Genomic DNA, 72089 nt, shown 5'->3' with positions numbered 1-72089 from the left:
TGAATGAAAGTATAGATGAATTTATTGGGCAGTATATCCATATTGAAGAAATATTTCATGGTGTTAAAGGAACCACTGTGTATGATCCTTGGAACAATATATTTTTAGATCTGCAACAACTTCAAAAAAGAATGGTCGAGTTTTATGGAATAACATTTGAGGAGTGCAAAGGCATTTTGAAATTTGTTATCAAACTGGATGAGTGTGAGGTTGTAAAGGAAAAGAAAATGGAAAGAGTTACTATTACATTGATGAATGGAGCGATTGATACATCATTGACTGAAGCGAGTTCGAAGTATTTTAGTGTGCAGTCAGAGAAACACATATGGTGGTTAGGCTCGTTCCAGGTATGATCATGGGCTGTTTTATACTTGATTTTGATCATTGTTATCAAATCTGATATAGTAATACTTTTGTTTTCTATAATCTCGCAGGTGAAGACCGAAGACCATGAAACACTAGATTGGGTGTTTCATCACACGGAAATACCAACAATAATCAAAAGACAAGTGCAAGGCGAGAATCTCCATGTTGCAGGAAAAGGTGATTTTCAAGTCGAGTGGCACATGGCCGGGGATCTTAAAACACTTAAGTGCATGTATAACATTAGTAAAGGAGGCAACTCAAAGTCTCCTTGTCTTTACTGCAAAGAATCAGCTCAAGTAATGGATTCAAAATGGTGGAAGAGAGCACCTAATAGAGATAAAGTTGACCCTGACTTCAAGGCCATTCTGGACATTCCACTATGTAATGTTCACATCTGCACATTGCATGGTCTATGTCGAATTATTGAGAAATTGGTATTTTTATATATTGGATTTGCTTGGAAACTCCGTCCCGAAAAAAATAGAAAGGATGCTCTTCAAGCATTGGAAAAAGTGTTATCCGATATAGGTCTGCATGGAGGAGATGTTCAAATCACAAAGGATTTTAAAAAGTCTACCAATGGCAAGGAGGTACCAATCAAGCCCTCTATTGGTGGTGTTAAGGCAAGAAGATTCTTGTCTCGACCCAAACACATTAAGCAAGTAAGGCAAGGTAGAGCAGTTTCAAAGCTTAATTATGGATTGTGGAAGCAAGTCCATAATGCTGTGAAAGATCATGAGGCTGATGGGGAAGCACGAAATAGGAAGGCAGAGGTGTGGAGGTCTCTTGATCAACTCTTCATGTTCTGTGACAAAGTAACATGGACAAAGAGTGATTACAAGAACTTTGAGGAGGCAATTAAACATTTTGGGAAGTCAATGAAAGACGCGTGGACAGCCTGCAATATAACTCACTACATGGTAAGGTTCTGTCTTTTTCTTTTACTTAAGTGTGATCCTCTTTTTTTTATTACTTACTATGCATTCTTATGTCTTACAGCATATCATATACAACCACCTTCCCTATTTTGTCAAAAAGTATGGATGCCCAGCTATTTGGTCTACCCAAGGCATGGAGAAGTCTCACTACATGGCACGTAATGCATTTTTTAGACACACACAACACTATGGAGGGAGTCAGAAGGCGAATAGTCTGAAGGAAGTCTTCCAATGGTTTTACCGAGGCATACTACAAAGGCTGCATGCTAAAAGAAAAGTTGCTAGCTCCAAAATCAAGCTTGCTTTTCTTCTAGCCCAAAAGCAAAGACGAAGACAAGCTTTAGACAATTCAATTGCAGCAGAGAGACATAGACAGTGGAGGGAATCGAAGATATTTAGAAACCATAAATGGACAAGTAAACATGAATAGGACTCATTTGTAACATATTGGGGTTATGTCCACATGTTTTCAAACTCATTCAATATAAATTTTTTTAGTGGAACAAGTGACTCTTGGTGTTATGCATGAAAAAAATTTCAATGTGAAACATATGATCTGAACTTAATACAATTTGTTTACAATTTCAATATATTGTTCATTTAATATTTAACGACACCACTCTATGTAAATATACAAATCATTTCATCATCAACTTATTAATCATTTATACAAGATCATACCAGATATCAAAGACTTTATACAAATCAGTTCAAATTTAATATAATGTTTGTGCTATATTCGATGACTAAATCCTATTTCTCCCAGGGCCTGTTCATCGGAACTCTCTTTTTGATCTTGATTGGAGTCTTTTTCTTCTTTATTGGCTTGATGTTGACTGTCTCTTTATCCTTTTCTTCAGCTCTCTCCACCTGTTCCTCTTCTTGGATTGTGTGGCCTGATGCAATCATGGGTGGCTCTCGAAACCTTACAAGCTGGTGTTTTCCATAGCCCTCCAGATATTTGGGGTCCTTAACACCACATGCTAATGCATAAGAAGTGTAAGACAAAAAGTAAGCGGCCCTAGAGGCCTGCTTATTCACATAATCTCCAAATATATCTATGGCAGACAACCTCTCTATCAAAATGATCTTTTCCTTTTGCCATGAAAGAGCATGTCCACCTAAAGCCCTGGACAAACATTTTAGGAAGTAAACAATGGCTTCTCCATTGGTGCTCAACTGCCTATGGTAAATCAAGATCTTGGCACTGCCTAGATCATGAATATAATGAGCTAGGCCTGACATTTTGCCAAACCCAACCTGCCTGCTTCCACTTGATCTCTGGAGGAATGTGTCATCCTCAATTTGTAGCTGCAACATATCAAAGGATTGGAGTGAGACAATACACAACCTACAAAACTAAAGTTAAGCAGAAGTCAAAGTATATGATTTGAAGTACCTTCTCATTTTCATCAGCAACAAGCAGTTCATCTTTCCAAAGATTTATCCCTCTCCCTTCTTGTACAGCCTCTTCTCTAGTCTTTTCTGTGTATAGAGCTGGGAGATTCATAGCTTCCTGTGTGAGCTAGAAGGCAGCTTCATCTGGCTCTTGGAACTTTTCAGCCTCTTTGAAACAAAATGAAAGGGCCTCTACAGGATCAAACATTGTTTCCAAAGCCAGAAGTGATTGGTCATCCTCTATGCCAACCTCCTTGTCAAGCCTTGAAGCCTGGGCAATAAGGGAAATGGCATAGTCCTCCCTCAAATCAAACATATACTCTATATCATGGAGGAAAACATAATCCTTTCCACCAATCAACACACCTGGAAGCATGGGCACTGCATAGTTGCTGCTTTGAACATCAAAATCTTCAACTGGCTCTGCTCCCCTCAGAGTTTTATTCCTCAGTTGAACAAGGTCAAGAGCAGCCACTTGCAGCCCCTCATCCTGAAGGTTGATATCTTCTTCTTGCTCTGCCATTTCAGAGCCCAAAGAAACATCCTCCTTTTCAGAAGCTTCAGATGTGTCTTCTTCTTCTGTTTCCTGCCCTTGTTCATCCAAAGACTCCTGACTGAAGACAATGTACATGAGAAATGCCATGCTCTCCTCCAGCACTCTGCACTTTCTGGTGTGCAAAGTACAGTTGAATTTATAGTGATCAGGCAGGCTGTCAAATCTTCTGCTCACATGGTACCTCAGCCTGTCATTGGAGACAATATGATTAATGTGCACAAAAACCTTTTCACCTCCCACAATTCTTCCTGCCTCTGTCAGTTCTTTGAAGGCATCCCAATAGTCTGAAAGAAAATCTTTGTGTTGCTCCAGTACAGAGCTCATTGAGAACTCCATGTTGAAAATACTGTGGTATAAATGGAAGTTACTCTGAGCCTTGCATTTGTGAAGAAACTCAAATAGGAGCAAATCTGGAGAACTGTCCTCTTCTGGTTCCATTTGTTTTTTGCTGGAAGAATCAGCACTCTGCTCCAGCCTCTTCTTTTTGCCTGTTCAAAAACTTATATACTATGAATTCTATATGCTGACATAAGCAATCAGTGAGTGCATTGTATATCACCAGATAATTCCTTCATGACATCTCATTACTCACCTGGTGATTGCTGAGGTTTTATTATAGCAGCAGAAAAGTCCAGCTTCCTCTTGAAAGGTGGGGCCTGGGAGCCAGCTGTTCCAAAACAAAAACATTTCTCATCATCAAGGAAGATCTCCACAGGGCTAAAGGTAGCAAATTAATGAGGTAGAAGTGAGAAACAAATAATACACAGGAATTTGCAGCAAAATGCGATATGGGCTGTTTAGAGAATTGTAAACCACCCTCCTCGCATTTTGTTGCAAATTCTCAAATTCTGGTCATGTGCATGTCAAATCAAGAACTTGGTTCATCTCAGTGATTCCTGGACACTATGATCTCATATACAAGAGAAATAATGGAATGAGTGATACTATTCATGAGGAATGTGTCAACAACAGGAATTTGCAGCAAAATGCGATATGGGCTGTTTAGAGAACTATAAACCACTCTCCTCGCATTTTGTTGCAAATTCTCAAGTTCTGTTCATGTGCATGTTAAATCAAGCACTTGGATCATTTCAGTGATTCCTGGACACTATGCTCTCATATGCAAGAGAAAAAATGGAATGAATGAAAATTTTCATGAGCAAGGAGTCCACAAGAGGAATTTGCAGCAAAATGCGAGATGGGCTGTTTAGAGAATTCCAAACCACTCTCCTCGCATTTTGTTGCAAATTTCTTGGTTCTGTTCATATCAACCTACAATCTAATTTCTGGGTGATTTACCACATTGTGGAAGAAGGATGGAGCTGAGTGAAGACATTGGGACATAAAAAATCCAATGGCTGGAAGAAATAAATGTTGAAAAACATTGAAACCAAACTAGAACTCTGACCTTTTTTTTCCTTTTCCATGCTGAATGAGTTGCTTTGGTGAATCTCCTGCTCTTTCTCTATCTTGAACCTTGCACTCTAGGTAACCTGGAGATCTGAGGCAGGTTGCAGTCTGGATGGAGTGTGCTGGGTAGGAGAGAATCAGAGAGAAAGGATCAGGAGAGAGTCGTGGCAGGGATGAGAGATTGGAATCCAGGGGAGGGAAAAGTGGTTGTGGTATTCATGATGAAATAATGAATGGCACAAGTTCCAAGGAATAAAGTGTACTTTCACACGTGCCAGATTTCAAACTCCAAGAGATCTGGGTCCCATCCACACGTGTGAAAAACGACTAGATTCCACACGTGTGGGATTTAGTGATTCTTTAATTCTATTTGCACTTCTTTGTGGTATCCTGTTTTAGAACTCTTGCCCTCCAATCTCTGCTCTCTTGCCTCTGCAGCATCAGCATCTTGTCCAGCAGCACAGAATCATCCTCAGCACAGATTACTCCTCAGCAGCACAGCACATCCACAGATAGACTCCAGGTCAGGAACAATGGGTTCTCCCCTTAGTCTCTGCAATCTTTTTGCTTAAAATAATCAAAATACATACTGTATGGAAATGCATAGACTCAAACCAAGACAAAGAAATCACTGTGGGAAAGCAGATCTTCAAGTGTGGTATTTGCATGTGATCTTCTTGCATAACCTCCATTCATACTGTATTTGGTTGGAGAAACATAGAAATCACTGCAGGAGTGCACCAGCATGTCATTTAGAAAATTTGCAGCAAAATGCGATGTGGACCTGTTTGAAATTCCAAACTGCTCATATCGCATTTTATTGCAAATTTCTCTATTTGGCTTCTTCCACCATGTGATTGCCTTCTTTGTGAGAACATGTTCTGGTTTTTTGACTTCCATAGCTGTAGTCTGCTTGCATAAACTCCATTCATATTGTATTTGGCTGGAGAGACAAAGAAATCACTGTAGAAGTTCACCAGCATGTCATTTCAGAAATTTGCTGCAAAATGCGATGTGGACCTGTTTGAAATTCCAAACTGCTCATATCGCATTTTATTGCAAATTTGTCTATTTGGCTTCTTCCACCTCTGTGATTGCCTTTTCTTCATGAGAACATGTCTGGTTTTGTGACTCTCCTTAGTCTCTGCAATCTTCTTGCCTAAAATAGAAAAATTACATCCTGTATGGAAATGCATAGGCTCAAACCAAGACAGAGAAATCACTGGAGGAATGCAGATTTTCAAGTGTGATATTTGCATGTGATCTTCTTGGATGACCTCCATTCATACTGTATTTGGTTGGAGAAACATAGAAATCACTGTAGGAGTGCACCAACATTTCATTTAAAAAATTTGCAGCAAAATGCGATGTGGACCTGTTTGAAATTCCAAACTGCTCATATCGCATTTTATTGCAAATTTCTCTATTTGGCTTCTACCACCCCTGTGATTGCCTTTTCTTTGTTAGAACATGTTCTTCATGTCTTTGATCTCTTTCCAATCCTTTGTATGCAGTTTTTCAGAGTGATGGCAAGGACCAAATCAACTGCAAGGCAAGTTGGCAAAGGACCAGGTCTTGCAGCAACAGCAGCTGGGACAGGTTCCAAGAAGTTTAGTGTGCCTCCAAAGGGAAGAGCTTCACATGGCAGGAAGGGTAAGCCAATGCGCTTGCTCAAGCAAAAGGCCAAAAGATTGAATAAGGGTGCAGGTGTGCTTAGGGAAATAAGGAGGCAACAGAAAGCCATAGGTTTTGCAATACCCAAAGCACCCTTTCAAAGACTGGTGAGAGAAATTTGTGACAGTTGGAACCTTGGGTTCAGGTGGAATAGAACTGCCATTCTTTCCTTGCAGGAAATGGCAGAGGATTACCTGGAGAAATATTTTGAGGATGCAATGCTTGTAGCAGCCCATGCTCACAGGGTGACTTTGATGGCCAAAGATTTCAACACTTTGTCCAGAGTGAGATGGAGATATGACAAGCTGGTTCATCCTGTGGAATGGCAGGACATCAAAATGAGAGATATATTGCTAATTCCACCCACAAGGAAGGTCAAGGTTGATGAGGTAAAGGTTGTTGAGGTAACACACTCAAAGAACACCAGAGGGAAGGCTGCTTATGAGGACTCACTGAAGCAGCAAGTAAAAGAAACAAAATCTGTGATAGATGTGGAAACTGGAAAGAAGGAGCTACACATACATAGAAGGTTGAAGGAGCTGGGCCCTGATGTAGTTGTACATATTGAGGATGAAGTTTCAGTGAATGATTTTGATTTGACAAAACAATGCTTAGCAGCATTGGCTAACAAGAATGAGTATTGCTCAGATACTCTCATTCTTGCAATGCTCTAGTAAGTGTCTTTAAATTTTACATTTTTTGCAAATCAATCCTCCTTGTAACTCTTTTATAACCTACCCTAATTATGTTCTGATCCTATGCAGCATGATGAGAAGCTGGCTTCATCCCTCTGTACAACATACAGTCCATATTGTTGATCCAGCCATTTCTTCTAGATTAAGAGATGCAAAAGAGACTCCCATGAGTATTTCCAGCTGGTTCAAACACTGCAATTTTGAAGTAATTGACATTTTGCTACTTCCATATCATAGCAGGTATGTGGGTGACTACTTCTTTTAAGATTCTTCTTTAATATTGGGAACTCTTGTAGCCTTTCATTTGCTTATGCTTTTTTCCTTATACAGTGTGACCACTGGAGTTTTGTGTCTATTGACATCCAGCAGAAGCAGTGCTTTCTATTCAACTCTCTAAAAAACACACACAGAGAGCTGAAATTGTAAGTACTGTGTGTGCTTTTTGAACTCAAAACTTTATTATTTTGATACCATACTAACTAAATTATACATATTGCAGTTGTATTAGAAGGCTATTAGATGCATTGGATCATTGTCCTCCAAATGTCTCTCTGTTGGATTCAATAGAGCCATTAAGTCTAGAGGTAAAAAGTCTATTAAATGCTATGTCTTTGAACTTATTGAATAATTTTGTTTTGTGCTGATGCTCACAGTTTCTAACATTTTTTTCTAACTGTCCAGACACCACAACAAAATGATTCAAGTAGTTGTGGATGGAGGTTGCTGATCAATGCAAAATATATACTTTCAAGCTACTTTGAAAAGGAACAGCCAGATATGGTAAGGAAAAATACTTTTCATTTAGCTTGAATATAATTCATAATGATACAAAGTGTTCTAAATTATCCTTTGCCATTGCAGATGAAAGAGGATAGCTTCAGCCCCAACTATGTACATAATTTTAGAGCTCATACAATTTTGAGGTTTTTGAGCTATGCCTCCCCCAGACCTATTGTAGCAGCTACTGTGGAGCTGGGTGAAAGCTCTAAAGTACATGAAGGTGTCATACACCTTGATCCCACATATGAAGCACCTGATGTTGAGGACCAGAAGCCACAGGAGCAATCACAGAGTGCTGAGGAGGAGCAGACACAGGAGCAAAGACCTGCTGCTGATGTTGAGGAGAAGGTGGAGAAGCAGCAAAGAGAGGCTTCTGGGGCAGTGGAGGAGACAGGATGGAGCACGGACAGGATGGAGCAGCAGAGAGAAGATCCTCCAGAAAATGTAGAGCAGCCTCTGGATGAAACTGTACATAAATAGAAAATGGATGTTAGAAATATGTTCTACAGATTCAGCTAAACAATTCTGTACAAAATCTTACTTGATTGAATACAAAACCTTTCTTTATGGAGTATGTGTGATCTCAATTTTAAAATTTTCTATGTCTTTGCATTTAACTGAGCTCTCTCTTCTTCTGAGTAACTGCAAAAAAGCAATATGAATTAGAGTGGTAAATAAAACTAATAGCAATGCTTATAGAGACTAGGATAAATCAGATGGTGTACCTTTCTGTTCTTGTAGATAAATAAAAAGTCGTTTGAGATAGAACCTTCAGTCTCAAACAGAATGTCACTGCGTAATTGAGCTAGGGAGCAACATTCTCTTAACGAGATACTGGCTACCACATCACCATTCTCAATAACATCAATATCAATAAGTTTATTTTGTGCACCAAACGACTCTTCATCTTGGTCCATTGGTGATTTTAAAATCTCGTACTCTTCCCTTCCACGATGCCAAGAAAATGTTTTTTGTCTGGGGTCTTTTTCTTTTGCTAGGTTGCATGAGCACCCATGCTCCTTTCGAAACACTAAACCTTTCCCAAGTTCCTTCTGTTTTGACTGTACTTGAATTCTCTACCGACGAAATAGAAGAAGCAGGTCGACGGGGTAAGGATGTTTGGTATAATTCTGCCTTCGTAGCATTATCATCCACAGAGCGTCTTGCACAAGAACGGCCGTGGTTTTGGTTCACCATGGAGATTTTCTGAATCTGTAACAATAGCAAAGTAATGTAACTAAGATAACAATTTGAAGTTTCAAGAAAGAGAAAGTGGGCAAACAGACAGTAGACGAGAAACATCTTACTCTACGCCAAACAGGATCAAGGGAGCAGTTTTGGAAAAGGAAGGCAGTTGCACAATGAGGCAATGGTGTAGAATGGTAGACCTTTCGCACGAAAGGCGGCACAATATTTGAAAATTCAAAGGAAGGTGGAAGCGGGAAGGATCTTGTCAGATAAAATGTCAGTTTAGATTCTATCTTCTTGTCCAAAGATCTTCTACGAATAAAAAACCAATCTCCTCATTAATGTAGCACGCTTGTACTTACATAAAGTATTGTTTCTTTTTTCTATTTTCTCTTATTTTCGTGAATTTTCAACGTTACGTTGGCCTTCTATTGATTGGTTGAGAGCTTATTTTTCCAAACCGTAAAAGGCCCCAAAATGAGCTCCCTTTTTTCCTAATGGATGTCACGAAGAACAACTCTTCGATTACCACATTAGCTTTGGCTTTTGTGTCACCCTCTGAATCTGAGTTGGACTCCTTCCTTTTGTTTTTATGATTTGCCTTCTTTCTGCAATCCTTCGCAAAATGTCTTGGTGTGTCACAATAGAAGTACTACTTCTGCTTCCTCTTGGAAGTGTCCTCGTCATCAGAGTCATCCTTCTTGGACTTGCCACCATTAGGCTTGCCCTTCCCTATGTTGGAGCCCAAGAGAACAACACAAACAAGAATATGCACATCAACATGTTCATGGTAGAATAGCCTGTCTTCCCAAGCTTCGAGCTCCTCTCCATCTACAGGCGTGAGTATCTTACCCTCCTTGTTCACCATACCTCCTCCAGCTTCGCCTCCACTCCCGTTGTCAGTTTCCATAGCTTCCAAGCCACTTAATGACTCCAGATCTTCACCTTCCAGATCGGGTAATTTGAAGGAGCGTGCTATGGGGAGTGGAATCACAAACTTCTTAACTTAATGTGCATCAGATAGATGTGCAGACTCATCAATAGACAATGAACCAGACAGATATAGAAGACACCAACGTAATATCTTTCCGTCCAAAGCTATGGACATAGTACATATGAGATAGATCCAGAGATCTCCTCTGCCTCCTGAATGTGGGCCTGAGGAAGTGCATGTTGCTGCTCCTGCTGCTCCCAAGTGTGCTGGCTGCTGGATGATGAAATGAGGCCTGAGGCCTCTCCTTTTATAGGCCCTCAAAGGCGCCTTGTAGTAGCCGACTGGCAGCCCCTTAGTGGCCGACCAGTCTGCTCAAAAACCGACCCCACAAGCCCCTTTATCTTGGGCTGTGGGTAGTACCTATGGGGTTGTGTGCCCTCTGCATTTATGTGGGGGCCCAGCCCCCTTTATTTAGGGCAAGTCTGCCCACAATACCACCGACCCAGTAGGGGGAATAGATGACCCTTACTAGCCGACTTTATCCCCATCCTGGCCGACCTGTGTGCAGGCCCTCCTGCCCCAAAACTGCCCCTCCAGGGGCTATAAACCCAGGGCCATATGCCCTTTAACTTTGTGGGGTCTAGCCCCCATAGTCTGCCCCTGTTCCAGGCCTGGTAGGCTCGCTGTGACCAGCCTCCAAACTGTGAAGATTGTGGGAGAGAGGGAAGGAGTCTCACTTGAGGCTTTCTCACAATCACAATGGGGGAATACACACAAAGGTGGAGGCTGAAAACAGTTTTCCTCTTCTTAGTTGTGTAAGCCAAAAGAACTCTAGTACAAAGAAATAGAAGAACCCTATATGTGGGTCTCAAACCAAACTCAACTAACTAAGGTGGCATACTAACTGAGCCACAAACTATAGTAGATAAGGATAGCTGTCATCCAGCTATTATTCGTGGGCGGTGTACCAACCGTATCTCCAGCTAACAAGTCGGTGACATAAGTACACAACGGTCACCCTGACATATCTCGAGTGGAGCTCGATATCTCAACACTCCCCCTCGAGCTCAATCCCAAATCCTGCACACCAAGCAGGTCTCTGAACTTGCGCAGCTTCTCTCCGCCCAATGCTTTCGTGAATATGTCAGCTACCTAATCCTCTGTGCTGACATAAACTAGATCAATAAGACCTAGTAAAACCTTCTACCGCACATAGTGATAATGCACCTCAATGTGCTTTGTTCTGGCATGAAAGACTGGGTTCTTTGCCAAGTGTATACTGCTCATGTTGTCACAATAAATGACAACCGGCCCATCTGTAGACTGATGCATATCATAGAGTAGCTTATGCAACCAAGCTACCTCACATGCAGCCATTGCTGCACCCCTGTACTCAGTCTCTGTGCTCGCGACAAGGCAACTGTAGGCTGTTTCTTACTGCTCCAAGTGACTGCAGCACTCCCAAAAGAGAACACATATCCACTGGTAGATCGTCTATCAGAAATGCTACCAGCCCAATCAGCATCAGTGTATCCATGCAACTGTATCTGAACCCCAACCTCATAAAATAGTCCATACTGCAATGTGGACTTCACATACCTGAGTATGCGTCTAGCCGCATCCAAATGCGGTTTCCTTGGAGCCTGCATAAACTGACTTACCAACCCAATAGCATAGCTCAAATCTGACCTGGTAATAGTCATGTAAATCAAACTTCCTACTATGCGTCTGTACATAGTAGGGTCTTCCAGAAGCTCACCTGCATCTGTGCTCAGCTTCACATTCTGCTCCAAAGGAACTGAAATAGGCTTACAGCCTGTCATCCCATATTTGGACAGCATGTCCAATCCATACTGCCTCTGCAAGAGCTGTATCCCACTTGGTGATCTAATCACCTCAATGCCCAAGAAATAACACAGCTCTCCCAAATCCTTCATCTCAAACTTCTGCCTCAATAGCATTTTCACATGAAGGATATCTTCATCACTATCACCTGTGATGATCAAATCATCAACATAGATGACCAGCAGCATAATCCCTTTCTCTGTTTTTCTCACATAGAGTGAGAAATCTGCCTTGGAAATCTGAAAGCCAATAGTGACAAGATACTGTCCTATCTTGTCAGACCATGCTCTAGGTGCTTGCTTCAAGCCATACAAGGCTTTCTTCAACCTGCAAACAAACTCAGGATGAATAGCATGAACATAACCTGCTGGCTGCTCCATAAAGACCTCTTCTTGCAAATCACCATGCAAGAAGGCATTCTTTACATCCATCTGATGTAAAGACCATCCCTTTGATGCAGCCATAGCAATGGCTGCTCTTACGGTTGCCATCCTTGCAACCGGGCAGAAAGTTTCTTCATAATCAATGCCATATGTCTGTGCATACCCCTTGACAACTAATCTTGCCTTATATCTATTCACAGAACCATCTGCATTGTGCTTGATCTTATAAACCCACTTACAGCCAATTGCATTCTTGCCTTTAGGCAAAGGCACCAATTCCCATGTAGCATTAGCATCCAAGGCATCCATTTCTTCATCCATGGCTTTCTCCCATTTTTCATTTCCCATGGCTTGCTCAAAAGAAGTGGGTTCTGGTTCCTGTATCACTTTGACCATATAGGCATAGTGAATGGCTATAAATCCATCATATTTCAGCCTATCCACAGGATACCTAACCCTGGTAGACTTGCGCAAAATAGGCTCACTTCCAGGTGCTCTCAAAACATCCCTGGTCTTCCTTACTCCAGGTGTAACAACAGAAGGAATACCCAACTCATCATCAATGCTCTGTTCTGAGCCACTGGATTCACCATCCACATAAGAGTGGCCTGCATTCACATCAAATATGGGCTGATCTACCTTCTCTTTTCCTTTTCGTGATACCTGCGTACCACTATCTGCATTGCTTTGAGGGGATTCTCCTGATCTCAATCTGCCTGTCCATGGCGAAGTATGTGAACCACTGGTAGAGGACACTCCAGGTCCACTGATATTTTGTGATTGCTGCTGTGCATTCTGTGTAGCATTACCATTTTGTGCATCTACATCAATCATCACATTTACTGGTTTATACCAGCTGCTCATCTCATCAAAAACATCTCTGCTCACTGTGAACTTACGTGTAGAAGGGTTATAGCATCTATACCCTTTCTGCTGCAGAGAATAACCAATAAAGATGCACTTCTCAGCTTTTGGATCCAACTTGGACCTCAACTCATCTGGCACATGGACATAAGCAATGCAACCAAAAATCTTCAAATGAGAAATATCTGGTTTCCTACCAGTATACATCTCCTCTGGCGTCATGCCATGTATTGCTGCAGTGGGAGTCATGTTCATTATATAGACTGCTGTAGCAATTGCTTCAGCCCAATAATAATCTGGTAGATCTTTTTCATTTAGCATAGCTCGAGACACCTCTCCAATATGCCTGTTTTTTCTTTCTACAATTCCATTTTGCTGTGGGGTATGACTGCATGAATATTGCTGCTTTATACCATGCTCCTGCAAGAACCTTGCAAACTCATTTGAGAGGTACTCTCCCCCTCCATCTGACCTTAGGCATTTTATTTGCAGGCCTGTTTCTTTTTCAACCATAGCTTTGAAAGCTTTGAAGTGCCCAAACACTTCACTTTTCTTTTTCATAAAATACACCCACAGTTTTCTGCTGAAGTCATCAATAAATGTGACAAAATAGTGACAGCCTCCAATAGATGCAGCTTTTGTAGTCCACACATCAGAGTGGATTAATTCCAATGGTTTTTTACTCTCTTGAACATGCCTAGGAAAAGGTTTCCTTGCCTGTTTCCCAAATTGACAGGCTTCGCAAATCTTGTGCATTTCTGCAACCTTGAATTTAGGCAATCCTGCAACAATATTTTGGGCTTGCATTGATTTTAGTCGCTGTATATTAACATGACCAATGCGTTTGTGCCAGATATCAATATCTGCAACTACACCGATCCCATGTGCAAACATTGCTGCACTCAATTCAGGCATGTCTGCATCCAACGTAAACATCCTGCCCTTCTTCTTTCCTTTTGCTATCAAGCAACCGTTATTTTTCATATCCTCAACAAAGCATCCATGAGGATTAAATCTAACCTGCAAGCCCTGCTCAACCATTTGACCAGCAGAAACCAGGTTCTTGGTGATGTTCGGGACATGAAATACATCAGACAAGTATTTCTTTTTCCCATCCTGCATAGACAAAGGAATTTTGCCAATCTGCACAATAGGATGTGCAGTATCATCACTAGTCTCCACAAATCCTAGTTTTTCTATTTTTCTTGCATCCTGCATCCATTCAGCGTGACCTGTCATGTGGTTTGACGCACCCGAGTCAACATACCACACATCATTGCTTTCTTCTGCACTTGTTACAGAATTTGTCATATGCTGCACCATAAACAAATGCTCATTTCTGTCATCGCCCTGTCTACTAGAGGATGCATAATTGCCTTGCTGCAATTTTCCACTCATAATGTCATTCTGCTTTTTGTAGCAGTCTTTAGCCATATGACCCATTTTGCCACAATAGTAGCATTCAACATTGCTGTTTGCATTTTGGCTTCTCTGCCATCCACCACGGCCTCTTTGGCTCCCCCTGCCTCTAGAGTTACCACGTCCTCCTGCATAGGACTGGTTTTCTTGCGTTTGCTGCATATTCTGATTTCTACCACGGCCTGCAGATCGGCCTCCTCTACCTCTGCCTCTACCTCTGCCAGCATTTGAGTAGAAGACAGTTTCTTTTGAAGTTCCTGCTGAAGAAGATGCATCCCCATTTCTCTGCTCTTCAGAAATTAGAAGAGCAATCGACTCCTCAAAATCAGGAAAGTTTTCACGGACGGCAATGGATGTCCGGAACTATGCATAATCCTTTCCTAGATCATTCAAAGTCACAGAAACCAAATCGTCATCATCCACTGGCGACCCAATGGAAGCAAGTGCATCTGCAATTTTCTTCACTTTCATGTGGTAGTCATTTATGCTCAAATTTTCTCTCTGCACACATTGTGCAACTCCTGTTTGAGTTGCATTTTCCTGGCTTGCGTATTTGTGCTATACATTTTTGCCAAAGTATCCCATGCCTCCTTTGGCGTATTTGCATCCTAAATATGCACAATCATGGAGTCCGAAATACTGATAGACAGCCAGTACATAACTTTCATGGCTCTCTCATGCCATCCTTTGAATGCCTGCATTTCCTGTTGACTAGGAACATTAGGAAGAACAGGTTCTTCTTCATTTCCTGTAATGAATTCCCAATAGCCTTTTCCCATCAAGAAATTCGTCATTCTAAACTTCCATGCCTGGAAGTTGTTCTTGTCAAGCTTTTCAGTGACAATCTGTGAAAGAGAATCAAATGCCATTACAGAACACTGCAAAATATTCTGTCACTGCAAAAAAACACAGCTTTTGCCTCACACGGGCAGATCTGCAAAACCGACGAGAGTGGTATTTCACCACACAGTCACTTCCTAGTGACGATTTTGCATCAACAAGTAATAGGCATGAATCTGCAACTCCCAATATCTCTGCACACAGGCATACGATGCAATTTCTGCGGCACCTTTCCACCGACTAGCCGCGCAGTGGTCGCACAGCAAAAAATATGACCTTTTTCTGAGTGCCTGCGAAGAACTTCTGCCTTCAAAACGGGTCCCGAAACGGCCTCAAACCAGAAAAATAAAGTGCACTTCTGCACTTCTGGCTGTGCTACCTACAGAGATTTGCTCCCAAACTCGAAATAGGAAAGCAACACTGGTCCTCTTACCAGGACACCACGAACTTGGCTTGCTTTCTTGAGCTCCTTACCACGAACAAGGCTCTGATACCATGTGAAGATTGTGGGAGAGAGGGAAGGAGTCTCACTTGAGGCTTTCTCACAATCACAATGGGAGAATACACACAAAGGTGGAGGCTGAAAACAGTTTTCCTCTTCTTAGTTGTGTAAGCCAAAAGAACTCTAGTACAAAGAAATAGAAGAACCCTATATGTGGGTCTCAAACCAAACTCAACTAACTAAGGTGGCATACTAACTGAGCCACAAACTATAGTAGATAAGGATAGCTGTCATCCAGCTATTATTCGTGGGCGGTGTACCAACCGCATCTCCAGCTAACAAGTCGGTGACATAAGTACACAACGGTCACCCTGGCATATCTCGAGTGGAGCTCGATATCTCAACACAAACAGGCCGACCTGGCTGCTGGCTCCTCTTGCAGGCTCTCCCACTATCTTGCGCCACGTGCCATCCATGATGCAGGCCGTGCACCTGCCTCCAGCCTCCCGCCATGCTGTGCCATCTGTCTGGGATACCTCTCTCTCTTGGATTCTTGCCCACAAGGCAGCCATGCTGCTGCTCACGTGTCAGTCTCTCAAACCCTAGGTTCACCCCCCCCCATGCTCTCCTCATATGGGGGCTTACAGATGGGGAGGTGACCTTTCCAACATCCCATACCTTGAGGTTCATAAGTTCACATACATCCGCCGATGTTCAATTATTGCAGACCCCCACCGGGAGGCACTTTCCCTGAGGAAAATCAGAGTCTCTGCGTGTAGTTCATCAATTCAGGATCATGGTTCTACGATCAGATTTTGCTACAATGCTACTTTACAATCTAATCTCACAAGAAGCCACCATGATCACAATTTTACAAGGCTACAGAGAACTAGGACCGTAACTGGCCTTCCAGCCATAAATCAATTCCATGCCCACATCCTTAGCAGCTGACTCTCGGCATAGCTGTGTACTGTAATCTCCCTTAAATGGTAGCCTATGTTTCCCATCAGCTATGCACCACGCTCAAGGATATGTAGGCTGATTCCAGGACTATTCATCCCTATCATCTGCAGAGCACAACATCAAAGCTGGTTAACATACAGAAAAGGGTCCAATAGCACATACAACGATTAACTATAGATAATATGAAGCCACTGTACAAAAAAGATACTCTTTTATTCCCAGAGAAAACTTCTATTAATGCTTGAAAAAGCAACTTTACAAATCAGCAATCCTACGGGTACTGATCATGGGAGAATAAAGCAAAACAAACTTGTTGTCAGAGACAAAGAAGAGACTTAAATGTTTCTGATTAGAGTTCCAAGACTCTGAATTCCAGTCCAAATTTTGTTCTGCAATCATTGCTTAAGCCATAATTCATGGGCGGATGACACCAAAGTAACTTCAGAAACAAAAAATAGCAACCTTGCATGAAAAGATTGTCATGAGCATCTGCAGCCCATGGAATGGCTGTCCATGTGGCAGTTCTACAGCCCAGCAGCCCACATCAGCAAGTCCAGCAAGGACAGGACGAGATCAGCCTGTACAGAAGCTGACATCAGCAGCACCGACCAGGTGTGCACAGTGCAGGTTGGCACTACAGTATGGCTGCCTCTACAGGGCTGCCATGTGGACAGGGCAGCAGGTGCAGCAAGTACAGAAGGTACCCAACTGCCACATGATACATCGGGAGTGGCCAGAGTGCCACATGTGCAGGTTGTCAGTCTGCAGAAGTTCAGCATCCCCCAGAGCAGTAGACACCTCAGCAGTAACAGCAGACAGCAGTAACACCCCAGGAGCCACAGTCGGAGCCACGCAGCTCCAGAAGCAGCAGTCGCAGCAGTCCTTCCAAATGCAGACTCCATAGCCTCTAAAGGATCCCTCCTCCCCATGGGCACAGATCTCCCACAGCATCTACAGCATAGCCTCAGCCATGGACAGTCAGCCTTTACAGCATAGCCTCAATGGGGACTTTTTGCAAAGAAGCGCTCAGGGGGGACTTAGATATGTCCTCTTCAATAAGGAAGACAAAGAGTTGTACAGAGGGGTATTACTGGTCTCCGCTCAGCCTCTCTCTCTCTCTCTCTCTCTCTCTCCCCGTTCATACCTCGTCCGTACCTCCGTACCTCTGCAGTACCTCCACACCTCCGTACTTCATCCGTACCTCCAAACCTCCGCACCTCTGTCATCCGTACCTCTCCCCCATCCGTACAGCCTTGTCACATGCACCCTTGCACTTGGGTGCAAGGTGACACACTCGCTACATCGACAAGTGCATTATAGTTCCCAGATAGGAGATTTTGTCATATGTTGTGACCCCTTTGTGAGCCCTTGTCCAGGGACAGAGTCAGGCACAAGCTACGTAGGTCAGTCTCTCAGCCTTAGGTCAAGTCAGTAAGTCAGTTCTTGTTCACTAGTACCCACTAGAGAACAGTAGGTTAAGTGTTTTCATCTTATAGTTTAGGTCTTAGCCTAGGTTAGGAGTCCCTTTAGGGTCCCCAAAGGCTGGATAGGAAAGCAGGGAAGGCAGCCTGCAAAGGCTGCCCAAAAACTCCCCTGGCAAATGAGCCAAGGAGGGCTTTTTATAGGCTGGTTGTAGGCCAACGAGTCTGTAAAACAGACTGACTCAGTCGGCTGTTTACAGACTGGGTTGGCTCAGTCCAACCCTATAAAAGGGCCCCTTGGCTGCCCTCTTTTCTCATTCAGTGCTCCTGCCTTCAGCTCTCCTACAAGCTCCACTCCAGGCTCCTTGTGCAGCCCCTGAGATCCTCAGTTCTGGCCCTACTCTAGCCTCAGTCCCTTGGCCATCAGTTCAGCCTGATCTGAAGGTGTCCACGCAGCACAACAGTCAGAGGTTTGGACCAGCAAACGGAGAAAGGTTTGAACACTGTTTCCTCAGCTTTTCTCAGTTTTCTTTACAGGCTACACAGCCTACTTCTTAGCTCTAGTTTCTCAGTCATATCTCAGCTCTCTCTCAGTATCTATTATTCTCAGCTATCACTCTCTCACTCGTGCAGTAACCCTGCATTCCAGTAGACAGCACAAGCCTCTCCCTTGCCTTGCAGAAGCGTCCTACATCATCAGTGTGGACAGCATCAAGGTCTCGGTACTAGTGCATTGCCTCTCAGGTCTTTGGATCTGCTATACGTATGCACAGTGAGCTCTTCAGAAGCGTGTTCCGTGCTCTCTCGAAAAGTGTTCTTTGTATTGCTCAGTTCTCCAAGTATAAAGCAAATTCTCCCCTGATTGGGGGAGGGGGCCCTCAATGGATACAGGGACCCAATCGGTTGTCCACTCTACTCTCTGTCTACCCTTATCTCCTTTGTCTCTCTATGGTAAATAACGCTCATTCCTTGCTAAAGGTTTGAAGAAGGTTTTGCTGTGAATTACACAATCAGATAACCGTTGCATGTTACATTGGTATCAGAGCTTTGGTCTGTATCCAGCTTGACTACCACGAGTGTATGGTTGTGTTGAGATCCGGAAAGGACACACAATCAAGTGCCATGGAAGGGTCAGGAAAAGATTTCAACCTCAAAGACTTTGAAGAGGAGAAAGACTACCAACAAGATACGCTTCCGCCAAATGCTCAAGAAGTGATGGCGAACCTTCTAGAGCAGAATCGGGTCCTGCTGTAGCAACTCGAAGAACATTCATCCCAGCTGGAAGAAAGCAGAAGACAGTTGGACCAGACAAAACGACGTCTGGAGGAAAAAGAAGCAGAAAAGCTACTAGAACACTCACGCAGTAACCCTACATTCTGATAGACAACACAAGCCTCTCCCTTGCCTTGCAGAAGCGTCCTACATCGTCAGTGTGGACAGCATCAAGGTCTCGTACTAGTCGCATTGCCTCTCAGGTCTTTAGGTCTGCTATACGTGTGCACAATGAGCTCTTCAGAAGCACATTCCGTGCTCTCTTGAAGAGTGTTCTTTGTATTCCTCAATTCTCCAAGTATAAAGCAAATTCTCCCCTAATTAAAGGAGGGGGCCCTCAGTGGGTATAGGGACCCAATCGGTTGTCGACTCTACTCTCTCTCTACCCTTATCTCCTTTCTCTCTCTATGGTAAACGCTCATTCCTCATAAAGTTTTAAAGAACGTCTTGCTATGAATTACACGATCAGATAACTATTGCATGTTACAAGCCCGTACCTCCAAAGCCAGTCCGTACCTCTCCATCCGTACCTCTCCCTCCGTACCCGTTAGAAGCAACCAAACTAACCCTAACCCCGAGTTGGGCTAAACCCCCAACCCAACCCGAGGGTTAGGTTAAGCTAGGGGGTTCAACAGACAGCCAACTATGAACTAGCCTACCCTCTCCTCCAAGTCTCCCTCAACTCCCTCAACTCCTTCAACATCCATCAGGACTCGGTACTCTACAGTTGCAGCCATGACACCCTCTCCATATGCACGGAATTACCAACAAGAAGGCTCAAAACGACCCATCCTTGGGCAACAAGATAAGATTTTTTATATGCAGCAGGCACTGAGAGAGCTATGTTTGGAACTAGCAGAAGTAAAGACTCGACTTCACATTCTCGAAGGGCTTGGTAAGCAGGCAGTAATTGATGAGGCTGTAAAAGGATCCCCCCCTACCCCGCAACTAGTCTCTACAGTCAAAGATATTGTTCACACTAAAGTACAAACTGCTAAGAAGGAAGTGATTGTGGAAGTGGACACCAAAGCAAGTAAGTCTGACATTCAAGCAGAGATTAAAGAACACCAAGCTAGATGTGATAATGCGCTGAAGATTAGAATAGGGGGACTCCCAGAAGATTGGTACAAGGAGGACACATATAATGAAATGTTGACAAAGATCAAAGCAAGCTTGCCCAACATTGAATGGGTGGATGATGATGAGCAGGATGATGACGACTCCAGGCCAGCTTCTATTTTGCACTATAAAGGTCATGCAATCCTTACACTGAAGTCAAAAGATATGCGGATCAGGCTTCTTCGACAATCTTACAAGTTGAAGGGCACCAAAGTATGGATAGCAGAGGAGCTTACACAAGCTCAACTTAAGATTAAGGCAACTCAATTAGCTAAAGTCAGGGCTGCCAGAAAGGATGGAAAATGGGCAGTTTACCATGAAGGTGTAGCACTAATTAGAGAGTTCAAATCAAAACCAAAAGACTCTCAGTCTTAAACTGATGTATGGCTGTTTACTCTTTCAGACTATCAGGTAGGTACTCTAAATAATGTGGGTTGCTTTTTGCACTCCTTGGGAGCTGCCATGTGCCCTCCCTAAAGCAGATGTACTAGAGGGTTTCTTGCTGTCCCATAGATCTTTTGGTCTCCAGTGGACGTTAATAGACTTTCTTTCTTTCTTTCTTTCTCTTTCTCTCTCTCAGCTCGTGTCCCTTAGTCCATCAGTTGTGACAGCTCCTGTCCCTCGGTCCCTCACCTCCCTCCTCCCTCAGCCACCATCAGCTCCCACAGCTCGCTCAGAACACTGTTCCACCGTCGTGTTCTCTTCTCCAGGATGCCGCCGTCAGGTCATTTTCTCAGCCCTAATTCAAGCTCCAGTCCTTAAACGATGCCAGCAAGCTCCAGGTTCAGTTCATTCTCAGGTCAGTCGTTTCAGTCCAATCCAGTTTCGTCTTTGAATTCAGCTTACTTTGTCCACTTTCAGAAGTTCAGTTCAGTTCAGTTGGGCCAGACCCGCAGCCCAACTGAGGGGTTAGTTCCAGCAGTGGGGTACAGGTGTACCCAGGTCACCGTGGAGTTTCCTGAGGTAAAAAAAAAATGTCACCTCGACCCTATATCTTGGGCTGTGGGCAGCTACTTTTGGGCTGTGTGCTCTCTCCATATAAGCAGGGGCTCAGCCCCCTTGATTTGTGTGCCAGCTCACTGGCTGGCCCCCTCCACTCCCCCCCATGTATGGGGCTGTGGGCTGGGCCATATGGCCGACCAGTCTGGCCGACCAGCCAGCTCTTTGGCCTTATATAAGGGCAGCATGCTGCCCTTTTGCAGCCCCTCCCTTTGCTGAAGTACCTGCCCTTTGGACGCTGCTGCCAGGCCCTCCTGCAGGCCCTTGACCTGCCCATCATTGCACCACTTGGATGTCCTTCTCCAGCTCCTTTCAGCCACGTGTCTCTCTACCATACAATGGCGTCTTCTGTCCCAGATCTGATCCACGCCCACATGGCAGTCATTACCCTGCCCATGTGTCTCTTTTCTGGGCACATGCTGCCCTAGGTCTCTCACCCTCACGATCTCTCCATTTGGGGGCTTACAGACTTTTCTAACAAGAACTGGGTCCTGCCTGCTTTAGAGCCCAAAATCAATCTACTTTTCCCTGGCTGCCTTGAGCCCTAAATAAAACAAATTGTGCTTTTTTAAGCCTGACATTGCCAGAGTTGGCGCTTTCTTGCTTTTCCTGGAGTCTCTTCTCCAGTTTAGCCCAATCCAGGCCAACTTAGCAAAACTATGAAATCTAGGGATTATGATGACCTCCAAACTGCGAACCTAGCCTAGTAGATAGGCCCCTAGCCTTCCCCGCCTCTTTTTCTCCAAAATCCAAAAATCATCTCCCTCTCTTTCTTGCAGCCCGAAATCAAATTCCCTGAGAATCTCAAGCTGCTACACCCCCTCCTCACAAATCTTGCCAGCCTTCACTCCATTGTGCGCCCTCTCCTCACAATCAGGGTAATCTTGCACTAGACAGACCTTCCTTCCTCAAAAACAGTTTCCCCCCCATATCTAATGGACGAGTTTGTGCCTGTAGGAGATCTGCAATTTGTGAATGTGGGCATACTTGGAGAAAGCCTTAGCAAACAACTCCACCTATGGAAATTCACCCTTCAAGAGTTGGCTCTGATACTAACTAACACGCCCCCAGGAGTCCTGAAAATCTGGACCTGCAAACAAGCACAAAGAAACAATCATAGAAACAACTAGAATAGGGAAGGCTTGCTCACCACCCAACTATGACGTACGCGAGTGAAGGACTTGTGAATCTGGGACATTCCTTCAGAGCCAGGAGCTCAGCTGCTGGCACATCATCCAACCAACCATACCACCAGGTGGTGCCCAACTGCTGCTGGATCTTTGGCTACGTTAGATAGCAGGTACACATCCATACATGATCTAGGATCAGATTTACAAGGAGGAGACTATCTTGCTCCCAAATTGCTCCACTGACAATGTAATCCTTGGGCTCCTCATATAGGCTTGATCCCAATACAGCTGAATTAGTGGGAAACCCTAATCCATCAACGCCCTTGCAACTCAACCTGAGAATCGCCTGCCTAGCCCCAAGGCCCCCCCAGGCTTCTGAGCTAGCCTTGTGCGACCATAGCACACATCACATGCACATGACACTCTCCAGTCAGCATTCTACAATTCCACACCCAGTAGTTGTCTGAGTGTTCCAGGCCCCTTAGACCTTACATTGGTATCAGAGCTCATTTTTTTTAAAGCTCTAAGATTGTGAGGAGTAGGGGGTAGGGAGTGGAAGCAGGACCCCCCAACATCCAGTAGCCTCTCCACAACCCCTTCACACTTGGTGGGAGAGCCACAAGATCCAGCGAGCACAGCCATTCTGTGGTGATGACTTGCTGCAGCAAGATGGTCATGAGTCCCAGGACCAGTCCAACATCAGCATCGAAGAAGAGTTCAACTGAGACGGATGCCCCACAAACTGTACCTCCACTAATAGTCCTGCACCACCGGAGACACAGGTATCCCCTTTAGAAACGGTTCCCATGATGCATATGCAGTGCAGCATACAGACGGAAGGGCCGGGTTCATTTTTATGGTATCTACCCTGACCCTCCAGAAGTTAGTAGCCGGTCTAACAATGACCCAGCACCGGCCATAGGTTCAGGCATTTCTTGGATAGGTCTTCAGCATTGCCTTCTGTTTCTGTTTCGACAGAAGGGGATGTCACGGCATCTGGAGCCAGCATAGCAAAGACTGCCTACATGGCAGTTCTGCAGCCCAGCAGCGCACAGCAGCAGCTCTCAGCAAGGACAGGACGACATCCACCTGGACAGCAGCTGACGTCAGCAGCAAAGGCTAGGTCTGCACATTGCAGTTCGGCAGTACAGTACGGCCGTCTGTACAGGGCTGCCACATGGATGTGAAGGTGGTGCAGCAGTACAGCAGGTACCTGACTGCCATGTGGCAGGCCAGGAGTGGCCAGAGCGCTGCAGCTGCAGTCAGGTGCCACGCGGACAGGTTGGCAGTCTGCAGCACAGGTCAGGTCAATCTGCAGCATCCTGCACGCCACAGACTGGATGGGTCCTCTTCCAGCTCTATCCCTATGTTAAGTGGCAATTCCCCTCCAGTCTAGCATCCCCTAGAGCAGCAGAAGCCCAGAAGCAAAAGCACACGTACCAGACAGCCCAGCGTCAGTTTGCACAGCCTCTCCAGCAGCCACAGTCAATGCAATAGTTCCAAGATCTAATAGCTTGAGCAAAGCCCTCCCATGGGAGAGACTCAAGCATGCCCTCTTAAATGAGGAAGGCAAACAGTTGTACAAAGGGGTATTACTGGTGATTACTAGGCCCCCAACATAAAGAATGAAGATGGTAGTTAGCATAACATGTCCACAATTCTCTCTCTCTCTCTCCCTCTCTCTCTCTCTCTCTCTCTCTCCAGTGAGCATTCCACCCTGCTGCACTCAGTAGTCCAGGCCACCTCCCATTACAAGGATGTATTGTAAGAACTTTTGTATGCACCTTCATCCAAGTGACTTGCATTCTAAGAGTGCTCAATTAAACCTCAATCCAGATTAAGCTAGACATACTTGCCCCAAAGAGTGCTTACTAGAAAGCATGTAAAGCTTGTTGTGGGAAGCAATGTAAGCCCTATTGTAATTTTAGTGTACATCCTATTCCGAGACGGTTATATCACCTTTCAGTCAAGGTAATTGTCCTGTTAAAGAGTATCAAAAATTGGCTGTTTACATGATTCTCTGAGCATCCTTTCTAAGTTTCCTGTCTTTTGCAGCTTCAAACTTTGACTTGTAGAACAGGGCATTGTGAAAAAATCCATGAGTTCCTTCCGCTATCAAATACAGCAGTGTATACAAACTAACCGTAGGAATTCAGGTTAAAAACCTCCCGTTGATTACATTGAATATGGCTGAATTGTTTCTTATATCCTCAATACAAGAGAGACACTGGGATATTCAATATGACTGTTGACAGGGCAATACAGGATAACCACTGCAAATCCAAATTCTGTATCATATCATTCAACTACCATGTGAATCTGTGGTTCAGAGGACATCTGCACGGGATCAAAAGGACCGAGTCGGTACTTTTGAACAAGGTTCAAACCCGGTGGGCCACCTATGATTGTGGCCCAGAATCAGCTCGAAAGTCCTAAACTTGGCAGCACCTGAAAGGCAGAAATTTTTTATCAACAAAGCAAGCACATTGTGCATGCAGTCATCATCATCTCAGTTCACATCCCTGAAAAGGCATACAAAAATCTGACACGAAGCAGGAATAGTTGGTTCCGCGAGCTTCCAATTATGATTAGTGCAGTTAATCAATCTCAAATTTTGTATGGCCGCTTTAAATGGCTAATTCAAGTTCTCTGAGAATAGCTGAAGAATATAGAGAGTTATGACTTCCAGTCAAAAAGGTACAGTAAGCCCCTGAATTTCATGCAAGCATTGATCGGAGATCAGAAAATACGCCATCCTCCACAGCAACCTTTGCCAAAGGATTTGAACCAAGAAGCATTGTTGCCAGAGGTACACTATTTGTAATACTGAACAGGCTAATGTCGACGGTTGTAATATCAGATTACTGATACACCAGCTAAGATCTCATCCCCTAAACTCATCTCATTGCCTGTAGTTGGACCTCCATTCCATTGGCATGCACATCGTCATAACTGGCTATTGGAGAGGCTATGTGATTGGACCTCAACAAGCCCACAGAGTCATCTTCCTCATTGTTAGCCATGACCCAGGTCCCTTTCGCAGCTACAGGTCCCCTAGCAGGCCTGGAACCTCTTGATCTCCATTCTAGATAGCTTGCCAGCAAGGCAATGCAAAGAAACCAACCAATAAGAGCCCAACCCAGTCCTTTCATCTGTTCTCCACCATACCTGTTGCCCAGTTCAGTTATGCCTGTCAGGAGACTTACAAATCCCACCGTAAGTGCAGCTCTTCCACTATACATGTGTAAAAGCTGCCAAAAAACTCGTCTAAAGGATGGTTGTTCAGCAGCATCAGGCTTTTTTGGACGAAAAAAAGCATTGATTGGCTGCGAACAAGCGAGTAAAATGCTTGTCAGACCAAATTTCACATGCAATGATGATGTGCGAAACTCTCCAAGTTCTGCCACAGCAAACAGGACACCTAGCAGCATAACTGCAATACCTGAATACTGTGAATACACATGAATTTGGAACCATCCATCATCTTTCAGATGTTTCAAATATCTCACAGCCAAAACTCCACCTGGTAAAAGCAAAGCCCAGGCTAAAAACATCATGAATCCATGAACCGCCAAGACAGGTCTCAGCTCCTGCTCTGCCTCAGCCAATCCACTGGTGAGCTGAACAGACATGTATTTGCTGCTCGTTGCGGAGTGCATGTTCCTCTCAGTCAACTGGTCAGCTTTCCACTGCGTACCCATGGCCCATACAAGCTTTAATGGTATGGATGGGTCGATTATATTCTTGCATTCTGGGCCTCCAGTACAAGCTGGATCCAATGGCCTGCTAAATTGGAAAGTCAAGCTACCATTCTCCTGTGTGCACTCCACATCTGTCAGATTTTCTTTGGTTGAATGGATACTAGATGCCTCTCTACCATCTATCCAATAAGTACTGACTCGGCATGCATCATTTTCAAGCCAACCAACATAAGCAAAGGTTTTCACCATTTTCTCACCAAAGCCGATTGCAACATATCCACTTTTCTGATTTCCTCGTACTGCAAATGAAATCCCAGACTCTGTCAACATCCAGAACACTGTTACCGTTTGCTCAGCAAGAAGAACACTGCTGTTATACATATCAGTTAAACCCCCATCGACAACTTGCACCTTCCAACCCATCTTCTTTTGAAAATAGGATTGGTAATAGACCTCATCGGGGGTGTCACGATTTGCCACCCAAGACAATTCATAAGGGCTTGCGGGTACCCCATGAGCACTCGGCCCACCAGCATAAAGAGTTGCATTTGGAACAGAGGGCCCTCCGATAGGGTCACTGGTGATACAAAATGCTACATCATGCCCTGCTTGAATTGAGAATGTCACTTTCACTCCTCTCTCAACCTTCACCATGGGAGCCTCAATTTTATTGAGGAAGATGATTTTATCTGGATTGGGAGGGTTCGGATAATGTGTTGCTATCCCCACACTGACCACAATAGCAGAGCCTGTATCTGCAACGATCATGTCACGCTCATCCAGACCTTGAGCTTCTAGAGGACCTGCACAAGTGTCTACTCCATTGGATATGTTGAGTTGCAGATGGCCAAAAGAAGATTCATGGTTTCCAGGAAGGTAAAGGGGCCTTATGCTATCAGGTGGTTTCATCTTACCATATGCCCATATGACAGTCATGTTTTCTGTAGCATGTATTGGCACATCAAACTGTACATCAGAACTCTGGAGGAACCTGCGGTAGCGGATCAGAGCCACTCCATCCTTCCACTGGCCGTGCAAAAACTCTGAATTATTGACTGAGTCACCCTCCTCGTTTTCAAGATAAACATAATCCGGGCATACACCTAGTGCTTTCTTATCCTTCCCCCAAGAGCACTCACTATACCTGGTAATGTAATAGTCCTCCACAAAGGCTGTGGTTCGGTTCTTGAAACCCCCAACGACAACGTCTGCTTCTAACATCAAATGGCGGTCTTCTCCAGGCTTGGCCCACCCAAATGCCATATACTGCGTTTCTTGGACAGCAGCTTCAAGTCCCAGATCGATGGATTGCGACTCCTGATCCAGAGTCCACCTCAGGCGGTAGACACTATTAAGGGCAATACAATTGTCGAACATAGTGGGCTGCGTTAAACCCCACTTAATTTTATTGTAGGGTGCACCGTTAGGTGCATTTGCAGAAGGCTGCGGTGCTGGCATGGGAACCCATGCAGGAGATGGAGCTGTCGCTTCATGATTCCCAGAGCCTCTCTCAACAACTGTCAAAATGATATGACCAAAGTCAGCTTCAAATGCTTTGTCCCAAACACTCAACACTCGGAAATCCTCCCACGTGCAACTAGTCAGGGTCACTATTAGAGACTCGTTGCTAAAGGTTCTGTTTAGCTTGCCCTCCGAAACAACAAAACCATTGGTCAAATTTTCAAAATCATCACCCTTTGCTCCCCACCAGTACACTTCTTTTCCGGCAATCATGTCAAATTTGCTGACTTCAAAAGAACAATCATCCAAGATCTGTATCTGACCTCGGAGCTGATGTTGAAGCATACTCAACTGGGCCGTAAAGCCCACCAACGGGCTACTGCTCGTGCAATTATTGCTTATACCCATCACGACTTCTGTACCATAAGTAAGAAGCGGCACTAAAAGCGAGAGCATAACTAAGGAGCCATACCTTGACTCCATCCTTCAAAAGCCAAGTTTGCGAACAGTTAGCAAATGCAGGCGTTCTGTAACAGCAAGGGTGTTTCTTCTTGCCTAAATCCTGAATGACGCCAACAAGCAAAACGAGAGCAGATCCAAAGAATGCACATGTGACGATCGCACGACTCGCGATCCTTTGCAGGCCAATCGGGCACCAGAAGGCAGAATGTAAGAGATTGGCGAAATGAATTAGATCCGTCCGAAGATTGGCAAGCAGGAATAGTTTCTGGTTAAACAATGGACCCCGAGTACGGTGCTGGGACAACCGAGTAGAAGAGCCATTACATTCACGATAGTGTAAGAAATCTGCGATGGGGAGGGAAAGATCAATTGCACAGTATAAATGATGGAGAGGTACTGGATTCGGCCACACGGACAATCGAAAGCCTCGATTCGGTCGGAGAGATCACCACGAATTCCGTTCGATGTGGATTAGAAACATCCATTGGTGTCAAATTCAAGAAGCTATGTGGATTCAAGGCAACGTTCGCCCACGAGAGATCCTCAAATCTGCGGCGGAATGCGGCAATTAGAAGAAAGCAAGGCGGAAGGAACCAACCAGCGGTACATGCAAAGAGCTGATGTGATGTTCATCGGAGATCGGCCATTGCTCTTTTCAACAATTTTCGTGGTCGCGACCAAGTTTAAATGCAGAGAGACTGGTATGCAGAGGCAATTCTGGCCCAAAAGAAGCCGTCTGCGATGCTCTCAACACGATGCAATGCCGTCTTGGAATGGCAAAGCGAAGCTTCCGAGCAACTTCCAACTCAAAAGTAGACGGTGATTTTGCCACGATCTTGACCGCCGGATCGTCCCTGTCTCTCTCTCTCGCCAGCTTTCCTTTCTTCGCAAGCCTTTCTGTTGCTCTTCTCTATGTTTTCTACACACCATTACACCATTCCGGAAACTCACTCAGCTCCATAGGGTTTATTATTAGTTTACTAATACTCTGGTTTTTACGCCAATTCCGCAGCTCCTCCACCCTTTGTGGAGTTGTGAATTTAACATTGCCTGAATTTGACATTTCACCATTGTCAAAACTTTTTGACTAACGTGGAGATCATTTTTGTATACATCACAATCACAATTTCATAAAAAATTTGGTTGAGTTTCTACCCTCAAGCTATTTCAAAAAGATCTTGGTATTTGGAAGGAGAGAGAGAGAGAGAGAGAGAGGTGAGTGCATAACAAAAGCCACACACTATTGGTACATAACTTAGATTAGAGCTATATATATCTATTAATGAGAGGAGAATCGTGGATCGTTGGATGAGATGCTGGCACTATGGGCCATTGGATGCCTTTTTTCTTTGGGGCAAAAACATTGTATGCCTTTTTCGTGTGCGAGACAATTTTAACTTTCAATCTCCACTCAAAAATGGAAACGCACGGTATCCATTGCCATTGAGTGCATGACACAATGGATGACATGACCTCACAAGGATTCCAACTTCTCGTTGGTGAATCGCAAATGTGCAACTTTGTTGAATCAAGCTTCATGGATTCACCTTTGTCCTGATTGTGCCACTTCTCTATCCCTCATGTCTTGGCTACTCTCATCACCCTCACGAGACCTCTTCCCCGAACCCACTCTACTTGGGTAATGGCTACATCCAGATAGCAAAAGCGGATGTAGTTGTTGGAATACTGAAAGGAAAGAGTAGAGTGGACACAAAATCAGAATACTTGCTTATGGAATGAAGAAAAGTGAGGTCCTTAAGTAGGCACCTCATACAAGGTCACTAACATCACTGATGACCTCAGAGCTCCACAATCATCTCCTCAATCTGCTCCTAGATTCTCTCAATCATCCTATGTGGCTCTCCACCACCTAACTGTGCCTCTAGCACTCACACATAGCACTCACACATAGAAACATAAGGTGTGCCTGAGGCATACACCTTGAGATATCCCAACAAACCCCCCCTCAAGGAAATGCCTCAGGCTATGTCAAGGATACATCTAGTCTCATAGTTTCTCATGCCATCTCATGGTGGTCAAGGATTAATCTATGGCTAGGTTCTCATGCTAGCAAGGGTTCCCTTGGGTGTAAGGTAAACAAAAAGGGATACAAAAAGACCTTCCAATGGTTATCTCCCCTGCATGTACATGCACACAATGTCTGCAGGAGGTACCATGGAACAAAACATACACATGGCCTACATCATAAGGTGACCAGAGGTGTTTACAAAACACACAAAAACACAATAGTTTATTTGCATTCATTTTGGAGGACTATCCAGGCTGAGTACCTTGACATAAAAAGAGAGATCTGGAGCATACATAGAGATGTGTTTAAAATGCATAATCTTCAAAGGATGCCTCATCTTGTGGAGGCTCATTAACTGTAAGTAGATTTGCATTTTCTGTCTTTGCTTTGGCTTTGCAAAACTTCTCATTATGGTTATTCTTGCCACAGTGCTTGCATGGATTAACTTTGAAGCAGTCCTTTGAAAGGTGATTTGTCTTTCCACAGTGATTGCAAGGAGTATACTTGCCCTTCTGGAATTTCATAACATAAGCAGTGTCATTGCCTTTCCTTAGCTCCATATGCCTTTCTTCTTCTTGGAGAGCAGAGATGATGCCTTCAAGGTTAGGATTGGGAAGATTCTTCAAAGTGCTAACAATGTGATCAAAACTTTCAGGCATACTCTTAAGTAACACTGCCATAGCATCATCAGGGGTGATAGGAGAGTTGATAGAAGCTAATTGAGTCATAAGACTCCGCATATAGTTGACATGAGCTGCTAAAGTAGTATCACTTGCCATCTTTAATTCAAAGAAAGAGATTTTAAGTGATAGTTTAGAGATGTGAGAGCTTGCACCAAAAATCATGTCTAGCTTTTGCCAAGCTTCCGAAGGAGACTCCAAGTCAGAGATATGGTGTATATAATCATCACCCAAAGCAAGAGCAATGATACCATATGCCTTTTCTTCTCTTGCTGGATCCCTTGCCGGTCATGTCGGAGTTGAAGATTGTCCAGCATTGGAGGCCGTAGAAGAAGCAGTAGGAGTAGGTTTGACAAGTCCCCATAAGTTCTCCCGCATCAATGCAAATTTCACCTTCATTTGCCATGTATGAAAGCCCTTTCCATTGAACTTCTCAAGATTAAATATGGTAGCCATGAGAGGGTCTAACCCAGATATTGGGCAGTGTCTATCTCTCTTACAAGGCAAAAATAACTGAAAGACTTCCAAAATATGAGCACTTGATGTAGCAAATAGTAGTGACTAGATTTCAAACAATGATGATGCTTCTTACATGCTTCATAGAAGTGGATGAAATAGGAGCAGAATGTGAAGCTGAGCACAGATGCAGGTGAGCTTCTGGAAGACCCTACTATACACAGACGCATAGTAGGAATTTTGATTTATATGACTATTACCAGGCCAGATTTAAGCTATGCTATTGGATTGGTAAGTCAGTTTATGCAGGCTCCAAGGAAACCGCATTTGGATGCGGCTAGACGCATACTCAGGTATGTGAAGTCCACATTGTAGTATGGACTATTTTATGAGGTTGGGGTTCAGATACAGTTGCATGGATACACTGATGCTGATTGGGCTGGTAGTACTTCTAATACACGATCTACCAGTGGATATGTGTTCTCTTTTGGGAGTGCTGCAGTCACCTGGAGCAGCAAGAAACAGCCTACAGTTGCCTTGTCGAGCACAGAGGCTGAGTACCGGGCTGCAGCAATGGCTGCATGTGAACACTTTCCAATCAAAACCAGGTCTAGCAAGTCAAAACAAAACTGAAGCAACACTTGTAGTGAAGTTATTGAAAACTTCAAAAGACCAGAAATGCTAGAGTAGCATTTTATGTAGCATCATTTTCAAAAGCTTGTCAAAACTGTCAAAACTAGAGAGCTGAACTTAGAGGGCTTATAGCACACTCTTTAAAGCAAAAGAAAGGGGGCTTTCTGAGGCAAAAGAAAGCTGGTATACCACAGTAGAACCTCTGGGAAGAAGAGGCGAAAAAACGCGTCAGGTCGCCTTCTCCTTCTTCAACAAAATCAACTGGTTTTTCTCTGTTTTCTCCTTCAATATGCAGCCATTGCTGCTCAGATTTCAGCACAAGGTAGCTCTAGGTATGGACCAGCCCCCCCTGAAAGGAATTAGAGAAAGATCAAGTGTGCTGGGAGAAAACGTAGAAGAGACAGTCGACGACCTTCCTGTAATGGCGATGAGCAGAAGCGAGGATTCGTCAATTCCTTGCAGCCAGAAGTTCACCCCAACTAGGTGGATCTTTAGTTGGAAGGGCGTGGGAAATGGCTGAGAATCGGAGGAGAAAAGGCTTAAGCAAATTTTTAGAAGAAGAGGGAGAGATGGTGAAGAAGAAGAAGAGGAAGAAGATGATGATGTGGCAAAAATGGGCTCAAGGGGGATCAAATGGCTCTGATACCATGTTGGAATACTGAAAGGAAAGAGTAGAGTGGACACAAAATCAGAATACTTGCTTATGGAATGAAGAAAAGTGAGGTCCTTAAGTAGGCACCTCATACAAGGTCACTGACATCACTGATGACCTCAGAGCTCCACAATCATCTCCTCAATCTGCTCCTAGATTCTCTCAATCATCCTATGTGGCTCTCCACCACCTAACTGTGCTTGTGGGCACCTAACTGTGCCTCTAGCACTCACACATAGAAACATAAGGTATGCCTGATGCATACACCTTGAGATATCCTAACAGTAGTGGCGGTGAATGGGTTCCAATCTAATTCAAGGATCGTCGCCTCATCTTCCAATTTGTCTTGAGAACTGGAGTGTGTAAGTTTATTGTTGAAATAAACCGCAAGGAAGCACCAAATCCTCTTGCCACTTCCTTGCCCCTCTTGTCGAGCTCCTGCCATACTCATCACCCTCACGAGGCCTATTCATCAAAGCTACTCTGCTAGCGCAATGGTTAACTGTAGAAATTGTGCTGACCAATGATGACGAATGCAGTATCAATAAAAATGGGTTCCAATTTAATTCAAGGATCGCCTTATCATTTTTGAGAGCCGACTGCTGCATACATGCCCATAGGAATTAAATTTATGAGGACGATAGTGAAAAAGAGTGCAACCTAGTATCTATACCAAAGAGGAGCAAGAGAAGTGACAATAGCATGAGAGGATGCATAAGAAGGTGGAGGGGAGTTTCAAGAGAGTAGATTTTCATAGTACACAAAGGTGGAGGTTGTAAGTTTGGAGGATTGCAAATCTTGACGAGCTTAGTTTGGATGTGGAGGGGTGTCCAAGACCTCAGAGCATCCAAGGCTAGAGGTTGCTATTCAATCTCAAGATGTTGTAGGTGGTGCGATAGGGGTGACATGGAGAGGATGAGTGGACTGCTTAGCAATTTCCACAATGTGCTTGTAATGGGAGGTGCAAGGTAGTTAGTTTATGATCATGATGAATCAAAATTGGTGAACTATGGAGTTGGTGAACACAATAATGGAGCGGTTATTGGAACTGAGCAATCGCATGGAGTTGAGAGGGCTAATGCTTGTATTACATATGTTTTGTTTAATGTCTATTTTGGTGAAAGCTTTATACTATTGCATTTAAGAATCATTGATCAACAAGGATTTCCCTCTTCCCATTTGCAAATTGAATTACCAATATTAGTAGAGGAGGCTATGATGATTTGACTTTTGAAGTAGAGGTTATGGTTGTGTGCCTTGTGCATGGGTTATTTCCTCTGATACGCACCAAAACATCTACCTCTCTCCTTGAGCATAAGGGATCTCTATCTTTTAAGCGTTGGAACACTAACTTTGTGCTCAAATCTAGTTGGCAATGTAGCCTCAGTAATGGAAGACAACGTCAAATCGTATTATTGTCCTCCACACGTTCAATATGATGCAGTGAAAGAATTGTGCATGCAACCATTTCCCTCCTTGATTTCCTTAAACTCTTACCAATAGGTATCTCATCGATGCATGCTAGAAAGGTCCATAGAATCACTTGTAAAGGAATTGCGTAGGCAGTCATTTCTCTCCTTGAATTTCTCAAACTCCCACTAATGGGGTATCTCATCCATGTGCACTAGAAAAGATCCAAAGTATGGGTGGCACCTCTTCATGGATTCATGCTTAAGGCCCACTAGATTTGGTGATAGAGATCTTTGCCGCATAACAAAGACTCAATATAATTGTTTTTCTCTATTTGTGAATGATCTAGCTACTACTTTTCTTAGGTAAATGCCCTATGAGCTATGGCATGGGTGGCCTCCAAAACTTTCTCTTGTAGGAAGATGGATTGCCTTGCATCTTCATGTGGTCTATGGTGTTATAGTTGGCATCAAAGCATATCACTAGCACCACCTTGCTACATGGAAAATTTCTATAGCTATAGTGTTGTTCCAATCTATCCTCCACATTGCTCCGCATTAACATGGTGTGTTTGTTATCTTCCTTGAAGCCTTTTCTTTCGTTACCATTGGCTGGGCAGATTAGAGGATTACATATAAAAAATCAAGCTCGAGGCCAAGAATAGGATCAATTGTACCTAGGGGAGAGCTTCTATTGTGTAGGGTCTTTGGCAAATTTAAGCATAGACACTAAGCATGTTCACTTCTTCTGTGCTTTGCAATTACCTTCCATACGCCTTCCATATTTGGCTTTGACAGCGATGGGCAAGGTCTTAGAAACTGTTGCTTTTTCTTTAATGTTATTGGGCATGCGATTAGGGTTAAGGTTGTCGCTACCTCCTTAAGCAAGTGGCTAAAATGTAAATCTAGTTTTCCTTCTCATTCATATATATATATATGAGAAAGAGAGAGAGAGAGAGAGAGAGAGAACTAGTTTGTGGTTCATTTTTTGCTCATTTTGTTTAGGGATTCCCATTTGGACATCATCAATGCACCGGCACTCTGCAACACTAGCACCTTTCTTATGACCTTTATTACATGAGGTTAGTCATTCTCATTATTTTGTTTCTTTGTTTGCGAGAGAGAGAGAGAGAGAGAGAGAGTCCTTCTTCTATATTTGGTAGTAGTATTCTTCTATATTTCAAAAGATTGATGAGTAAGTAGTGATAACATGTTGTATGGTCATTACATAATCAAATATAAAGGAAAAGGCCCAACAAGTAGAGAAGAACCTCAAGTTATCTCAAAGTTCACTTAGACACAAATAACGGCCACTTTCAGTACATTGTTACACTTGGCTAATGCCACTATAGCTCATGAAGAAAGTGAAGATAGTGACAGTCTCGATCGTGAGGAAAGCAAACCAAAATCAAATAAATAAAAAACCTACACATCAATTAATGTGCTTTCATATGTTGCAATACATGGACAAGGTACTAAGCATAGAAAACTAAACAAAAGAAATCACACCTCAAGGTGTACACTACAAAGAAACCATGTGTATCATGTGCACTCAACAACTAAAATTTTTTCCCTAATAAAACCACCCCTCTTTACTTATGAGCTAAGGGTCTTTTTTGTGAAGTTGAAATAAAAAACCCCTCCAGTTAATGTAATCCCATAGAATTTTTCCCAAAAATTGAATTAAATAACCCTTTCTTTGAATGCACATGGTACACTAAGATTTTGTAAGGTGAATCCCTCAAGAATCACACATAGTGGAATTAGGCAATTGAATGAGCAAGGGTTTGTTCTCACACAAAATCACACTAATACCACCTGATAGTAAAGGAACCCACAAAAGTTTTCAACACACTATTCAAAATTTTTGGACTATTTCTCTTTGTTTGGACTTTTGTTTTGAGTATATCCCCTCCACTCAACATCACTTGGTAAACTCAAAAAAATTGGGCATTTTGGAGCACTAAATGGGTCAGTTCTACACAAATATGGCCTAATAAAGCTAAAATTTCCTCAAAGTAAGTAGTGACCTCCACTCCATCATGATGGGCAAATTTGCAACATAATAGGTCACCTTCACACAAATATGGCCCAATATGATATTTTATGATAGTGAAAATATGACAACATATGAAAAGAGTTTATTGAATTCAACATATATGTGGTGTATAGATACACCATTTGTTTGGAAGAACAAGGCATACAATACATTATCTTATAAATATGAATTTTGTTTAGAGTCATTAGATTCTTGTACTACATTTGAGTCTAATGGGTCAAGTTTAGCCAAGTGATATTTAATACGGGTATAGCTAGGATTAGGGATTGTGATAAATTTTTCAACATCATAGCTATGCTTCTTTTTAAAACTTTGAGTCCTCAATTTCTAGAATAATAGTACTCACTTCCACCTCTATTTGGCCCTCTTTATTGGGAACCCATTCACGTTTCTTCTGCAAGCAACCCTCATAGAGATGCTTTATTGTATATCTTTTTGGGAGACTTTTCAATGGCTTTGGTTCATGCCATAAAGCTGTGAATTGTATGGGAATTCCATTATCATCCCTTACAAGACCGTATTAGATAATTTGGAAAAAACGCAATTTCCAGAATGGCAGTTTTGGAAGAAATTGTAGCCTTTCTCCATGAAAAAATAGGAGAAATGTGTGAAAATAGACTAGATTTCCATTCATGAAGTATGAAATATCAACTACATTCTCAAATAATAAATAGTATATCACTGTCTAAACTACATTATCATCAACAAAATAATAATAATCGAAACCCATTTGAGTGAGAGTCATCTCGTGAGCCATAGTGGTGTTCAAAAACACCTTCATAATAGCTCTCTAGAATTTCCATTGATATTGAGACTCGCTTTGTTGCTCGGGGGGGTCACTCATCATATGTAACCCTATCACGTGAGTTCAACAGAAGGATATTTTTTATTTCTAAAATCTACAGAAATAAATATACATAAGGGACTATTTAAAATAGTTTTGGGAAAAATTTACAGATTTTTATAGAAAAGGGGTACATTTTATTAATGAAAAATTTAGAGATAAGGGAGTTTAGAAATAGGCCTTGAATGCACGTGGTATAGAGGGTCTATACATAGTGACCCCCCCGAGCTTTGTTGTGAGCATTCTAGAAAAATGCAATTCCCAGACTGGAAGTTTTGGAAGAAATTGTAGGAGAATTGTAGCCTTTCTCCATGAAAAAATAGGAGAAATATGTGAAAATAGACTAGATTGCCATTCATGAAGTATGAAATATCAACTACATCCTCAAATAATAAATAGAATATCAGTGTTTAAACTACGTTATCATCAGCAACATGGATGATTTTTTCAAGTTAGTTTCATTAAGAAGCTAAACTTTTATATTGGCGTTGAAAGTTTGTATATCTTAATAAAAATAAATGTTTGAAACATTCACTAGAATTTGAAACTTTTATGCAAAAAAATTTAAAGTTTTGCCGGGATTTACATTTTTTCCTTTAAAATTCCAAAGAATATATATAAAAAAGTACTACTTTCTACTAATATTGTGAAACTTAAAAAATGATGTTGAAAACTTTTGCCAAGATTTTATATTAATATATAAGCATAGCTTCGATAAAAACATCCCTGATCAACAAAATAATAAACTTCAAAACCCATTTGAGTGAGATTCATCTTGTGAGCCATAGTGGCATTCAAAAACACCTTCATAATAGCTCTTTGGGATTTCCATTAATATTGAGACTCGCTTTGTTGTGAGCATTTGAGAAAAACACAATTCCCAGACTGGCAGTTTTGGAAGAAATTGTAGCCTTTCTTCATGAAAAAACAGGAGAAATGTGTGAAAATAGACTAGATTGCCATTCATGAAGTATGAAATATCCACTACATTCTCAAATAATAAATACGATAACAGTGTCTAAACAACATTATCATCAACAAAATAATAAACTTTGAAACCCATTTGAGTGAGATTCATCTCGTGAGCAATAGTAGTGTTCAAAAAACCTTCATAATGGCTCTCTAGAATTTCCATTGATATTGAGACTCGCTTTATTATGAGCATTCTCATTTGAAAATCTCCAAAACACCGTTTAAAAAATACAAAGTGTAATTAATAACCATGAATATTGCAATGACAACATACAGGCTCTTTAACTTGACCAAGTGTTTTTAGAGGAGAATGAATGCAAGATATGTAGTTGATGTAAAATCAATGGGAAATGACAAGCATTTGATGTAAAATTAGGTGGCAATGACAATCATTTATCATGCACTTTCAATGTTTAGACTGACTAGCATTATTGTAAAGGATAACTTTACATGTCATGTTGATTACTCATTGCGATGTAAAAAATTACAGTTTAGGATGAAAACATAATAACTTGTTGATGCACCATTGAAATCCTTGAAATAAGTCATGATTCCAAAGAAACTCTCAATTTATAGCTCTGACAGGGAGAATGGCACTAGTGCCAGCTCTCCACAATCCATTGGAAAGAATGGCATGAGGGACACTCCTTCAAAATCCATTATGAATGTAGTTATGAACATGTTTGCATATTATTCACACACAACCATTATGCACCAATTTACACATCTGGCAAGAAAGTAGTAATTCTCATAAGTAATGATTGCATAAAGAAATACAATGTTGTTATTCAAAACTCATAGTTTGCAAATAGCTCCTCTCCTGCACGTATATCATCTATGGATTCGATACAAATGTGACCATATTCTGCAATATCTATGTTCATCATGGGGTCATACCAAGGTGTAACATTAGGGGAAAATACATAACAAACATTTGGCTTTGCATTGGTATTTCTATTGGTGTTAATAAACCCTGCCACATTGCCATATTGAACATCACCAACAATATGCACCATATCCTTCATAAGGATAGTAGGGTCTTCTTGGATGGAGTACTTCTTTAGCCTTGGATGAACTCTACACAATTCCTTCCAGTCTCTGTAGGAGTACTTGTCACCTCCATAATGGAGAATAGTAGTCCCTCTCTTGATGAAGTCATATGCAAACAAGCCCAAGCTAGCACCTGTAATGGTTGACTCATGCACCTCAAAAGCCACATTTTTTATCTAGAACACTTCGTTGATAGGGATAGGTAATTTTGGTGGTCCAAATGGATCTCGTTCTGGTATGTACCCACTCAAGCATGATTTGAACGTATATCTCTCTACATCACAAAAGACAATTCCAATTAGCTACAACAACAATTATATAGACTTGAGATAAAATCAAAAACACTTTGACATCTGTACCCTCATGGAAAATACACATTCTATAGTCAGTTTATGTAGGCCTTAGCAATGCATTTTTTGATATAGCGACCTTGGTACCCTAGGTCTATAACCAATTGAGAAACTTTTGTGGAGCATTCCTTAAAAGTCTTGTTTGGGATACATTGAGTTCAGGCACTTGGCCATCACCACCATGGGTTGCCCTAGGGTGTACACCCTTTGGTTTCGTATTACCACCTATAGCCCTCTCTCTTAGTTGATCTGCAAGAGGAAGATTTCTTGTTTTATATTCCATTGTTGACCATGCGTGATTTTCCTCCCTCCATTCATCAACTTCTTTCTAGACGAGGATGAAATCCTTATGCCCCTCCATCACAGATAATTGTCCATACTGAATTGTCTCGATCATGCTCTTTAGCTTCATTGAGTTGTAGTAAGTAAGGCATTAACTCTCCCAATAGAATATTATCATCCTTGTCTTGTACATCAAACATTAAAGGAAATGTGCAATTTGACAGGAGCACTAACACAAGCCTTGGAGTCATCAACAAGGATTATCCTTCTAGCATCACATCCAAATGCCTTTGAGATTTTTGCTAAGGGTTTGAACATTGCTTCAACACCAACCTTGTTGGGCCTATTTAACCTTGTCTTACTATAAGTGTAGCATCCTTGCTGAGACCATATAACAAAGAAAGGGAGGCTCTCGTTTGCATAATTTTGCAGCTTTCCTACCATATCAAGTATGTTATGCTCCATTGTGGTTGACCAGATACCTACATTAAATCTTTGTAGAGCAAGATTTTAAGGAATTATATGCCTCCAGGATGAACAACCATATAACTATTTTTGCCATGCATAATAGACTTGAATACGCGTCGACTCAATAGCAAGCCATTCAAGTCTAATATGATTGTTATTCATGGCATATCCAAAGAAATTGTATGTGGATGTAGATCCAAATTCTCTCCAAATTCTTCTTGAAGTTGCTAGCTTCTGACTCATCCAAATTGTCAGGTGTTACGTTTTCACACATGTTGGCAACAACAATAAGATTAACTAGTCTTGTCCCCAATGTTGAGACACTATTTTCATCCATGTTCTCTTCTAAAACTATAAGATTAATGATATTCCTTGCAATTGTCTCCATTTTTGGTGTTATGTTTTCTTCATGTATCCATCGCATCATTGATAGTCCCTGTTTTGGGTGGTATGTTGTCCTCTACATTTGATGTCTCCATATCTTTCCATGCATCATTGGTCCCTGTGGAAGTTGAGGATAATAGAAATAGTTTGACTCTTTAGAGTGTATTCAACAATGTCGAAGCACAAAAGCATATGAAACTAATAAAGAACTATACAGTACGACCATTATCCATCGCCGTCACTGATTCCATTGTCTTTTTGGGGAATGGCACTAGTGCCAATATCTATAAAGGTCCATTGAGAATGCAAATACTGCAACCTTTATCTCTCAACTCATAGAGATAATGGCACGAGTGCCATTCTTCTCTTGGGGTGGTACTAGTGCCATTTTACATATAAGGTTATGGAGAATGCCACTAGTGCCTTTCTCTATATCCTCATTAGTAGGAGAGAATACCACTAGTGCCTTTTCCCGATGTCCCAAAAGAAATGTACAATGCATGATCTAAAAGCATAGATATTGTATTACAGTTTTATTCTCTTTGTTACAGTCAAAGCACACAAGTTGACAAAGGAACATAAATATCCATAACCCCATAGAGTGAATGACACAAGTGCCATTCTCCAAATAATGACATGGAGAATTTCTATAATCTTATTGGGAGAATGAAACTAGTGCCATTCCCAATGCTCCAATAGATTTGTAGAAAGCACACAATTTTTAAACTCTGTAATGCTTTCAACTAACATAGATTCAAGAAAGGAGCATAACAATATTACCATTTCTACATAACCACAAAGAGAGAATGGCACTAGTGCCATTCTCCATATGAGGTCATATAGAATGTCAATAGTACCTCTTATGTATAAACCCACATAGGGAGAATGACACTAGTACCATTCCCCATATATCACACAATTTCATCATACCACATGTTTAATCTCTTTAATATAATGAGAGTATGTGCAATCCTGAAAATCCATAAAAGTCATATTATTATATTACTAAAATTCTTTTGAAACTGAATACACAAGGAATAAATGAGTAGCTAAAGACCTTCTTGCTCCAAATCTTCCAATGTAATCTTTGGGATAGCTTTAAGTTCTGCTTCAGTTAAAGGTTGCAAGTCTTGAATGTGATGGCTCACCCTCTTTATTTCCTTCATCTATAGGTGAATCAGCTCTATGTGTCTTGAGAGGCCTCTCAATGCTAGACTAGATCTTAATAAGGAGATTATCTAATGCATGTGCCACACACATAGCCTAGTGGGCCTCTGTCACCTGTTGGGATGTCTTCACCACTGCAATCACTTTTCTTTTGCTTGACAATGCTTGTAATACTACACCTCCATTAGTAAAGATGTCAACAACAACTTTATGTTCCCTACTACAATAGCACTTGATGCACTCCTCCTTAATGATGCCATGATTCACAATTGCCTCTTTTTCATACTTATCATCCTCATCGAAATAAAGAATATTGTTCATCTCCATGTTCACTTGAATAACTATCCAAGGAAAACAAGACTGTGATGTAGACTTGTTACCCTTTATTGAACTAATCACCCAATCAACATAGATTGATGCGGCTTCTAGGAAATCAGATGAAGCTGACCCATGACTCACATGAACCCTTGAAGCTCTAATAAACAATCAAAAGTTTCAAGGGCATCCCATGTTTGATGTTGGGGCGAAGGGTGGCGTGAGTTGAATCGTTAGTGAGCGCTACTTTCATGACTCTTTCATGCTTAATCTCCATCGCCCATTGAGACATTTCAATGGAGTCTCTATCTTTGCTTGACTTGACCAATACAATTTCTTTAAACTCAATCTCTGCTTGAAGTGCACGTACATCGCCATCTTCTAATCCTAGCAAACACATCATATATGTTATTATGGGATTTCGGCCCTCAAGATCACCCTATTTCACTAATGTCAAAATCCTAATCCATCATTTGTAGATGTCATCATTGTATGTGACCATGTGTCTATCCATGGTAGTGAAGTTCGCGACACACTTGCGATCCTACAAAATTTTGGAAAAAAACCCAAATCATCTTAGACATTCTTCTAATCCAAATCATGTAATAGAGATAAGAATGGCATTAGTGCCATTCTCCCATTACCATGTCAAAAGCATGACTTGGTAACAAGAAGAATAGCACTAGTGCCATTCTCACATTAGGGAATTGACACTACTATCACTTCTTTTACAAAGCCATAAACATTCTTGAAATAAATAATGCACAGAAAACAAAGCTTATTACTCACATCCCAACTTTGTCGGTCTTTATGCCCTTTGACAAGGCCTTGGGTGTTGAGATATCGAGCTCCACTCGCGATATGCCAGGGTGACCGTTGTGCATTTATGTCACCGACATGTTAGCTACAGATGCGGTTGGTACACCGTCCACGAATAATAGCTGGATGACAGCTATCCTTATCTACACTAGTTCGTGGCTCAGTTAGTATGCCACCTTAGTTAGTTGAGTTTGGTTTGAGACCCACATATAGGGTTCTTCTATTTCTTTGTACTAGAGTTCTTTTGGCTTTCACAACTAAGAAGAGGAAAACTGTTTTCAGCCTCCACCTTTGTGTGTATTCCCCATTGTGATTGTGAGAAAGCATCAAGTGAGACTCCTTCCCTCTCGCCCACTCTCTTCACATGGTATTAGAGCCTTGTTCATGGTAAGGAGCTCAAGAAAGCAAACCAAGTTCGCAGTGTCCTGGTAAGAGGACCAGTGTTGCTTTCCTTTTTCGAGTTTGGGAGCAAATCTCTGCAGGTAGCACAGCCGGAAGTGCAAGAGTGCACTGTCTCAGATTGAGACGCCCTTCGCGGTGTGGCGAGAGGGCATTATATGTTGTGGGACAGGGTGAAGCCCTTGGTGACATTATTTTTCTGATTCGAGGTCATTTCGGGGCCCGTTTTGGAGGCGGAAGTTCTCCACAGGCACTCAGAAAAAGGCCCTGTTTTTGCTGTGCGACCACTGTTTTGCAGGTCGGTGAAAAGTTGCCACAGAAATTGCATCGTATGCCTGTGCGCAGAGACATTGGGAGTTGCAGATTCATGCTTGTTGCCTGTTGATGCAAAATCATCACTAGGAAGTGACTGTGTGGTGAAATACCACTTTCGTCAGTTTTGCACATCTGCCCATGTGAGGCAAAAGCTGTGTTTTTTGCAGTGACAGAATATTTTGTAGTGTTCTGTAATGGCATCTGATTCTCTTTCACAGATTGTCACTGAAAAGCTTGACAAGAACAACTTCCAGGCATGGAAGTTTAGAATGACAAATTTCTTGATGGGAAAAGGCTATTGGGAGTTCATTACAGGAAATGAAGAAGAACCTGTTCTTCCTAATGTTCCCAATCAATAGGAAATGCAGGCATTCAAAGGATGGCATGAGAGAGCCAGGAAAGTTATGTACTGGCTGTCTATCAGTATTCCGGACTCCATGATTGTGCATATTCAGGATGCAAGTACGCCAAAGGAGGCATGGGATACTTTGGCAAAAATGTACAGCACAAATACGCAAGCCAGGAAAATGCAGCTCAAGCAGGAACTGCACAATGTGCAGAGAGAAAATATGAGCATCAATGACTACCACATGAAGGTGAAGAAAATTGAAGATGCACTTGCTTCCATTTGGTTGCCAGTGGATGATGACGATTTAGTTTCTGTGACCTTGAATGGTCTAGGAAAGGATTATGCACAGTTCCAGACATCCATTGCCGTCCGTGAAAAATTTCCTAATTTTGAGGAGTTGATTGCTATTCTAATTTCTGAAGAGCAGAGAAATGGTGGTGCATCTTCTTCAGCAGGAACTTCAAAAGAAACTGTCTTCTACTCAAATGCTGGCAGAGGTAGAGGCAGAGGTAGAGGAGGCCGATCTGCAGGCTGTGGTAGAAATTAGAATATGCAGCAAATGCAAGAAAACCAGTCCTATGCAGAAGGACGTGGTAACTCTAGAGGCAAGGGGAGCCAAAGAGGTCATGGTGGATGGCAGAGAGGACAAAATGCAAACAGCAATGTTGAATGCTACTACTGTGGTAAAATGGGGCATATGGCTAAAGACTGCTACAAAAAGCAGAATGACATTATGAATGGAAAATTGCAGCAAGGCAATTATGCATCCTCTAGTAGATACGGTGATGACAGAAATGAGCATTTGTTTATGGTGCAGCATATGACAAATTCTGTGACAAGTGCAGAGAAAGCAATGATGTGTGGTATGTTGACTCAGGTGCATCAAACCACATGACAAGTCATGCTGAATGGTTGTAGGATGCAAGGAAAATGGAAAAACCAGGATTTGTGGAGACTGGTGATGATACTGCACATCCTATTGTGTAGATTGGCAAAATTCCTTTGTCTATGCAGGATGGGAAAAACAAATACTTGTCTGATGTATTTCATGTCGCGAACATCACCAAGAACCTGGTTTTTGTTGGTCAGATGGTTGAGCAGGGCTTGCAGGTCAGATTTAATCCTCATGGATGCTTTGTTGAGGATATGAAAAATAATGGTCGCTTGATAGTAAAAGGAAAGAAGAAGGGCAGGATGTTTACGTTGGATGCGGACATGCCTAAATTGAGTGCAGCAATGTTTGCACATGGGACCGGTGTAGTTGTAGATATTGATATCTGGCACAAACGCATTGGTCATGTTAATATACAGCGACTTAAATCAATGCAAGCCCAAAATATTGTTGCAGGATTGCCTAAATTCAAGGTTGCAGAAATGCACAAGGTTTGTGAAGCCTGTCAATTTGGGAAACAGGCAAGGAAACCTTTTCCTAGGCATGTTCAAGAGAGTAAAAAGCCATTGGAATTAATCCACTCTGATATGTGGACTACTAAAGCTGCATCTATTGGTGGCTGTCACTATTTTGCCACATTTATTGATGACTTCAGCAGAAAACTTTGGGTGTATTTTATGAAAAAGAAAAGTGAATGTTTGGGCACTTCAAAGCTTTCAAAGCTATGGTTGAAAAAGAAACATGCCTGCAAATAAAATGCCTAAGGTCAGATGGAGGGGGAGAGTACCTCTCAAATGAGTTTGCAAGGTTCTTGCAGGAGCATGGTATAAAGCAGCAATATTCATGCAGTCATACCCCACAGCAAAATGGAATTGCAGAAAGGAAAAACAGGCATATTGGAGAGGTATCTCGGGCTATGCTAAATGAAAAAGATCTACTAGATTATTATTGGGTTGAAGCAGTTGCTACAGCAGTTTATATAATGAACAGGACTCCCACTGCAGCAATACATGGCATGACACCAGAGGAGATGTATACTGGTAGGAAACCAGATATTTCTCATTTGAAAATTTTTGGTTGAATTGCCTATGTCCATGTGCCAGATGAGTTGAGGTCCAAGTTGGATCCAAAAGCTGAGAAGTGCGTCTTTATTGGTTATTCTCTGCAGCAGAAAGGGTATAGATGCTATAACCCCTCTACTCGTAAGTTTACAGTGAGCAGAGATGTTGTTTTTTATGAGATGAGTAGCTGATATAAACCAGTAAATGTGATGATTGATGTAGATGCACAAAATGGTAATGCTTCACAGAATTCACATCACCAATCACAAAATATCAGTGGACCTGCAGTGTCCTCTAGTAGTGGTTCACATACCTCGCCATGGACAGGTAGATTGAGATTAGGAGAATCTCCTCAAAGCAATGCAGATAGTGGTACGCAGGTATCACGAAAAGGAAAAGAGAAGGTAGATCAGCCCATGTTTGATGTGAATGCAGGTCACTCTTATGTGGATGGTGAATCCAGTGGCTCAGAGCAGAGCATTGATGATGAGTTGGGTATTCCTTTTGTTGTTACACCTGGAGTAAGGAAGACCAGGGATGTTTTGAGAGCACCTGGAAGTGAGCCTATTTTGCGCAGGTCTACCAGGCTTAGGTATCCTGTGGATAGGCTGAAATATGATGGATTTATAGCCATTCACTATGCCTATATGGTCAAAGTGATACAGGAACCAGAACCCACTTCTTTTGAGCAAGCCATGGGAAATGAAAAATGGGAGAAAGCCATGGATGAAGAAATGGATGCCTTGGATGCAAATGCTACATGGGAATTGGTGCCTTTGCCTAAAGACAAGAATGCAATTGGCTGTAAGTGGGTTTATAAGATCAAGCACAATGCAGATGGTTCTGTGAATAGATACAAGGCAAGATTAGTTGTCAAGGGGTATGCACACACATATCACATTGATTATGAAGAAACTTTTAGCCCGGTTGCAAGGATGGCAACCGTAAGAGCAGCCATTGCTATGGTTGCATCAAAGGGATGGTCTTTACATCAGATGGATGTAAAGAATGCCTTCTTGCATGGTGATTTGCAAGAAGAGGTCTTTATGGAGCAGCCAGCAGGTTATGTTCATGCTATTCATCCCGAGTTTGTTTGCAGGTTGAAGAAAGCCTTGTATGGCTTGAAGCAAGCACCTAGAGCATGGTCTGACAAGATAGGACAGTATCTTGTCACTATTGGCTTTCAGATTTCTAAGGCAGATTTCTCACTCTATGTGAGAAAAACAGAGAAAGGGATTATGCTGCTTGTCATTTATGTTGATGATTTGATCATCACAGGTGATAGTGATGAAGATATCCTTCATGTGAAAATGCTATTGAGGCAAAAGTTTGAGATGAAGGACTTGGGAGAGCTGCGTTATTTCTTGGGCATTGAGGTGATTAGATCACCAAGTGGGATACAGCTCTTACAGAGGCAGTATGGACTGGACATGCTGTCCAAATATGGGATGACAGGCTATAAGCCTATTTCAGTTCCTTTGGAGCAGAATGTGAAGCTGAGCGCAGATGCAGGTGAGCTTCTGGAAGACCCTACTATGTACAGACGCATAGTAGGAAGTTTGATTTACATGACTATTACCAGGCCAGATTTGAGCTATGCTGTTGGGTTGGTAAGTCAGTTTATGCAGGCTCCAAGGAAACCGCATTTGGATGCGGCTAGACGCATACTCAGGTATGTGAAGTCCACATTGCAGTATGGACTATTTTATGAGGCTAGGGTTCCGATACAGTTGCATGGATACACTGATGCTGATTGGGCTGGTAGTATTTTTGATAGACGATCTACCAGTGGGTATGTGTTCTCTTTTGGGAGCGCTGCAGTCACTTGGAGCAGCAAGAAACAGCCTACAGTTGCCTTGTCGAGCACAGAGGCTGAGTACAGGGGTGCAACAATGGCTGCATGTGAGGTAGCTTGGTTGCATAAGCTACTCTATGATATGCATCAGTCTACAGATGGGCCAGTTGTCATTTATTGTGACAACATGAGTAGTATACACTTGGCAAAGAATCCAGTCTTTCATGCTAGAACAAAGCACATTGAGGTGCATTATCACTATGTGTGGGAGAAAGTGTTACTAGGTCTTATTGATCTAGTTTATGTCAGCACAGAGGATCAGGTAGCTGACATCTTTACAAAAGCATTGGGCGCAGAGAAGCTGCGCAAGTTCAGAGACCTGCTTGGTGTGCAGGAATTGGGATTGAGCTCGAGGGGGAGTGTTGAGATATTGAGCTCCACTCGCGATATGCCAGGGTGAATGTTGTGCATTCATGTCACCGATGTGTTAGCTACAGATGCGGTTGGTACACTGCCCACGAATAATAGCTGAATGACAGCTATCCTTATCTACACTAGTTCGTGGCTCACTTAGTATGCCACCTTAGTTAGTTGAGTTTGGTTTGAGACCCACATATAGGGTTCTTCTATTTCTTTGTACTAGAGTTCTTTTGGCTTTCACAACTAAGAAGAGGAAAACTGTTTTCAGCCTCCACCTTTGTGTGTATTCCCCCATTGTGATTGTGAGAAAGCCTCAAGTGAGACTCCTTCCCTCTCTCCCACTCTCTTCACATTGGGTTGGTTTCTTTGGTCATCCGAATGCAACCCACTGCGCCCTTAGGTGTTGCAAGATATCGATGTATGGCTGATTTTTCAAAACAGTTTGTGCCTCCATGTTGGCCATTGATGATATCTTACAAGTTGCTTCAACTGGCGCATTGACAACAATTATTGCCTTCCTCTGGTTATAGAAACCTTTTCATTGATTGAAGGCTTCTCCATGTGCTTTAGTTATAAACATCCTTGTAGCACAAATAGAATGCTTTCCTGTGAGAATCCAATAATTATACTCCTTTAACTTTTCCATCTTTATCTCTTCCTTGTGCATAGATTTGTGCATGTGTGGTAACGCATAAGATATGCACATGTTGTAGGAGTCATGCAGTCATTACAAAACTCTTGACCAAGTCACTAACATAGCTGAGGGTCAATGTCCTATACATCTATTGGCTTGGTGCTCTAAAGCAATTCATCACTGGGACCAAAACCTCAAACTCTAGACCAAATGGGAAGTACTCTACGCACTCCATCAAGCTTGTCATACTTGTGTCCTTCCTTTCCAAATTTTTTTGTAGTGCCTTAAAGTCAACATTTGGCTGGATTTTCTTATATGGGATGATAGGTGCTTCAGATGACTTCTCACCATGTCCTGTTACGTGTGTCTCACCACTCCTCATTGCATCACCTCCACTGCCTATTCCCTCAGTGATTGTTCCCATACCTCCCTGTTTCCCTCCTAAATTGTCTCTTTATTCTTAGCTTCTTCATCCAGTTTATCCCCAATGTTTGTTGTTCCATCTGACCTTATTTCCTTCTCACTTGTTGTTTCCTCCTCACCGGTCTCTCTAGCCTTCTCTTTCACTGTGTTATGAGACACTTGAGAGCTTGATCTTTCAACATCACTTTTCTTGCTTCTTTTCGAAACTTTTCTATTCTTTTTATTATCTTGATTTATCCCTTTTGCTACCAAATCAAAGCCTTATAATATCTATTGGTTGGTACAAATTTTTGGATCATTATTCCAACCCCTAGTTATCATCGTGTCCTCCCCAGTAGCATTCATCCTTGCATGATCAAAATAGGTAGGATCCAATTGCTACACATATGAAATTTGAGACAAGGAATGTTATCTTTCTTGGTATCCTCCATCTTCTTAACTTGTCCAACATCTTCAAAAGCTGTTCCTTGGATGTTCACAAAACAATGCACTTTATGGAGTTCGTTATTGTATATATCTAAAAACCATCCTCTTCCAGAACTAACTCCATCATAAACTGACACCTCTTGAACCTTTGTCTTTCCCTTGGTAGCCATTCTTGCAATCTTCTGTTAACAAAAGAATCAAGGGAAACTACACTAAGAAAATGAACAATCCAAATGAATAGAACCACCATGAAATGTACAATAGAAAATCATAAGTGTAGTAGGAAATATTACAACCACAATGCAACTTCTATTAACAAAATACCAAAGGCAAAGCAACTTATATATGCATTATGAAAAACAAAAGAATGAAGGGAAACTACACTAAGAGAATGAACAATCCAAATGAATAAAACCACAATGAAATGTACAATAGAAAATCATAAGTGTAGTAGGAAATATTACAACCACAATGCAACTTCTATTAACAAAATACCAAAGGCGAAGCAACTTATATATGCATTATGAAAAACTACACCCACACTGCAAGCAAATATACACATTATCAAAGTTAAGATGGTTATAATAAATAATGGTATTTGTGCCATTCTCCAACAATTATATGATGTTGTGAAGAGTGTCACCAATGCCATTGAACACTAGTGGCATCCTCTATGATGGAGAATGGCACTAGTGCCATCCTCCATGAGAGTTTGAGGATAACGCCACTAATGCCATCCTCCATGATGTTGAGGAGAATGGCAGAAGTGCCATTCATCACATGGATTGCAGAGAATGGCACCAGTGCCATTCTCCTGATGTGAAGGTTATCACATGAGAGTTTTCTCATCTAACCTTCTAGAGAATGGCATTGATGCCAATCTCTATGTGAGTATGTATAGAATGGCATTGGTGCCATGTATCACATGGATTGCACAATATGGCACTGGTACATGGATTGAGGAGAACGGCATCAGTGCCATTCTCCTTTTCTCCATGCATGAATGGCATTGGTGATATTCCTGAAATATTCATATGATGTTGTGGAGAATGTCACCAGTGCCATTCTTCAAACTTCAACTCATATACAATTCAAATTATTCCTGTATGTCAATGTTGTCATAGATGATGGTTAGAGAATGGCACTGGTGCCATTGTCCACAACACCATATGATTATCTTGATCCACTAACATAGGAATCAGTGTCATACCTCACAGTGACATAGTGGAACCACCACGGGCATTGCCTAGTGCAATGACCCCTACCCCGTGGTGGTGGGAACCCAGAAGTACCAGGAAAGTATTTATCCCAAGGGTTGGGATTCCTTGTTGATAGAATAGCATCAACAAGGCACTCTCAATCCCAAGAGTTGGGATGAGTTTCATTGATAGATGGTGTCCATCAACAAGGCAAGAGAGATTAGATTGTAGTTTCCTGACATCTCCTTGACATAGTGGAACCACCACAGGCATTGCCTAGTGCAATGACCCCTAACCCCGTTGGTGGTGGGAACCTGGAAGTACCGAGAAAGTCTTTATCCCAAGGGTTGGTATTCCTTGTTGATAGAATAGCATCAACAAGTCACTCTCAATCCCAAGGGTTGGGACGAGTTTCATTGATAGATGGTGCCCGTCAGCAAGGCAAGAATGATTATAGTTGTTTGACATAGTGGAACCACCATGGGATTTGCCTTGGAGATCTGGTATTTTTGTTGAGGACTGGCACTAGTGCCATTCTCCATGTGAGCTTGTGTTGAATGGTACCATCTCCATGTGAGTTTATTTTGAATGGTACCATTGCAAATTTACTACAGTCTCTAATCTACATGTAAGTTTAGGGTTCACAGTGCTAGTTTCCAGGTTCTAGAATGAGATTGGCATCACTGCCATCCTCCACTGGTGGCAATATCCACAAACTCACATGTAGATTGGCACTTGTGCCATATGATCACTACATATGAGAGTCTAAGAAGTAATCCATGATCGACCCCATCACATGGATTGTAGAGAATTTAGGTTATCACATGAGAGTTTTCTCATTTCACCTTCTAGAGAATGGCACTAATGCCAATCTCTATGTGAGTATGTGTATAGTGGCACTAGTGCCATTGTATTGAACACTATATGATTATATTGAGAATGCCACCAGTGCCATTAATCACATGGATTGAGGAGAATGGCACCAGTTCCATTCTCCATTCTCTAGGTGATGAATTGCATTGGTGCCATTCTTCAAATATTCATATAATGTTGTGTTCCAACACTTCAACTGCTCCGATGAAGAATATACCAACCCAAAATTCAAGGAAGACCTCATGAGTAGGTAAAGAAGACACCCTTATGACAATTTCATTTGGTAAAAATCAATTGCATGTGGTCATATCCTAGATTTCAATGTTGTCACAGATGATGGTTAGAGAATGGTAGAGGTGCCATTGTCCACAACACCATATGATTACATTGAGACTGGAACGTGTGCCATTAATCACAAGGATTGAGGAGAGTGGCAATCCATGTATGAAAGAAATTGGTGCCATTCTTGAAATATTCTTATGATGTTGTGGAGAATGGCACCAGTGCCATTCTCCAAACTTCAACTCATATAGAATACAAATTATTCATGTATGCCAATGTTGTCACAGATGTTGGTTAGAGAATGGCATTGGTGCCATTGTCTACAACAACATATGATTATATTGAGAGTGGCACCTATGGCATCAATCACATGGATTGAGGAGAATGGCACCAGTGCCATTCTCCATTTCTTCATGCATGAATGGCATTGGTGCTATTCCTGAAATATTCATATGATGTTTTGGAGAATGGCACTAGTGCCATTCTTCAAACTTCAACTCATATACAATTCAAATTATTCATGTATTTCAATGTTGTCACAAATGATGGTTAGAGAATGGCAGTGGTGCCATTGTCCACAACACCATATGACTATATTGATCCACTAACATAGGAATCAGTGCCATGCCTCACAAAGGGTTGCGTAGATTTGCCCTAGTGTCATTCTCTATATATTCACATGGATATTGGCACCATGTGAGTGTGGAGAATGGCACTAGTGCAATTCTCCATGTGAGTTTGTGGTGGACAATGTCACATGTAGCAAATCCATGTAGGTTTTTATGAAGAATGTCCAATCTATACTCTAAGTCAAGATGGAGTTATGATGAGTTTGGTTGATAAATGTAGATTACACTTGTCTAAAAAATGAAACTACACAGGCATTGGATAGAACAATGACCCCTACCCCATGGCAGTGGAAGCTCAGAAGTATCAGGGAAGTATATATTCAAAGGGTTGGGATTCCTTATTCATAAAAATCTCTCAGTCCCAAGAGTTTGGATGCATTTCATTGATAGATGCCTATCAACATGGCAATAATGATTAGATTGTAGTTGTCTGACATAGTGGAACCACCATGGGTTGTGCCTATTGCAATGACCCCTACCCCATGGTGGTGGGAAACCAAAAGTACTAGGAAAGTCTTTATCCCAAGGGTTGGGATTCCTTGTTGATAGAATAGCATCAACAAGGCACTCTTAATCCCAAGACTTGGGATGAATTTCATTGATAGATGGTGTCCATCAACAAGGCAAGAAAGATTAGATTGTAGTTGCTTGACATAGTGGAACCACCACAGGCATTGCTTAGTGCAATGACCCCAACTCCATGGTGGTGGGAACTTGGAAGTACCAGGAAAGTCTTTATCCCAAGGGTTGGGATTCCTTGTTGATAGAATAGCATCAACAAGGCATTCTCAATCCCAAGGGTTGGGATGAGTTTCATTGATAGATGGTGCCCATTAGCAAGGCAAGAATGATTAGATTATAGCTGTCTAACATAGTGGAACCACCATAGGAATTGCACTATAGACTTGGTATTTTTGTTGAGGAATGGCACTAGGGCCATTCTCCATGTGAGCTTGTGTTGAATGGTACCATCTCCATGTGAGTTTATGTTGAATGGTACCATCTCAAATATGCTAAACTCTCACATATGCAAATATCTCTCCTATGCCACATGGCTTTGGGAGAATTGAGCTATGGAGAATGGCACTGGTCCCATTCTCCACAAACTCATATGGAGTTAGTTCCATTCAAGACAAAATGACATTGAGATTGGCACCAGTGCCATTCTCTTCTAACTCACATTGTGTCAATCACCATGTGAGATGGCGATTGACACAAAGCCTTATGATCTCTACATAGGAGAGACTATGATCACTACATAGGAGGAAGGTTGAATTTCCCTAATCTACCCTATACATTTCAAAGATGATTTTACTCTATACTTGGAGTCTATACTTGGAGACTGGAATCTGAAAGATGAGTATCTTGCCATAATCTACCCTATACATTTTCTGCCACTATAGTAGTGGGAGAATGGATTTAAAAGCTGAATTTCACATTTGGCCTATATTATGCCCTATGTATTGATCAGATATCATTGAGAGAATGGCAAAGATGAATTTCACGTTTCTTGCAAGTCCACCAATGTGCAGTGTCATGTGATCAATAGGGTAACGGCATTCCAGTGATCATATTGGCACTAGGGGGAATGGCACAGGTGCCAATCTACATGTAAGTTTAGGGTTCAAAATGCTACTTTCCAGGTTCCAACTTGAGATTGGGTTTATGGTTCATAGTGCTACTTTCCAGGTTCCAACTTGAGATTGCTACGACTGCCATTCTCCACCATTGAAACATAGAAGAATGCACATGTGAATTTAGGCTTCTCAGTGCCATTTTCTAGGGCCCAATAACAGATAAGCACCACTGCCTTTCTCCACTGGTAGAAATGTTTACCCTAATATTCTAGGAGGGGTATTCTAATGATCATTCTCCACTGGTGGCAATCTACACAAACTCAACATGTAGATTGGCATTCCACTGATTTTATTAGCAATAGGATAATGGCACAAGTGTGAATGCACATGTGAGTTTAGGATTCCTAGGGCCATTTTTCAAGTCTTGGTATGAGAGTGGCAACACCGCCATTCTCCAATGGTGGCATTCTCCACAAAGTGACATGGAGATTAACACAAAGCCACATGATATCTACACAAGAGAGACTATGATCACTACATAGGAGGAAAGTTGAATTTCCCTAATCCACCCTATATATTTCAAAGATGAATTTACTATACACTTGGAGAGTGGCATCTAAAAGATGAGCATCTTGCCATAATCTATCCTATTCATTTTATGCCACTATTGCAATGGGCGAATGGCATTTAAAAGCTTAATTTCACATTTTTGGCTATATTATGCCCTATATATTGATCAGATATCATTAAGAGAATGGTTTTTCAAAAATAAATTTCACATTTCTTGCAAGTCCAGCAATGTGCAGTGTCATGTGATCAATAGGGTAGTGGCATTCTAGTGATCATATTGGCACTAGGAGAATGGCACAGGTGCCAATCTACATGTAAGTTTACGGTTCATAGTGCTCCTTTCCAGGTTCCAACTTGAGATTGGCACGACTGCCATTCTCCATTGGTGTTTTATAGGATGGAACACTGCCATTCTACACCAGTGGAACATATAGAATGCACATGTCAGTGCCATTTTCTAAGGCCCAATAAGAGATTGGCACCACTGCCATTCTCCACTGGTAGAAATGTTTACCCTAATATTCTAGGAGGGGTATTCAAGTGATCATAGGAGAATGGCACTAGGTTCCAATCCACATGTGAGTTTGGGGTTCTCAGTGCCATTTTCTAGGTTCCTACACGTGATAGGCATCTTTGGAATGGTGTTTTAGAGGATGGCATCCATTCTCCACCTTTGGAGCATAGAAGAATGCACATGTGATTGGCACCACTGCCATTCTCCAAGTTCTAACATGATATTGGCACCACTGCTATTCTCTACTAGTGGCATTCTTTGCAAGTCTCCTATGTGCAATAATCATATTGAGATGAATTTTCCCTAATTTACCATATACATTTCAAAGTTGAATTTACCCTTTTAGTGTAGCATGGCACTTGTGCCAATGTACCTTTGATTGACATAAATCTTTTACGTAAATTATTCCCATTTTTTCCAATCTTTAGAATATTTTTTTATATTTTTATATTTTAGAATGGTATTGGTACGAAATCTTGATTATTGTTTCAAGTCTTTCACTTTATAGCTAGAAATTTCCAAATTATCAAATTTTATTTATCTCAAGGGATATTGGCATGAGTGCCTTTCTCAAGGACTTCTTATGAGGTCTTGGAGAATGGCACTAGTGCCATTCTCCATTTAAAATTTGAATTTCAATCTCTAAATTTGCTATTCAGTCATGAAAATCAAGATTGAGATTAAAGTTTAACTTGAAATCAAAATTTGAAAACTAGAATTTAGGTTTGGAAATACAATTTCAAACACAATTTATATATTTGAAATTAAAAATATCAATATGAATATGAGTTTGAATTTAATATTGGAGATAATGGCATAAGTGCCACTCTATATATCTAAAATTCAAAAGGGAACAATTGCAAGAAAAGCTATATTTCAAAATCTGAGTTATTTAGTAGTCTGGGGTTTTGAAGTGTTTCATATAGTCTTTTTTAAAGCACTTTAGGGTTTTTATTTATAGGCCCTTTTAAATTAGGGTTTTTTGAGTGCGCCCATCCCCCTGCGATCTTTCTTTGCCAGTTCGCTAATGCTAGATCATCTTCACCACCCTCCCCCCAAACCCACCCACCCATCTGCCTTGCATGTCGTACATGCACATGCAATGCTGCAATTTCCAAAAAAAAAATTACGAACTTGGGAATCTGTAATTGACTTGAATGAGTGTTAAGTTTATTCTCAAAGAGTCTTGTACTTTACCTTCCAAACCCACTTGGTGCTAATAAACTTTCTGTTAGGTGGTTGATCTACCAGCTCCCAAGTTTCATTCTTCATGATGCTATCATATTCTACCAAGCACCACATCTCCTTGTTTTCTTGACATGTTGAACCACTTTTGCAAGGCTTGAGACATCTACCTTCTCGTGCTTGAGAGTCTTGGCCTCTAGACATCTATAAAATCAGTCGTACATTTTGTGTAGTGCATTGCTTTGCACGATACCACCCCCATGCCTTGTATTTTTGTAGTCTGCCTTTGCTTTGTAGTGTGATTTCTCCATTCCTTGAGTATTCCAAATGGACAGAGGCCCCCATTGCTGTAAAAACCACGGTATATGTGCATAAAGAATATGTTGTAAAGAAAACCCAAAGGATTGGAAGAAAGAAAAGAGGTTTTATAGGGACAATATAGATGCGTATGAACCTTAGTAGCGGTGGGCAGTGAGGATATGCCTTGAGACCATAGGTCCTTTGCACCTTAGGAGAGGCAATGGGGCATGGGTGGTAAGTATATATTTATCCTCTATTGAAACTCTAATATGTTCAATCAAATGTCTTGTCATTCATATCTATCTAATTGAATTTGAATCCAGATGAATCTATGATTGCAAGGCCTTCAGACAATGAGGAGTACAAAAGGGCCTTCAGGATTGGAGCCAAGGCATGGTTTCAGGCGAAGGAGTGCACACCGATTGGGAAAGTGTGGCCGCACGTCATGTGGGTATACTATATTCCTCTTTGTTATCATTTGACTATAACCATTGCCTTACAATCAATGCTCTTAGTTTTTTAAACTTGTTTCATTCTTGGGGACACACGTTCGACCCATCTGAAGATCCAGATGGACAGACGGGATCTAAGGAAGAAATGACATGAGACGCAATGGAGGAGGGCAAGGGATCGGGCACACACAGAGAGATCGAGGGCAAGGAGGCCACATCTAGACTAGAGACCAATGAGGAGAGCAAGGAGGATGACGAGGATTGGGAGTAGGATAGGACAACATTTAGTGGTTCAATATTTCGGCACTTCTGCCATTTTGTAGTAGCTTTCGTACCTCAGTGGATTTGCCATTTGGAGTTGACGGGGGGAAATGTGGGCTCAAGTCACCTAGGTTGGGATGGTTAGGCCACTTTGGGACCCTCCAAGCCCCTTGCATTAGCCCAATAAGCATTCCCTAATCCATTCCTTATGAGGCCCTTTTGAGACCCCGATTCTCCCCTAGTGAATAAGTCACTACAAACGAGATATTTGACCTACCAATAGAAATGAGCATATGCAGTACAAGCACTCAAGGCCAAGAAACTACATATTGTACATCAACAATGATGCCAAATAACTTATACTATTTGAAGTTTTATAAATTGAGAATTTAACAAAGGCAAATTATTGAGGACATCATGCTAAAGAAAAGAACAATGCCAGATCATTGCTTCAAATTGTCCTTAACAGGGAACATAGGTATAGGTAAGACATTTACCCTAATGCTAATAGTGCAAATGTTATTGCACTTGTATAGTACACACAGAGAACCAATAGACATATACTTGCCTAAGGTCCTGTTTCTTGCATACATTGGAAAGGCTACATGGCAAATTGGAGGGACCACCATTCACTCTAGCCTAAACTTGCCTCTAAATACTTATTTCATTAATTTTGGGCTTGTCAATGTACAAATCCACTTTTACACATACTTTTGGACTAGTTCACGATATCTACGAGCGCGCCAAATACTTCCTCTTTGTTGTGCCCCTTTTGATTTCTCTCTCCTCGCTTTGCCTTTCTTGCTCCCCTTGTTGGTCTAGATGCTCCATGCTAAGACCCCACGGAGGAGCGAGGGGCATGACAACGGTTTGTAGTTCATCACGATTGATGGAACTATTTTTTCCCTCTTGGAAGACCTTTCTACTTCCATGGTTAGTTGTGTGGAAGGAATGATAGGACCCCTAATTGTGCTGGGATCCCTCATCGTGCTGAGACCCTGGGATCCCCTATGAGAGTTAGATGGTGGGGACTCATATGTTGGGAATTTTGATGATGAGAACTAGCCTCAAATCCCTGCTAATCATTGCCCTATTGGCCAATGGGGCTTGTAGTGTGCTCAAAGGCTATGGAGTTGTGAGGAGGAGAGCGGGTAGTGTCTCAATGACATCTTGTGGGTCTAGTAGTTTGTTTAACTTCTGCTATAGAAATGAGGGATTTTAGGGTTTTGAAGTGCTTTATATAGTATTTTTAAAAGCACTTTAGGGTTTTTATTTATAGGCCCTTTTAAAGAGCTTTTAAATTAGTTTTTTTTGAATGCCCCCCCCCAAGTCTTTCGTCGCCAATTCGCTAATGCATCTTCACCACACCCCGCCCACCCCTCTATGTTGCACATGCACATGCAACTCTGCAATTTCCAAACAAATTTCTTAATTTTGGAATCTCTAATTGTCTCAAAAGAGTGTTAAGTTTATTCCTGAAACATTTTACATTTGGGGTGAACTCTTAGGACCCAACGCCTCCCTTGTCTGACTCTACATTAAAACTAAAGCACAACCCCTTAACTCCCTATTGAGGACTTCCAACAAAAAGTAGATCTCTTTGTCTTCTTGGCATGTTGAACCTCTTTTGCATGACTTGAGACCTCTAGCTTGTTGTGCTTGAGAGTCCTGGCCTCTAGACATCTATAAAACCCATCGACCATATTGTGTACTGCATTGCTGTGCACGATACCGCCGCCATGCCTTGTATTCTTGAAGTAGGTTGCCTTTGCTCTGTAGTGCGATTTCTCCATCCTTGAGTATTCCAAATAGATAGAGGCCCCCATTGCTTAACAAACCATGGTACATGTGCATAAAGAATATGTTGTAAAGAAAAACATTGTATTAGAAACATAAATTGACTCAACTTTAAAGCACAAAATGTCAACCTAAGGAGGATTACCATGTTATGTGTAATATGTGACTCCCCCCATTCTTCTACCATCAATGATATGAATTCTCCCAATGCTATCCTCTATCCCTCATAATAAAGCTCATCTATTTGACTTTGTCTGAGCAACTTTATAAATCCATCAAGCTTTGTCCACAATTGTTCTCTCAAAGTAGCAATTCATGGATGTGAGGTTTGATTCATAGTGCACTCACACAAAGCTTTCGAGTACTCCCAACCTAGGGTGCTTTGAGCTAATGTATGTTTTTCTTTATTAGCATTATGGTTGGACAAGATCCTCCTTGCCTTTCCTCCACCCATGGGCACTTTAATAGGAAGATTATGTGTCTTTCTAGATTGTTTTTTGTCCTCCTTAAGCTTCACATTGCCTCTATGAAGTCCCATTAGTGAGATTAGATCTTTACCTTTTGCAATGTATTGTGAAGAGACTTGTTGTGGCCTCAAATTCCAAGCATAAACTAGATGGCGATAGAGTAGTTGTCAAGTATATGCAGTTCAGCGTGCAAAGTGCACACGTGTACCCACTCTAATTGAATGGGTAGAATGGGGTCCCACTTAGGATCCTTTTTGTGATGATCAGGGGATGCATTTTTGTTGCAAGAAAGGATGCCATTTTCCCACTATAGGCTTCCCTTTTGCATGTTCTGAGAGTGGTGCAATACAAGCATCTCCATTTTGCATCTGCACCTATATCACAACCATACAAGTACTTGAGGTCTTCAAATCATCATCTAGGTGCCATTCAACTTGAAATGATAGATACTCATTGTGCCACTTACACAATGGTATCCTCCAAGCTTTTTCTCTAGCACATTGGATTGTTTCTTGATGTGCAAGCCTTACAAACTAGGGTGTTGGCAATGGCATTGTAGATATTTTGTACTTTTCCTCCATAGTAGCAGATTTGAAAATTTCAAAAATAGAGTTGTAAGCTTCATGAATTACACCTACAGCATCACAAGCTCCAAGCACCTCCTTTGCTTGCACGAGGCCCTTGAAGTCCTTTATTACCTCTCTAGCAACTTGTTCATGCAACCCTTTTTGTCTAGGGTTGTTCAACACTTCAATGACATGACTTGGCTTTATTGTTCCCATCTCATGCTCCATGAAATTCCTAAAATAGAGTACAAATGAGTCTTACTGGAAACAATGCAACACCACAAATATTTTAGAGTAAGAAATTTCATTGAAATATTGGGGAACTAACCTTGCAACTTGTACTCTCCTCTTTTGGGCACCACTATTGGCTGACAATGCATCCATAGATTGCAATTGTCTTTTCCTCTTCTTCAGTCCCAAAGGTGTTCCCTTCAACTTGTGTACTCATTCTATCGACTTCTCTCATTCCTTCTTCACAACACATTGAACTTGTCCATAGATAGACCTTTTTGAAGCTTTTTTGTTTTCAATGAGCTTATGGATTGATTCTTCCAATTTTTGTTGCTCCAAGTCTAGTGCAGGTGCTTTGTCTCATTGATTTCCTTGTTTTGCAATTAGAGTTCCTACATACTACTATGCATTGCCACAATAGTAATATTTCCCAAATTTGCTAGTTCTTCTACTTGGGCTCTCTGCACCTTGCTTGCTTGCATAGCCACAAATGTTTGAGAATGGTTTAATCGGTTGCAATAACTGAGAAATCTAGCATGAACATTGTATTAGAGAATTTGGGAATTTTCACATAGTTTGGGAATCCCCAACATGGTTAAGATTTGGCCATAAGGTCAAATCTGAACTCCTTACTTCAAAGTGGTATCCACCCTTAACACTACATTACGGAATCCTCCTAAGGACCACTTTCAAATAAGGGGTTAAGATTTAGCCACATGGCCAAATCTTAAGCACTTATTTGAAAGTGGGACTTGGGAGATTCCCGAATTCTTTGATATAGTGTTCATGTCTATTGCCAACAAGTTGAAAAACATCTTGCACTATAAGAAAAGGAGGACTCTTTTGGGTTGCAGGGTCTAAAGGATACAAAGTTCCATCCATCCCAAAGGTCAAGATGATTCTTCCCTTGCAATCAAAGACTATGGAGCACACTTTGAGGAGTTCCACTAAATCCCAAATGGCATGTGCTTGCATATTCAGTCTCCAGTTGTAAGTTCACATGGTACTTGTTGGATATGTCCTCGAATGGTGCCATGCATACTCAAGGAGAGGTATTAGTGTAGCATGTTGAAATGTAGGGGAGAGCAGGTAGAGGAGACGCTCACAAAGAGGTAGCAGTGAGAGCGAGAGACTAGCAAGGAAGAGGGAGGAGGAGAAGTAGGTCAGGGCAAGAGGAAGAGGAGGAAGAGAGTAGGGAGACTAGCATAGAAAGGAGGGAAGGAGTTGTTGCAAAAGGGAGGAGGGGAGACCTGCTACATGAGGTAGGAGTAGAGGGAGAGGGAGGAGTAGAGGAGAGGGAGTAGGGTGGATGGAGAAGGAGGGGAGAGGAAGGAGGGAGGAGGAGGAGCCAGAAGGAGCAGGAGGAGGGGAGAGGGAGGAGGGAGGAGGGGGAGCAATACAGAGGAGGAGGAGGAGCAAGACGGAGGAGGGGAGAGGAGGAGGGAGGGAGAGGGAGGGGGAGGGGGAGGGGGAGGGGGAGAGGAAGAGGTAGAGGGAGAAGGAGGGAGGGGGGTAGAGAGAGAGAAGGGAGGGGGAGGGAAAGAGAGAGAGAGAGGGAGGGAGGGAGATTCACAATTTTAAAATTCAAATGTCAAAAAGTGGCCCCATCCACTCATTGATGGGAGGAAAGGTGGGCTCAATTGTGGACTTAACCCACCTAGGTTGGGATGGTTAGGCCTCTTTGGGACCCTCCAAGACCCTTGCATTAGCCCACTAAGCACTCACTAATCCATTCCCTAATGAGGCCCTTTTGAGACCCCAATTCTCCCCTAATGAATACGTCACTACAAATGATAGCCTATTTTTTGTTTTTGGCCCATCATTGGCACCTTTCTGGTTTTGCCAATTTGTATGGTTGGATTTTAAGCATTAATTATAGAAGTTCCTTTTCTTTGTTTTAAAAAAAAGTCACTACAAATGAGAAATTGGACCTACCAAGAGAAATGAACATATGGACTACAAGCACTTGGGGCCAAGAAACTACATATTGTACACCACCAATGATGCCAAATAATTTATACTATTCTAAGTTACAAAAATTGAGCATTGAACATAGGCAGAGCAAATCATATTAGAATTGCTAATACAGTTTGTTTTTGAGTCACAAATTCTCATCAAGTGTGGCTCGTATGACTCTATAATGTTATAAACTTTGACCCTATAGCATAATTTGAGTAATCTTATTGTTTTGAGTCGCAAATTCTCATCAAGTGTATCCATGATAAATGTCCCTTATGTATCCATGAGTAAATGCCCCTTATGTATTCACATATAATCAAATAATATTACAAATGGAATACATATCATAAGTAAACATCCTCATGTATTGTAACATTTAACATAAGTTTAAAAAAAACCATCATTAGTCAATAGAAACAAGATAAAAATATTGAAGGGCTCATATTTCTTAGGTCATCTACATGCTTTACAATGGAATAATGTCTAATGAATCCTCTTGAGGCCTCCTTGAGGTTGTAATGCTCTAAAAGTACATTGAGTCTCTACTTCTTGTGTAGATGGTGTATAGTGAGTTTCTACTTCTAGTGCAATCTGTAAAAAGTTTGAGGTAGAATCAATCTCTTCTTCTTGTGTACACTAAGTTTGTACTTCTAGTACAAGCTGTAATAATTTGAGAATAGACTCAATCTCTTCTTTCTTCGCAAGATGTGATGCTGTAGTAGATGCACATTGAGTCTCTACTTCTTGTGTAGGAAGAATTCATTGAGTCTTTAATTCAAGTAATGCTTTCGCTATAGACTTATTTTCTTCTTCCATTGCAAGTTGCAACTCTGCTTGAGGCTGTGATGCTTTAGGAGACTAAATTGTCTCTTGTTTTTATTTGGATGGCTGAGTGGACTCTACCTCAGGTTCTTCATTGACATCATGTTATTTCCCAATGGTAGCAATTAGGTTGTGAATAGTCTTAATCTTGTAGCTCGAGCTTTGTATATGCTTCTATTGAGACATGTGAGGCCTATTCAAAAATTTCATTGAGGAATAACATGAAACTGTAGGCAACTCTCCACCCACTGCTATACCCATCTTTCTGCTCTACTATTATATGTGTTTGGAAATTTTGTTGGTCTTGATGTTGCTAATACTAGATACTAACTTGTTTGTAGACTTGTCCATCATGACATATTAAAAAGTGAATTTGTGTAGTAAATAGTAAGATGCATGTTCATAATGATATGTTAAAAGAACACTTGAACACTGAGCCATGTAAGCCTCTAAGTGAATTGACAAACCAACAATGGTTTTCATCAAGATTCCAAACTACTAGGCTCCAATGTAAGCTACATGACCAATAAAGAACAAAAGATTTATTGACACAATATTACAAATAAAAGAGTAAAAGAAAGGTTGGGATGATACTTACTTCTCGTAATATGCCATAAAGATGACTAGCATGCCATCCAAGTCTAAAGGTTATTGTAACCATGTATAGACATCATCTATCATCTTCTTGCTATCACTAAGTATAGTTGAAAGGAGAGAATCGAGCATATACACACGATTCTGTACTGATCTAGGAAAGTGAGATATAATAATACTGTAGCAATAAATGAACAAATGTTAGCATATTAAATCAAAAGATTAAAGTATCAAGCCAAAAGAAGTTCATATCAAACCTGAGGATGACCATCATGACTTTGTCATTAACCTCTTTCAAAGGGTTAAAGAGGAGTGTAACTTTCTCACTATCAAATGTCAAAACCTGAGGTCGGTGGTTAGTGATAACCCTGACATCAAAAGAGCTACCCATTTCATCCAATATAGCTATTACATTAGGGCAACTTATGGGTGTAGCAGCCAATGTTCCCTCTGGAAGCTCCACAATGTTATCAATTAATGCTTTAATGATAGATGCCATAAATGCATGTATATGCAAGTCTATATATATTGATAATGAGGTTTCACCGCCTCTCAAATTAAAAATTTAAGCAAGGAGCAAAAAGCTGTTCTATTCGACTCTCCATCCACAATTGTGGCCATCATTCTGCTTCACTGCCGGGCATGTTACATACTCTGTTTGATATTCTAAGTCACCTTCCAATTGCATAATTGCATCTATAGCACCTACCAACTTTCGAGCTGACCTACACATCACAATAGATGACATAGATGAATGTGCACATTGCATATTATGCATCTCATGGAAGTAATTGTGACACAGTTAGGTTATACTTACTCTAACACACTACCATGGATAGAAGCTATTAAAGAAACATTGCTTGGCTAAGATGTCCACAATCACCAAGCTCCAATGCGACTACATTATCAATTAAGAATAATTATTATTTTGACATAATCCTCCACAATGTAAGAGAAAAGCTAAGTAAGGATTGATACTCACTAGCAACATTAGCAAGTAAGTACATTAGCAACAACAAGAGGATCGACATATATGCATGTCTTTGTATATATAGAGGAAGATGTACTAAAACCATACTACAATAAAAAGAAAAGAATATCAATTCATTTGATCCAATGTAAATACAAAAGCATAAAGTCAAAAAAAATTTTGTGTCAAACCTAAGGATAGATATTATGACTTTGTAATTAACCTTTTTCTTAGAGTTTAAGAGGATTAAAATGTCCTCTTCATGGAATAGAAAGTAAGAGGTTGTTGTCGAACTTGAAACCTAACATCAAATGAATTCCCCATTTGCTGCAAGGTATAATTATTTTCTAGTCTCATCTAATGTGGACAACGAGACCCTACAAGGCACAGGACATTTTCTGATGGTAATTACAAAAGAATGTTGTTTGTTACAACATTTACCTTGTAAAAGCGGTGATACAAAATCACTCAAAGGAGCCGAGCGATAGAAGCATATACATGCCAAAGATATACAGCATTGTTTGTTACAAAATTACCCTTTTGAAAAGGGTGATACAAAATTGCTCAAATGAGCCGACATATAGAAGCATATACATGTCGAAGTATATACAAACTACTACTAATACTACTACTACTACTGCTCATCCGAACCGTTATCCTCGTCCTCATCCTTGTCACGCTGGCTTGATCCTTGGCCCTCGTGAGTTGCACCTGGTCCTCAGGAGCTGCACTTGATCCCTGGTCCTCTTCAAAGCCATGTAACCATACCATTCGTCTGCACCAAAGTGCACACCAAAGTGCAAAGTACCTATGGAGTCCAGCCATCTCCTCATGCAGCCCCCCTCCTTTGACCCTTGAACATTTTGGGATGGTCCCTGTACTATTTCTTGAAAAACTTCCAATCAGCTTTGTTTGACCAGCTAGGTTTAGCATTCCCCTTTGCGATGGAAGTATGCAAGGTTGACCTACAATGCTTCAAGACCCCACCAATGCACTCTCGCATGTAATTCTCATTAAAATCCCAATTTGTGGGGTTAGGGTATTGTCTTTTCAATTCATTAATGACAGTTTGCTTCTTTTGGTCATCCTGGTACCTCTAGCCCAGTAGCTATGTTGCTCCTAAAGTGGTGGCTCATCAACTGCCTCATGGTGGCCATCACTGTTGAGCCCTTTTTATTTTCTATTATCTCTCCAGCAACCATGATTTCATAGGATAGGTCCTTGATTGGGTAAACAGGACTCATGGCAGTGGCAGAGCCAGAGAGAGTGGTGATATTACGAGTGATTACAGAGTGAGGAGTAGCAGTGGGAGTAGGAGAGGGCAAGGGACCTGACTAGTACTGGGTCTCATGACCAAGTGGAGACCTGTAGGGATGTGAGTGTGCTAACTCGTCTACATCTCCCGAGTCACCACAACATAAGCAACCCTTCCTGCTCTTCCTTCCCTTATGATGGGCATGCCCAGGTGATGACCCCTCAGTCGAAGGGGCTAGAGGGGGAGGCTGAACAGTAGGTCCAGCCATCGGTGTAGGAGAGGGATTTGCTGAGGTCCTCTAGGATAGCAGAGAGAAGAATCTCACTACCTCCGCATCGGTCATCTGTGCGACAAACTCGTCAAGACTCCGGACAAAGCCATGGGCTGGTTAGGAAAGGAGTTCCTTGAGGGGTAGTCATAGTGCTAGGTATGAGAGGAGTTGGGCTAGGAGTAGTCACAGGGGTAGGCCCCTAAGGTGTCACCTGAGTGGAATCAAAGTCATCTGGAGAGTAGAGATCATGATGTCTCCTATGAGGGTTTCTATACTCATCGGACGTGCGACGTGATACCATGTCTAATTTGGTGGGATTGGATAAACATAGACACAAACACGAAGACAAAAAACAAAAAACAAAAAATAAGAGCGGGTAAGAAGCGGATAGACAATTAATTACTTAAGAAAATTATGAAATTTATGTAAGAAAACAATACAATGTTTGTGCTCAACAGATAATAGGATCTTGTATGCAAGAGAGAAAAGAAGATAGTATGGAGAATCAAAAATTTGATTACTGTAAAACTGATAAAATAGATGGTGCTGCCTCCCAGCCATGCGCTCATGCATGAGAAGCTTCGATGGCATGCTAGAAATAGTAGAAGACAGAGGCTGGATGCTAAGGAATCAGGGTTGCTATAGCTAGTGATGATGATGGGCTTCACAGGCTTGCTCTTATATAGCCACCAGTCATAGTTGGTTAGACCCAATTGGGAGACCGACCCAGTCGGCCCAAAACGACCGATTAGAGGTCGGTTTCGAAATAGGCCATCAACCACACGTTAGAACCCTGGCAAAGAATGGAGCATCTAGGGCTCCAAACAAGTCCCACAGCTCGAGAGTGGGTTGCCCCAAGAAATGCTCTGTCTATCCTCATTGTGGTCAGTCATGGGATGCCTTCATGCACTTGCATGTAGCCTAGTTGGCAGTGTGCCAACTCTATCTAGAGCCATCCAGCCATTAGGCCACACATGGCCCCCATTTGGTGTCCAAACCAGGACTGACTAGATAAATCTTTTTTCATCAGAATCAGGATCATTTTTGTAGAGTTCTCTCCTCGATAAACTAATCTATGCTAATCTAGACTACACCAACTGTCCAAGCGACTAAAAGCAAGAAATAATTTCTTTTCCATTGTTCTTTCTAATATGCTTAGGTTGTGAGTTATTAAAAAAATTTACAATTGGGACAAAAAATTTTAAAAATGAGAAGATTTTTATATACAAAAACTAATTTACTCAAAACTAATAAGAATTTAAATCATTAACAAGAAGTTAAAATTAAATTTAACATTATGAAAAATAATAAAAACTACAAATCGAAATTGATTGCAAACCCTAAACCCTAACCCCTAAACCCTAAACCCTAAACCCTAAACCCAAAACCCCAAAACCATAACCCCTAAACCCTAACCTATCCCCTAAACCCTAAACCCTAACCTCTAAACCCTAATCCTAGCCTTCAAAGCCCAAAACCCAAAACCCTAAACTCCAAACCCTAAACCATACAATCCCCCAAACCTTAAACTTTAACCCCTAAACCCTAAACCCTAAACACTAAACTGTAAACCAAAATCCCCAAACCTTAAACCCTAACCCCTAAACCCTAAACCACCCTAAACCCCAAACCACCATAAACCCCTAACTCCTAAACCCTAAACCATAACCCGTAATCCCTAAACCCTAAATCCTAGTCTTCGCTTTCTAAACCCTAACCCCTAAACCCTAAACCCTAACCCCTAAACCCTAAACCTTAAACTCTAAACCCAAACCCCTAAACCCTAAACCCTAAACCCCTAGACCCTAACCACAAACCCTACCTAAACCCTAAACCCCCAATCCCCAAACCCTGAATCCTAAATCCTAAACCCCCAATCCCCAAAGCCTAAACTTGACTCTAAAACCTAACCCTCAAACCCTAAAGCCTTTTTTAATTCAACTAAATTTCACTTAAAACTAATAAGAACTTAAAATTCACATTAATAAGAAGTTTATGTTTTGACAAAGTATTCTTATTAATCTAAACTCTAAATTCTTATTAGTTTGAATCACAAATTTCAAAATTTAAATAAATTAAAATTTAACTTTATGAAAAATGTGAAAATTTTGATGCAAAATTTAAAAAAAAGCTTAAAATAAAAAATGTAAAATTCAAGTAGAAGAAAATTTTAATTCTCCCTGAAAGGAGAGAAACAAAACTAGTATTGAAAATGTAAGCTACACTAATTTAAAATTTAAAAAAAAGACGAGAAATTAGAAATTCTACTTTCTATATTCCAACACAAGAACATTTTCTTTCTACTATATTCCATAAGTTTCAATTGAGAAAATAAACTCGTAAATTGAAAATGTAAGTAAAACTCATTTTATATTTTAAAAATGGTGGAAATTTTGAAATTCTATTTTCTATATTCCACCACAAAGTACATTTGTTGTTTGTCTACTAATTATTACATTTCACAAGTACATTTGTTTGTTACCAAGTTCCTTGGTAACTAATTTCAACACATTTGTCTTTCCACACACCAAGGTAAATTCAGTATGGTTGCCCTTGCTTTTGCTCTTGTTCATCCTCTTGCTTCTCCTCTTGCTATTCCTTATTGAAATGGGAGAAAGAATGAGAGGTGGAGGGTGTATATAAGAAAAGCTAGGGTTTAAGTGCTTCTCCCTCATTGGACCCTACATCTCATTGTCTCCTCTCAATATCTCCTCTCCCATTGGCCCCTCCATCTAACTACCTCCTCTCCTCTCATTATCTCATCTCCCATTGGCCCTTCCATTAGAGTATCTCTCCTCTTCCATTAGTCTCTCCTACCCTACCCTCTCCCACCTCCCCCTCTCCCACCCACTCCCACTCCCACTCCCACTTCCACTCTCCCGCCTCCCCCTCTCCCACTCCCACCTCCCACCTGTCTCCCACTTCCCCCTCTCCCACTTTTTCCCACTCCCACTCCCACCTCTCCCCCTCTCCCTTTCTCCCACTCCCACCTCCCCCTCTCCCATTCCAACTCTCCCACTTTCCCCTCTCCCACTCCTACCTCCCTCTCTCTCTGACATCACTTTGTTCCCTCTCCCTCTCCCACTCTCATTCCCACATTCCCACTCCCACTCCCACTTATCAATCCTAATGAAAACTATTACTTAAATAACTGATATTACTTATCAATGGTGTTAGGGTTTAGGGTTTAGGATTTCAGGGTTTAGGTTTAGGGTTTAGGGTTTAGGGATTAGGAGTTAGAGTTTAGGGTTTAGGAGTTAGGGTTTAGGGTTTGGGAGTTCGAGTCTAGGGTTTAGGGTTTAAAAGGCCAAGATTAGGGTTTAGGGATTAGGGGTTAGGTTTTACGGGTTAGGGTTTAGGAGTTAGGGTTTGGGTTTGGGATCTAGTGGTTAATGGGTTTAGGGTTTAGAGGGCCAAGATTAGGGTTTAAGGTTTAGGGATTAGGGGCAAGATTAGGGTTTAAGGTTTAGGGATTAGGGTTTGGGGGTTAGGATTTAGGGTTTAGGGGTTGGGATTTCGAGTTTAAAGGGCCAAGATTAGGGTTTAAGGTTAAGGATTAGGGATTAGGGTTTAGGGATTATGAGTTAGGGTTTATGGGTTAGGATTTAGGAGTTAGGGTTTAGGGGTTAGGGTTTAGGGGTTAGAATTTAGGGTTTAGAGGGCCAAGATTAGGGTTGAAGGTTTAGGGGTTAGTGTTTAGGGATTAGTGGTTAGGGTTTATAGGTTAGGGTTTAGAGGGCCAATATTAAGGTTTTAAAGTTTAAGGATTAGGGGTTAGGGTCTAGGGTTTAGGATTTAGGGTTTAGGATCGAGGGTTAGCATTTAGGGTTAAGGTTTAGGGTTTAGGAGTTAAGGGTTTAGGGTTTAGGATTTAGAGGTCGAGGATTAGGGTTTAGGGTTTAGGATTTAGGAGGATTAGGGGTTAGGATTTAAGAGGATTAGGGGTTAGGATTTAGGACTTAGGGTTTAGGGTCTAGGGATTAGTGTTTAGGATCTAGGGGAGGGCACTCAAAAAACCCTAATTTGAAAGGGCCTATAAATAAAAACCCTAAGGTGCTTTAAAAAAGACTGTATAAAGTAGTTCAAAGTCCTAAAATCCCTCATTTCTATGGCATGAGTTAAACAAACTACTAGACCCACTGGATGCTGTTGAGGCACTTCGCTGCCTTCATTGCTTTCTTCCACTCACACTTATGAGTGGTGTGGGGCTAGCCCCTTGGTGGTTGACCTCCCTGTCTCCTGGCAATCTCGGCTAGTGCATGCCTCTTAAGCAAAGATCTTTTATTGGCAAGTATAACAACAATCTTTGACTTTGTCCATTTATCTGTGAACTCAACATTGGGGGAATTGGGATACCTAACGTGTACATCATTGATGGTCTCATCAGCCAACCTTTTTGGATGCTCTTTATATGGGATAAAGCAATCTTGGTAGTTATTAGCAACTACAAAGCGCATGAAGGCCATGATGTCCTTCCCCCATGCATCCATCAAGATGCCTCCTCTCTGAGTGATATCATAGAAGATCGTACCATCACCCTGTGGCACGTCTGCATCATCTGAATCATCCCCACCCCTACCATTACCCCCCTAAAAGCACCGTGCATGCATCCCCTAGAGCTCTCCCTGCTACTATGCCTACTACCCTATCGTGACTAGCTAGTATGTTGGCCACTCATCTCTGGAGAAGGGACTCCCAACTGCATGGGAGTACGCTGGTGGCTCTGTGAGGCAGAAGGGCCTTCCATAGTCAGGGGAGAAGGGACTCCAGACCTCCGTAGGGGAGAAGGGAGTACTAATGATCAGGGAGAAGGGACTCTAGACCGCAAGGGAGAAGGGACTCTTGATGATCGGGGAGAAGACTGGCGGCTCTATTGCCTACTGGGCTGTCTTGACTCTACAGGAGTAATCTAAGCTAGTGTGGGTATGGGGTGGTTTGGAATCTGTACAACCGACTCTTGGGGGGTGTTTTGAGTACCCGTCATGTATGTGTATAACTCCTAAGGAGTGAGAGGTTGCCCCAAAGTGTTATGTAACTCCCAAAAGATGGCATGCCAAAGATCAAATGAGGCTCCTGAAGAGCTTTCTGGCCACATGATGAACTGCAGAAAAGAAGAGAAGAAGATTTCCATCATGCATGTCCTCTTTCCATCATGCATGCAATCCCATGATTTCCATCATGCATGCCCTCTTTCCATCATGCATGCAATCCCGTGATTTCCATCATGCATGCCCTCTTTCCATCATGCGTGCAATCTCATGATTTCCATCATGCATGCCCTCATTCTTTATCCCGCCCTCATGTTGCAATCCAATTTCCCTCATGCAATCACTTATTTCCATCATTCATGCAATCCCTTATTTCCTCACGAATGCTTGAGGCATTGAAAATTCGACTTAAACATGCATGCAAGGGAAAGGAGAAAGGAAAGAGAAGGAAGGGGAAGGGGAAGGGGAAGGGGAAGGGAAAAAGAGAAGGGGAAGGGGAAAGGGAAGGGGCAGGGCTTTAATGCATGCTTCGAACTGTCTATCGGAGTGCATCTATAGATGCAGCAAACAATGTGTCTATAGGTGCGGTTTCTTGTTCAATTCCTAAAAATTAGATGCACTATTAGACACTCGGGGGGTTCACTATGTATAAACCCTCTATATCACGTGCGTTCAAGGCCTATATTCAAAATCCCTTATCTGTAAATTTTTTCATAAATAAAATGTACCCCTTTTCTATACAAATCTGTAAATTTTTTCCAAAACTATTTTAAATAGTCCCTTA

At 41.7% G+C, this 72089-nt stretch overlaps 1 protein-coding gene across 1 annotated transcript; it reads right to left on the bottom strand.

Annotated features, from left to right (window-relative positions):
- Nucleotides 1–24499: 24499 nt before the first annotated feature.
- LOC147893048 (DOMON domain-containing protein / dopamine beta-monooxygenase N-terminal domain-containing protein) lies at nucleotides 24500–29168 on the bottom strand. The gene has a single exon (XM_087387107.1). The coding sequence runs from the start codon at nucleotides 28279–28281 to the stop codon at nucleotides 25534–25536; it is 2748 nt and encodes a 915-aa protein (XP_087243233.1). The 5' UTR covers nucleotides 28282–29168; the 3' UTR covers nucleotides 24500–25533.
- Nucleotides 29169–72089: the final 42921 nt, after the last annotated feature.

This window comes from Dipteris shenzhenensis, chromosome 16, assembly GCF_047967505.1.
Source record: "Dipteris shenzhenensis isolate YYH24624 ecotype China chromosome 16, Dip_SZ_1.0, whole genome shotgun sequence".
Lineage (NCBI taxonomy): Eukaryota > Viridiplantae > Streptophyta > Polypodiopsida > Gleicheniales > Dipteridaceae > Dipteris > Dipteris shenzhenensis.
Note: the sequence above shows the minus strand (reverse complement) of the source record. Positions and strands in the feature narration are given on the sequence as shown.

Bases quoted from the DNA above. Each gene is read 5' to 3' on its own strand.
- LOC147893048 (XM_087387107.1), bottom strand. From the start codon at position 28,281: ATGGAGTCAAGGTATGGCTCCTTAGTTATGCTCTCGCTTTTAGTGCCG.